Consider the following 56,381-nt stretch of genomic DNA (forward strand, 5'->3'; position numbering starts at 1 on the left):
TGTGGCACCTTAGAGAGTAACAAATTTATTTGAGCATAAGCTTTCATGGGCTAAAACCCACTTCATCGGTTGCATGCAGTAGAAAATACAGTAGGAAGAGATATATATATATATATACACAGACAGAGAGAACATGAAAAAATGGGGGCTGCCATACACACTATAACGAGAGTGATCAATTACAGTGAGCTATTATCAGCAGGAGAAAAAAAACCTTTTGTAGTGTTAATCAGGATGGCCCATTTCCAACAGTTGACAAGAAGGTGTGAGTAACAGTGGGGGGGGGAGAGAGGGAATAAGCATGGGGAAATAGTTTTACTTTGTGTAATGACACATCCACTCCCAGTCTCTAGTCAAGCCTAATTTAATGGTGTCCAGTTTGCAAATTAATTCCAATTCAGCTGTCTCTCGTTGGAGTCTGTTTTTGTTGTTGTAATATTGCGACTTTTAGGTCTGTAATCGAGTGACCAGGGAGATTGAAGTGTTCTCTGACTGGTTTTTGGATGTTATAATTCTTGACGTCTGATTTGTGTCCATTTATTCTTTTACTTAGAGACTGTCCAGTTTGGCCAATGTACATGGCAGAGGGGCATTGCTGGCACATGATGGCAGATATCACATTGGTAGATGTGCAGGTGAACGAGTCTCTGATAGTGTGGCTAATGTGATTAGGTCCTATGATGGTGTCCCCTGAATAGATATGTGGACACAGTTGGCAACGGGCCTTGTTGCAAGGATAGGTTCCTGGGTTAGTATTTTTGTTGTGTGGTGTGTGGTTGCTGGTGAGTATTTGCTTCAGGTTGGGGGGCTGTGTGTAAGCAAGGACTGGCCTGTCTCCAAGATCTGTGAGAATGAGGGATCATCCTTCAGGATAGGTTGTAGATCCTTGATGATACGCTGGAGAGGTTTTAGTTGGGGGTTGAAGGTGACAACTAGTGGCGTTCTGTTACTTTCTTTGTTGGGCCTGTCCTGTAGTAGGTGACTTCTGCGTACTCTCCTGGCTCTGTCAATTCTTCACTTCAGCAGGTTGGTATTGTAGTTGTAAGAACGCTTGATAGAGATCTTATAGGTATTTGTCTCTGTCTGAGGGATTGGAGCAAATGCAGTTGTATCTTAGAGCATGGCTGTAGACAATGGATCGTGTGGTATGATCTGGATGAAAGCTAGAGGCATGTAGGTAGGAATAGTGGTCAGTAGGTTTCCGGTATAGGGTGGTGTTTATGTGACCATCACTTATTAGCACCGTAGTGATTTGGAAGTGGATCTCCTGTGTGGACTGGTCCAGGCTGAGGATGATAGTGGGATGGAAATAGTTGAAATCATGGTGGAATTCCTCAAGGGCTTCTTTTCCATGGGTCCAGATGATGAAGATGTCATCAATGTAGTGCAAGTAGAGTGGGGCGTTAGGGTTCTTTTCCATGGGTCCAGATGATGAAGAAGTCATCAATGTAGTGCAAGTAGAGTGGGGCATTAGGGATGAGAGCTGAGGAAGCGTTGTTCTAAGTTAAACATAAAAATGTTGGCTTGCTGTGGGGCCATATGGGTTCCCACAGCAGTGCCACTGACTTGAAGGTATACATTGTCCCAAAATGTGAAATAGTTATGAGTGAGGACAAAGTCACAAAGTACAGCCATCAGGTTTGCCGTGACATTATCGGGGATATTGTTCCTGACGGCTTGTAGTCCATCTTTGTGTGGAATGTTGGTGTAGAGGGCTTCTACATCCATAGGGACCAGGATGGTGTTTTTTGGAAGATCACCAATAGATTATAGTTCCCTCAGGAAGTCAGTGGTGTCTCGAAGATAGTTAGTGCTGGTAGCATAGGGCCTGAGGAGAGAGTCTACATAGCCAGACAATCCTGCTGTCAGGGTGCCAATGCCTGAGATGATGGGGCGTCCAGGATTTCCAGGTTTATGGATCTTGGGTAGCAGATAGAATACCCCTGGTTGGGGTTCTATGGATGTCTGTGCAGATTTGTTCTTGTGCTTTTTCAGGGAGTTTCTTGAGCAGATGTTGTAGTTTCTTTTGGTAACTTGCAGTGGGATCAAGATTGCCTCTGGTCTCTTAAAAAAAATCATCTTACATTAGCTATTAGTTACATACCAGAGTTAATAGATCTGTAATTTCATATTTGAGTTCCTTCAGAACTCTTGGGTGAATACCATCTGGTCCTGGTGACATATTACTGTTTAATTTAGTGATTTGTTCCAAAACCTCCTTTACTGACACCTCAATCTGGGACAGTTCCTCAGATTTGTCACCTAAAGTGAAAGGCTCAGGTGTGTGAATCTCCCTCACATCCTCAGCAGTGAAGACTGATGCAAATAATTCATTTAGCTTCTCTGCAATGGTCTTGTCTTCCTTGAGTGCTCTTTTAACACGTTGATGTCCAGTGGTCCCACTGATTGTTTGGCAGGCTTCCTGCTTCTGATGTCCTTAAAAAAATGCTGTTACTTTTTGTGTCTTTTGCTAGCTGTTCTTCAAATTCTTTTTTGGCCTGGCTAATTATACTTTTACACGTGACTTGCCAGAGTTTATGTTCCTTTATGATTCTATTTTCCTCAGTAACATATAAACCTGTCTAAAGTATTTTCAGCAAAAGATGTACTGTCGGTGAGACGAAGTAATCGCTTGCTCATTTACATTTTTGGTAAGGCTGACTTGGAAATATAAACTGTTTGAACTTGCTGACTCTCAACTTGCATGATAGAAGTTTAACTTGCTTGATAGCCTATTGGATTTGCATTTTTCCTTTCCTCTAAATCAAAAGTGGACTGAGGATGTATTATGAAGCCACAAAAACTTAGGAGGACACAGCTGCTGATTTGATCTTTTTTCAGGACTTTAGAGTTCTAGTGCCTGAAACAAGGCTAGAAACCAGACTAGATAATTATGCTTGATGTAGGATTAGAAATGGAGAATTTGCTTCAAGATGTTCAAAGCTAGATCTGATCTTTCAGTTTAGTTGTGTCTTGCCACCAGATGAATTGTATGAATAGGAGGGCCAATTACTGTACAAATTATTGCCCTATACATCTAATTTGTTTAGACCAATGCATGAAATGCTCAGTACAGTTAGTGCATTATTTACAAAAGAATTATGGTATTTCCTGAAAGGGAGACTGCAACATAAGAGATAATCTATTCACTACTCTTGTTACAAAAAAAGAGTAAATCACTCTAAAAACACCTTTATATTTTATACATATCTATTATAATATACAGAAAATAATTAATTACAAGAATAAGCTGCCATCTTGAATCTGGATGACATTGGAAAATGATGCGTGAGACACAGGAAATTCTGCTCAGCATCTGAATGCATGGGAGAGAAGCCAACGAATTTCTGGGCTAAATGTTCCCAAGTGCCAAACTGTACGTGCCTGCAAGGTGCAGCGATGGCAAGGAATGCAGGGACACAGAGAAGGGCTATCACCTGTCAGAAGGAAAAGTGCAGGAACAAAAGTGTTGAAAATCAGAAGTTGTGGAAGCCAGAATGTGTGATGTACCTGCTGGGGTGGGTATGAAAGGAATGGTGCAGCTGCTTCTGTCCTGTACAACTGCTGGCATCAGTCCACTTTCACTATACAAATTAGGCATTGATGTCCATTTCTATTGTCTTAAGAGAATCTTGTTTGTTCAATGTGCCTCCTTCTCTCTTTCAAATGCGTAATACAAAACACAGTATTGCATGTATATCAAAGATTATGTAACTCCTCTGCTAAATTATACTGCAAGTCATGCTTAATGATGGTTGAGTTCCTAAAGAAAGTGGTCTGGACTGCAGTACTGGCATGCGCCAAGTTGCATTATGTCAACACTCTTGCTTTATAGCTCTTGCATTTCTACACTACAATGCAATGTGCCACAGCCCTCTCTGACATTGCGTGTGCATTTTCTATTTTGCTTTTTTCATGCACAAGGAGTATTCGTCATTTGTTACTACAGTGCCCATTTTGCTCATCCCTAATGTCTGACAGGGCCAAAACTATGGACTAATTACTGAATTCTTCTGATGTGGCTCAGATTTGCTTCTGCTAGGCGGTGTTTTTTGTCTTTGAAGATTTATTAGCCCCATGCATGATGGTATACCATGACACATGGCAGTGCTGGTATAAAAGTAGCATATGTTTCTCTTCATAAACCAGATTAATAAAGGATTCAATTCTGCCCCCCGCCATATATAGAAGTAAGTAGGGTGTGGCGCTCATACTCCCACAAAGCAGGACATCGTACTGACCTTACTGGTCCTCCAATCTTCAAACAGGTGCAGGAGGGGTTCAGAGCAACTTCTCTGCAGTCAGAATGGAGAGGGTTAAATTACTTACTCAAGGCCACAGATGGAAATAGTGTCAGTGCCAGGACTAGAAATCACCACTTTCAGAAGCTCCACCATGTGAGCTGTGGTATATGTACTGATCAGGAACTAAGTGTGTTTGGCCATGTCACCATTTCAGGGTAACTGCACCTCCAGGGTCCACTCCAGGAACGCCCAGTCAGGTCTCAGGTCTTTAGCCATCACCTGTCTCCGCAGGGACCATTTTCCCACTCCTTTCTGACTGGGGGTTTTAAGGCTTCACAGCTTCCAGTCTTACACTGTGATATCCCCGCTGCAATAAGGTGCGCTCCCCAACTAGTGCTGAGAGAATTGAATTAGGCCAGGTGAGCCCAATCAGCCAATTAAGCTGCAGACAGGGGAGATTTAGGCTGTGTGGAGGGCACTGATAAGAAGGAAGCTCACTTGTCAGAGAACATAAAGTCTGGAGGTTGGCAACAGTATGGGGAGGGTGCAGGGAGGAAGCTAGCAGAGTGGTTCCCTACGGTAAGGAAAAAGTAAGGAAGTGGGGGAAATTACCCCCTGAGAAAGAGTTTACCAAGCAGGCCTAAGGGGGGGTCTGATTACAAAGACTAGAGAATGAAAAGCTTGGGGAAGCATGGTAGGAAATAGTCCAGGGAAGAGAGCAGAAAGGTACATATAGCCACATACCTTAACTGCTCATAGTAGGGCCCTGGATTAGAACCAGGAGTAGAGGGTGAACCTGGGTACCCCTACTATCCACTTCTGAGTGGCATTGCTAAGGACAGTGAATAGGAAGCCTGCTGGAGTCACTGCTGGAGTGACATATTCAGGGCAGCGGGCGTGAGGATTGCCTGATGCTGCTGGTGCAGTAGGACTTTGAAAGACTGCCCCGGAAGTGGAAATTACAGTGTGAGCTGCCTTGAGGGTTGAGTCACAAAGTAGCCATACTGTGACTCCATGAGCGGGAGAAGAACTGCACGTCAGAAGACCGGAAAGGAGGCACTGAACTGGACAGAGCTAATCACCAGAAGGAGGCACCACTCAGCGGTGAGCAGCGCAGTATCATGATACCCTCCCTGAAGCCAGTCTGCCTAAAGCCAGTGGCGGTACTTTGCTTTCTCTCCAAGAGCTATGAACGGTGTAGCACCAGCAGTTACAAGTTACCATGCAACGCTCTCTAAGCAAGCACACTTATTCTTCAGGTAAAAGCATTCAAGAGAAAATATATAAAACACTAAACAGATTTAAACCTACACTAAACATACCAGGACTCCCCCATCGGCCTTATAGGGCCCTAGCAGGCTAAGTCTTTCCAACCCTTCCACAAGGGTTGGGAGTGGACTGTCCTGGACAGAACATCCTTTCCATTTACTGGAGCAGAAAGAAGACCCCTGTTAGAATATAGATATTCAAGCCTGCCTGTAGAGGCCTATACTTTAAGAACTTAGGTGTATTTTTATCATTTAGCTAGTTACAGAGGTATAAAACAAAGAATCAAAATCACAAGTCCGCCTGTGTACGGGCCTTCTCTGACTAGAATAGTCTGAGGCCTTGTTCTTAGGCTAAAGCCTTTGGCTAATCAGCAGGGGCAGCCATAAACTGGGAAGCGACCGGTCACATCCTCACATCCCAAACCAGTCACATTGAAATAAGGTGGTATTGGGCTGATAGGAAGAAGATCCTGTCCTGATAGTGCCCATCACCACCAGATAAAGAAACAGATCTTAAGATGGTTAAAGAAAACTTAGTTTGATAGCATTTTGTCTGGCAAGAAATCACTTATCAATGGTTGTGGTTGTGAAACCATCATTTCGGTACTGTTTTATCTTTATGGCCCCACTTCTCTATTGTTAATCTGTCTGGTTCTCTAATTGTTTCTGTCTGCTGTATAATTAATTTTGCTAGGTGTAAGTTAATTAGGGTAGCAGGACATAATTGGTTAGAGAATTATGTTACAATATGTTAAGACTGGTTAGTTAAATTTCAGTAAAATGACTGGTTAAGGTATAGCTGAGACTATTACTATATAAACTGGGGTCAAGCAGGAAGTGTGTGCGTGGGCGGGGGGGAATTGGAATCACATTTGCTAAGCGGGGGGACGGGAACTGGGAATAGGGAACAGGGACACAGGCAAGGCTCTGCGGCGTCAGAGCTGGGAACGGAACACTGGAAGACAGACTCTCTTGGCATATACAGATAAGCCCAACTGGTGTGAAGGGCTTTGAATATGCTTGCTTGGAAATTAACCCCAATAAACATTGCGTTGTTTGCACTTCGGACTCCTGGTCTTCTGCTTTTTGTCAACATGACAAGAACCAGAGAAGAGGGTGAAGGGAAAGCCCTCTAATAACCCCATCACTTTAAATACAGCTTTTTATATAAGAGCCATTTCTTTGTCTGTTGGTCTCTGAAAAACCCAGTTTGAACCAGTATATGCAAGCCTCCCAAGGGATGGTATTTCTCTGGAGGTGTTTACAAACTGAGTGAATCACCTTTATCACCCCCTACTGTTCTTAGTTCCTGGGGGAAGTATGGCAACCGTCCCCCCGCAGGAGTTGCATACAATCTCAGGCCCACAGCGATACATAGACTATTCATATACTGAACACAATATGGTCCCCAGAGATATTACATGAGGTTGCTATATCTATCACAGGCAGCATGGGAGAATCTAACAGGAAAAATACTTGCCCCAAAACAGACCTCACTTAAGTTTCTCTTCAGCTAGAACATGACAATAGAAATTTGCCCTAAAAATAAGACTTTGGGGGGAGAGGTACTTGGGAGGGGAATAATAAAAAGGGGATGTTTATGCTGAATATCTGGGAAAACAGCCCAAAAAGGGAGATCTATCGACATGTGCAATAGTCTCCTAAAGGGATGTGTTCAAACTCCCATCACCAGGAAATTTTAAAACCAGACTAGACTGAGCACTAGGCAATATTCCGTAGGAATGATCCTGCACCACCAGTAAGATGGACTGGATAATTTTTAGGTCTCTTCCACCTCTCCAGCTTCTCTGGAGGTATATTTCAAAGGACAATACAACCTTCTTATTTGACTGCATTGGGAGTTTTATGGTCTGTATGTTAAACTGTTAATTTAATTTCTAGTACACGTTTAGGTATTGACATTACTCTGTTATGTCAATGACTGACTTTTGTGTATGAAAGTTGTACTTTTGTATAGGGTCTCCTGACTCATCACTTAATTTTTACCCAGTAAGTAAAGGATGAGTCTCAGATTTTCCCCCAGCCAATTAAAGAAATATTCCAAGAGAGACACTAAGCAGCTGGGGGAGAAGTGGAATAATAAACAATAAAGTGACGGCGCACTTATGGGCAATTCTAGCACCCTTTTCTAGCTCTGTAAGGCCCCAGGCCAAAGCTTAAATGCGATGCACTGATTGCATAGAAACTCCTGTTTGGAGCATCTGGCGTGACAGCACAGAATGGAATTGTATATAACAATAAGGCAGGCAGTGAGATCTCAGCATTTACTGGACAATAGTGACTGAGATGGAATAGAAGGCGCAGCCAGTCAGAAAGCTACTTCTGTGTCACCTGTACCATATGTTTTCAGGTTTCAGAGTAGCAGCCATGTTAATCTGTATTCGCAAAAAGAAAAGGAGTACTTGTGGCACCTTAGAGACTAACAAATTTATTTGAGCATAAGCTTTTGTGAGCTACAATTGCATCCGATGAAGTGAGCTGTAGCTCACGAAAGCTTATGCTCAAATAAATTTGTTAGTCTCTAAGGTGCCACAAGTACTCCTTTTCTTTTTGCATATGTTTTCGGATGTTCAGCATGAGTGTAGCTCACAACAAACGAAGCTGGAAGGAACAGTTTCTCTCGCGGTGGAGCAGATCAGCTCATTCAGCAACAAAAGACAAGCCCTTCTACCAAGCATGGGGTTTTCCTCCAGGCTTTTATTCTGGCTTCCATGTCCATAGGTTGCAACCATCAAAAACATCAAATATAATGATCAAATCAATGAGAAATAAAACCATGCCCCTATCAACTCATTCACCGAGGCAGCCACCACACTCTGTGTTTGATCACCTTCCAGCTGTTATAGCACCTTGTATTCTTTCTGAGAGCCAAACTGGACTTTCTTCCCTCAGAGTTACCTTGTGGTCTCACCCTGTATACCTGTATGAGTAAATCTCTTGCTTTGTTCCTGGGTGAGGATGGTCTGTACCCTAGAGCGTCTGCCCAGGTTTCAAGGAAATAAAGGACAAATAAATGTATGAAAAACACAGGACCAAAGTTTACTTGTAAGGGATGACACACACAATGTTTTATAAATGGCACAGAGTCATGCATCTTCACATGGTTATCATCAGTGCTTACAAAGGTCAGAGTTATATAAAAACCAAAGATAGATATTTGGGAAACAGACATTTTTAAATCTGGTAGCTCATTACTGAATATGGGATGAACACTATCAACCAAGCAAAAGATATTCCTTAAAACCCAAGACAGGTGGTCACCCAGAGCATTGCCAATACATGCGATATTGGCTGTTTCAAAATTTTCTTGAAACTCCAGGTTATGTGATCATGCAAGAACCTCAGCTTTCATTTTAAAATACAGTGACATTTCTAGCCCTTCTGGTTGCAGGAAAAAGCTGGAAAGCATGAACTCTAATGGCTCAGAAAACAGAAGAGAAATAGAAAGAACCCAACAACTATTACATGATTTTGAGGGCCTGCCCTGTGATTTTTGAACACTTGGAACTGGCAACATTGCTACTGCTGAGCCCAACCTTCACCTATGGTACATGTGACCTATCCTTGGTGAAGGCAGATATTTTTCATTCAAGACTTAAAAAATAAATGTTCGTTTTGTATTTGCAGTATTGTGGGGCTTTCAGCAAATGGCTGCAATGTTATGAAACTCACTGGATTCCAGCAATCAGTGTCTATATGATAAAAGAAAAGGAGTACCTTTGAGACTAACAAATTTATTAGTCTCAAAGGTGCCTCAAGTACTCCTTTTCTTTTTGCAGACTAACATGGCTGCTACTCTGAAACCTGTCTATATGCTGTCTTCTGTGCTGAGACTATCTCTGGGAAGAGGAGGAAAACAAGCTTATCATTTATAACGCGGTTCCTGGTTTTGTGGTTGTGAGGCTTTCTGCAAAGTACAAGAATAACTCATTTGTGACATAACACGTCTGCATCCAGAATATATTACCCTCATGCTTGGATACTTTAAGGAACAATACTAGGTTTTATGTTAAGGTCTGTCTCATGTTCTCTGAGAAACATGTGGTTAGAGCACAGGACTTGGTGTCAGGATACTGGAATTCTGTTCCTGCATCTGCCACAAACCTGGGGCCAAATCCTGGCCTCCATTCCAGCTACTTTGTGCCAATTTAACCAGCCATCTTACACTTTCATAAAGGTAATCCCAAGGTGGAATAGAGACAGCATAGTGGATCTGCTTATTCTATTCTCAGCACAAGGGGCATTCTCAGGGAATAGAAGTTGTGGGCAAAGTACCTCTGCTCTCCGGCTATTTCTGGCAGCTTGATTGGCCACTTATGCAACTGAGCATAAGTCAAAGCAGCCTTCACCCAACCCCAGAAGCAGGGATCATAAAGCCACCTTTTCTTAGCAGAACCAATGAATCAGGTCCTTGATGTATAATTTGACATGCCACAACTTCTGTCATTTAATCACTGCTTTCAGCATGAGCAGGATTAGGTTCTCCAAGCCTCATTTTCCTCATCTGTGAAATGTGGTAAATAATACTTGCCAAGTTCAAATCTAAATCTACTAACATTAGTTAAAAGAAAAGGAGGACTTGTGGCACTTTAGAGACGAACAAATTTATTTGAGCATAAGCTTTCGTGAGCTACAGTTCACTGCATCGGAAGCTTATGCTCAAATAAATTTGTTAGTCTCTAAGGTGCCACAAGTCCTCCTTTTCTTTTTGCGGATACAGACTAACAAGGCTGCTACTCTGAAACCTAACATTTGTTAAGCACTTTGAAATCTTCAGACAGAAGGTGCAAACTAGCAATATATTAGTTTGTACCTGTACCTCTTGCTCACTTTCTATCCTTCCAGTTCCTAATTGTTCAATACCATCTTTCTCCAAGTGTCACAAGGTGTTTTAAAAATAAATCTACTGGCAACTTCTGGAAACAATCACCAGTAACCACCCATACATCACCACAACCCTAAGGATCAGCATTTTTAGAAGAATGCCAAGTTGGTATTTGGCTAGCTGAGAAAATGGATTTAGCACTTTGCGAGATCCCAGATCTCAATCAGTAAAATGCTCTCAAGTAACAAATCGAGGTGACCATTGTTTCATATAATCGAGGAAAAACACTGGCAAGAAAAACATTTTGGAAAGTAACTCCCTACGTGACTGAGATGAGGTTTAGTTGCTGAAAATACCAATACTTACATAATGCTGGACTCCAAACAACCATCTGCAATGAACAAGCAGCTAGAAAGACCTAACCAAGGAATTCAAGTTAATGCTGCCTTGTATTTAGTTAAATTTCCTGTCACTTTAAGGCTCTTTTTCGCTAGCACAGGAATATTCATTGCTCCAGAGCTGCAGAATTTTCATTCATAATTGGCAGCTTGCAAAAACTGAGCTATATTTTACAATTTAATATTTACATAGTATAAGGATCTGATTACAAAAATATTCTAGTTAATTTCTAACTGGGTGTTGCTTACTGAAAGTTGGATTCTTAGTACATGTTTCGCTGTAACCCCACAAATACATTAGAAATAGCAGCGAAGGATTATCTAATGGGCCAGCTGCACAGCATCCAAGTCAGCAGAGGGAAACATGATCAAGTGAAATCAAAACCAGAATGAAAACTTATTATAGAAAAAAATATTTTCCTCATTCTCTCTCTGAACAGTACCATTGTTTATAATTTCCACAAGCCTTTGAAAAATGTCAGCAGAATCTGCTGTTTCTTACTATACCTATAAGGATCACTAATACCAGCTGAGATTGTGGTTAGTAGGTTTACAAATGTTAACTGTTCCTACATGTGAGCTTTTCCCTCTACAAATTACTGAAGTAAAGGACAAGGTGGACAGGCCATACAAACAATATCATTAGCAAAATCTAAAAATACAGTTCCGCTTGGAATTTAATTAGTACTTGAATACCATACACATGCAGAGCCAGGAAGCTGAAACTGCACCTACTGACTTGTGTGTTAGCACATATACTTCCAAGTGCTCTTCAATGAAAGTTGCTACTAAATGGTAAAGAATTCACCAAAACACAGACAGAACAGAAAAGACCACCCAGTCGGCCTCCAAGAAGATGACATTGTTAAACGTTTCGGACGAACGTGAAGAAGAAAGGCAAGCGTGCAAGAAGAATGGCGGATGTGTTGTGATCGGCGCAGACTTAACGACAGCTGAAGACCATTCGATCCAGGTGATTCAAGTGACAGACAGGCCCTGCATGTATCTGAGTGATGAGAGGAATACTGGCAAATCTGGTTTTTAGCATTTAGAAGCACCCCAGCTTTTGATTACATTTTAAACACTGGCACCACTCATACTACGAGCTCTAGGACATCAGATTAAACTTTGACAGAAGTTGAAATCCTGGAAAAACTACTACTGGGCACTATCTGTTGATATTTTCAAACAAGTGTAGAGTGAACTTGATGTCAGTGAAAGGGGCCTGTTTGATGGCCCTGGAGAAGGAAATCCTGCTCTTGCAAGATACTGAATACCCTCACCTCATGTTGATGTCAGTAGGAGTTGCAGAAGCTGAGCCCTTCTCAGGATTAGGCAGTGGTAATATAGACTTCTCTACATTGCCCTATCAAAGACCATCAGTGCCGACAGGGAGAAACCAACGGGGCTGTCAAGTTCCAGTTCCCTGGCTCATTTAGTTTCTCAGGCTGACAACGAGGGGACAATTCAGGATAAGCATGGCAGGTAGCTTCTGTACTGTAGAACTCTGTCCCTTAGAAACTGGGCAGGGGCTTACCATCTCCTTTCATGTAGATGTCATTAAGCAAGCTACCAAGTGATAACTTCTTATAGCCCCCAACCTAGGCTGGGCTGAAATTAGAGATCTAAAGGCAAAGGGCTTTCTATCCCCTCCAGTCCCCGAGTGTTTTTCCAGAACATCCTAGAAACATGTTGAATGGGAAAGGTTGCCATCTGGCCAGTTTTTAACCCATTTGGGTAGATGTTGTGGTACCTGGTTGGTTCCTGATGAAAAGATTTAATATGCTGGGTTTGTTTTCACTTGGGAACAACATTCCCTGTAAAATGCAAATGCACGCAGCTGTGCATCAAAATCTTTAACTGCCATATGCATCACACAGTGGGAGGCAGGGCCAATACCTGGTCCCACTCTACATACTGGGTCTTCAGCCTGCCAAAACTACAACAGACCCAAGGGTCATGGGGGGCGCATGGCTGGCTCCTGGTGGGATCCCTCAAGGGCTGAGGTGGGTGGGTGGTTTTACTGTTCTCAAATGAGAAAAACCCTTCCAGGGTCCAGAGTAGGTGGAAGCCAGGGAGGGAGATTGAAAACCAACGCAGGTCAGACTCCACAGCTATGGGCGTGCTACCTCCGAACCAGGCTGCTCAACACGCCCAAGTGAGGGCCACATGCCAGCAGCCTGGGGGCAAGGCTTCCTTTGCAATAAAGCAGGGCAGACTGAAGCGGTATTAATTATGGCGGTGCAGCATGCCAGGCTTGCCTCTCACCTCCACCAGCAACCCCACAGACTGTGCCCCCTGCATACAACAGGCCCTGGGGCAGCACCAGGCTTCCCCATGTGCTGTTGAACCACCACAATGCCCAGCATGCAGCGGGCTACCCCCGGACTACAAATCCCAGCATGCAGTGGGCCACCACTGGACTACAATTCCCAGCATGCAGTGCCTGTCCCGAGACCGGGCTTCTCATTATGCAACGATGACAGCGCCGCGCACGATGGGAGCCCTAGTTCTTTAGGGGCCGCTGCGCATGCGTTGATGCCGCCAGCACGGCGGTGGAAGTGCAGTGCGCATGCGTTCCAGCGCCGTGCGGCTGGGGTGAGGCCCGTGAATTACGACGTGACGACAGGACGCTGCCTCCGCGAGACGCGTCCCGTGCGGATACGGGCCGCCCGCCGCCCGCCCAGGCCCTAGCAACGTGGGGGCGGGTCAGCCTCCGCCGGCAGCTTCTCAGGGGCCCGCCTCAGCGCCGGAAGCCGCCATGCCTGAGGGCAAGTCCGTCTTCCGGGAGGTGCTGCCCAAGCAAGGTAACCGCCGTGCCGCCTCCCCCAGCCCCTGCTTCTGGGCCCCGGCGCCCCCAGCTCCCCTCCCACCCCGAGCGGTCGCGCCCGCGCGCTGCCCTCCTCCTCCTCCCCCCCCCTTCCGGGGGGGCTGGGGTGTCACAGCTGGAGAGCAGCAGCCGCGAGGGGAAAGGGGGCGCGTACCCCGACTTCTCGGCGGGCTGCTCCTCGGCAGTTAGTTGCCCACCCCAGCCCGCTGAAGTTAGCAGAGGAGCGCCTGCCCGCCCCTCCTCTCGGGGGCAGCTGGGCGCCCCCGCCCCCGGTAAGATCTTCGGAGCAGAGACCTTGCCTTGGTTCTCTCAAGCACCGAGCACAGGGCTGGGGGGGGGGGGAGGTAAATGAGATTTATCTAGCCGTGGGTAGTCGCACCATCGCTTAGGCGGGGGTTCTCAAACGGGGGGAGGGTCACAAGGTTATTATAGGGGGCGGGGGGCGGGGATTGGAAACTGTCAGCCTTCCAAAACAAAACAAAAAACAAAAACCCCTTTACCTCTAGCATTTATAATAGCGTGAAATATTTTTGAAGTGTTTTTAATTTACAAGGGGGGTTGCTCTCAGAGGCTTGGTGTGTGAAAGGGGTCACCCACACAGAAGTTTGAGACCCTCTGCCTTACAGGAACTAGAACATCCAGCAAGCCAAACACCAGCTACTCCTGGCCCTTCCTGACCTAGCCAAGACCGATTAAGTGTGTGTAGGCATATTCTCAATAAAAGCAGGAATCCTGTTTTTACTTTGATTACTCTTCCCCTTAGTGGTCGGGGTATTTGAAAGCACATACAGTAGTTTGTAAACACTAAAGTAAGCCCTGACAGAAAATAATAGAAAGGAAGTTCATATTATGATTACCATTTTACTTACCTTCCCCATAACCCACCCCCATCTTAATCATAAAATGGTTTTGACAGCTTCTTTCAAATTCTTAGTTCTAGCAATATAGTTTGAAAGTTGTACTTGTGGCACCTTAGAGACTAACAAATATATTTGAGCGTAAGAAGATGAAGTGAGCTGTAGCTCACAAAAGCTTATGCTCAAATATATTTGTTAGTCTCTAAGGTGCCACAAGTTCTCCTTTTCTTTTTGCAAATGCAGACCAACACGGCTGCTACTCTGAAGTTTGAAAGTTGGGATTGTGGGGCTGCTTTCAGATGGTTTAAAGCACTGAGTTCTAGCAGCTGGGCTGGTAAAAATGTAGGAACTGAAAGGCAGGAAAGCTTTCACATGAGGAAATAAGCACTCAGCTTGGCTACTGTTGGAAAGCTGAGAATCCTAGTCATTAACTTGATTTTTAGAAGATAGTCTAAATGTCTTTCTTTTTTGCACAGATCTGAATAAATAAAGATCCCAAGTCTCAGCCATGTGACTTCAGTTCCTGAAATACTGTATTTTTTTTCCTGTGGTTCAAAAATCAGACAATCTACTTCTGAAAAGCAAGCCAGTTTCTTTATCAGTTGAGGTTTAATGACTCGTGCTTTTGCAAACCTTTTTCCCCGAAGAACAATATATTCTTTGTCCAAAATTATCTTGTGTGTATATATACACACACACTAGGTTTTTCAAGGACATTTGGTGCTCTTATTTGAGATGTATTTATTCTTGGTTGAAAATTCATGCCAATTATATGAAATTTACATATTCTTATTTTTCCTTCTGCACTTCAGGGCAGTTGTCAGTGGAGGATGTGGCTACCATGGTGTTATGTAAGCCAAAACTGTTGCCTTTAAAATCTGTTACCCTAGAAAAGCTAGAGAAAATGCAGCGAGCAGCACAGGAGACAATTCGCCAGCAAGAAGTGGCACAGAAGGAGCAGCAGCAACAAAGCGAGCAATAGTGTGCATGATGGCTCACCCCCTTTAAGAAATATTTCACCTAAATATTGTACCTTAGTTTGTGTATATTAATCTAGCGATGTTTGCTGTACAGTTATTAAAAGAGTTCAGGAATGGTAGAAGTCCATACTAAACTTTCTTAGCTCATGTCTTATATTGTACATATTATAAATGTCTGTAGAGTTTGCTTAAGAGGAGTTTGTTATTATGCTTACTACCTTCTCTGTAGTTGGGGCTTTCAGCTTCTCAGTTTTTTTTTTAAGTGTCATAATTGTGCTGGCTTTAAAAAAAAAAAAAAAAAAGCCCCATGAAGAGTCTGTCCCCCTCAACTTAATCTTTTTTTTCCCCCTCTGTAAACTATTTACTGTAGTTCATTACTTGAGGCTGGAGATGTATAGTTAACACTTCTGAAATGTTACAAATCTTGCCTGGCTGTTCTGGTCTAGGTATTATATTAGAGCAGCAGCTCTGCTAGAGGTTAAAGCATTGTTTACTGTTTAAAGCATTACATAAGTGCTCTACAATCCACATGCTTACAGGAATTGTCTTGAAATTTACCGTGCCCGATGAGTATTGAATGAGGTGATTGATCCAGATTTGGGGATCATTTGAGATGACTGGGGATCAGACCCTCCAACTGATCACCTTTTTGGGATTTATTTTAGCTAAGTCATTGCCCCCTTTTAGTGGGTAAAATTTGCTTCTACACAATGGGTTGATTCAAATTGCTGGACCAAAGAGTGCAATGTGCATATGCAGTAAGACTGCTGCTCTGTTGCAAACCAGAGAGTGTTTGTAGGCAGTCTGCCATAGTAACTAGGTGGCACAAGCAGACATGCTGCAACTGTTGAACTGCGTTCAAGCTCTATCCACAGCAGTTTTCTGAGAATGTGTTGTGCAGATGTTGTTTGCCCTCATTGGGCTGGAGGCACCTTTTAGAACTCTTGCCCTAAAGCCACAATTTCTAATTTTACTTTAGTTTTACTTCTGATTTGTCAAAGTTCTTAGTATTAATTTAATAGGGGGAAGATGACAGACTAATAAGCAGCTACAGTAGTGTAATCATGCTTCTTACTCTAACCTTGTTCTGAACAATGGGACTACAGTGCTGGGTCATTTGGTCAAATGGCTAACTGATGTACCCATTTTCAGGGAAGTCTTTGGTAAAATATCCCTTTGTTTAGTTATTCATTAATCCTCTACAAAATGCTATGCAAAAGGGTACTTTTTAGATATGTATTTTTTTGGCACTTGGTTCAAAGATTATCTGCAGAGGACTTAGAGCTTTCCAAAACTGCTTATATAAAAACAAAGGAAAAGGATAGGTTTACAAAAATTTATTTTGTAATACATTCTATCAGAACTGTTCATTTTTTCCAGTTTTGTAGAGAAATAGATGTTCCAGCCACCTTTTACTGCACTGGTCTTTAAGACAAATACATCTTATGACCAATCCATTTTTTAGATTCTTTAAAGAAAACCATTTTTCCTCCCAAAGCACAGCATTTCAACAGCAGCAGCCAAAATGAGGTTACCGGGGCTTAACTTGACCCCTCTATAATAAAGCTTTGTTTAAACCAGTGATTTTACTACAAAAACACTGTCCTTGAAGGAAAGGAGTGGCAGTCAGACATCAATGCAGAACATGGAATGATTAGGTCAAACATGGCACTTACAAAAGGGTAGCTTATTTGAAGGCACCACCACTGAAATGTGGTTACTTGTTTTGTTCTACTATATGCCCAGAGAAAGAAATTTTCTTCCTGAATATAAATTTACAAAACTATTTCAGAATGATTTGTACACAAAACAAGTTTTTAAAAAAATATGAACTGTGCTAAGCAAGTCTTACAATTTAGAAAAAGAATATTTTTTTTTCCCCTTTAAACATCTAAGGCTGCAAGAGTTGGTTCCTGTACTCAGTAGCTCTCTAGTTTAAGACGACCGCCATCTCCTTCACTTACAAAGCGCTTCCTTCCCCTGTAAGGAAAAAGATACAAGATTGTAATTTTACATTAGTGTCAACAGTCCTTCCTTATGTACCATAGTTTAGAGTGATCCCCTGCACCACTTCACAGGTCCTGGAAGTAACATGGAAGTGGCTGGTGATCAGCAATATTACCTGTCAGAATTCTTGATCAACTGAAAAGGCCACATAATCAATCTGAATATTCTACACAGAACAACATTTGTGTATTTAAACTAGGCTTTTCAAAACTTGACACTCAAGTTTCTTAGCAGGCAGGAATTCTCCTTTTCTTAGAATTCCATGTAGTGTTAGAACCTGAGAAAGGTGCTAGCTTGACAGCTAAGATACTGCACCTCTATTTAGCCAAAGAGCAGGAGAAGTACAAAGTCATGCAAAGCATCCTTCCCTATGCTGCCCTGTCATTGGGCCTCAAACCCAAGTGGGAGGAAGAATCTCTAGGACAAAGTTATTCCTTTGCACATTTTATAGGGCCTTCCAATTACAAAGCTCAAAGTGTTTTGCAAACATTAAATCGGGGGAGGTGAGAGGTTTAAAGGTTACAAAAAGTTATTTTGATTGTATATAGAAGCACTGTCACTAGAACTGAAGTATAATGGAGTTTTAATTTTAAATGATTTAAAAAAAACTATACCAGGGAATGTGTCAGTATAAAACCTAATGGATTTAACTTCTCAAAGAACAGAACAAGGGACAATTTTTAAGTCCCTCGTTTATGTTGGCTCTCTCTGGGATGAGAAACTCATTAAAATTTTACAAATTCACTTTGCCATCAGGAAGATAATTTCTGTATAAGAAATCTGATTTTTAGCAGATCAAATAAAAAGGGACCTTTAAAAAAAAATACAGTATATAACCTAACCCATAGTAACAATGACATGTGAATAGGTAGCAATTTGCAAAACTCACTTTTAAAAAAGTGAAAAAGGAGTACAGGTGTCAAGAGCTCAATGCCCCAGAGTGCAAGAAATAAGACATGGGGCCACATACTGAACAATGAGCATAAAACAAAATACTTTTGTTGCTGAATAGTTGCTCGTTACATGAGCATTATCTATCCTGTGCACTAACTGAGGCAGGGGTCCTGTAGAAAAAAAAATAGTAAACATGACCATGTAATAAAGACTGCATCATAATGCATATGTACAAGGGGCCAAATTAAGGTTGCACATTTCCTGGCATTTCCTAACTCTTGTGTGCTTGACTTCACATCCTTAATAATGTTCTTTTAATGTAGTTGTGTGTAAATTCCTAGGTTTTAAAAAACAACACTTAAAACAAATTCCATCATGTGGCATCATAACACCTTCATGGTTAATCAGCAGGGTTGAAATCTTCAGATCCACCACAGAGCTTGGCCCTTTGAGATAAAAGAGTAACTGATAGCACTAGTAGGTTGTTATCTGCATAACAAAGCTATTGGACACTTAGTCACTGGGTTTCACGCATACTTTGACAGCACAGGAATGGTGAGACTCAGGAATTCTCAGTTTCCATTCCAGTTTCTGGAAGGGAGTCTGATCAAGTGGGTATAGACTCTTCTACCTCTGTTTCCCACTCCCTTCCCCCACCTCCCATGTTTGACCCTTCTGTCCATCTCCTCCAACCTCTCCCTATCCCAGTCCTGTCTCTTTCCCCACAGCTTCACAACCCAGTCCCCTTGCCCAGCAGGTTTTACCCCTCTGGACTCCCAGTCTTAATCTCCTTGCCCGGCCAGTTCCAGTTCCTCCAACTCCCAGCTTCTCAACTGATCTGTCTCCCTGCAACCCTGGCCTCCAGTTGCTGCCCCTCCCTCATATTACTCATCCCTAACCTCCCTCCCCCGGTTCATCACCCAATCTCAGTGTCATCATTCCCCACCCTCACCCCCAATTCCTTGTTGAAATCTCTTCACACAGCTATTTCCAGTTCTCCTTCTAACCCTGCTGTCCCATCTGCATTCAAATCAGGCAACTTCATGCTACCAAAAAGGAGGTCTCCTTGAGAACACAGATGAGACTGTGTCCCTGCTCTCAGTTCAGGCATGGCCGGCAGCAGGCAGGAACTGCAATTACAGGGAAAGTCCGGGAGTGGCACATGCCAAGTGCATATGGAATCTTTGGGGAATGTAGCTGTTAAAATTTAAGATGTATAAGAGCACGTGTGAACTGAGTTTTCAAAGGCTTATAAATTGACCAAATTTGGGCAGATTTTCATAGGGATGGCAAAAGACATCCCTGACAACAGCCACCTCCTGCCAAATTTCAAATTCCTGGTCTAAAGCATGGGAGCTCTAGAGCTTTCCAAAGAAAAAGTTGGCACGATTTTTTAAACATTGACCAAACAATGTATTATTTCCTAGGTTCATTCTCAGCAACTGCTCTATCCTTTTGGCTGATATTTTCCAAAAGAAGTCAGCCTCAGGCAGACACCCAGCATGGAAAGTTTCAGTCTAAATGCTTAAAGTTTGGCAAAGTTCTAAGCAACTGAAGACAGGGTCTTATAATGAGAAATGTCAGGCAAACTTAATATTCCAGCTCTGTTTATAATTAAATGAAAAGTACCTTGAAGGACAGAGGTCTCTCAGTGGTTTGGAAATGATTCCGGCCTGAAAGCATTCCTCTACAAACCGCTCAAGCATAGAGTATGAATGTGGCACATCCAGGTTAATATCTGGGATTTCACGGTAAACTCGTTCATAACCCTGCAATATTGGAGTTAGTGTAATGAAGTCACATTTTGCTACAAGAAGGGTTACTCCTTTTATACTCTGAGGGGATTATAATCAAGTAATTTTTAAAAAGAATTAAAAATAATTTCAAGGAATCTATACCATCTCAGCTGCAAGTTAGCACCACACTATAGAATACAGTATTACCTAGATGTATCTACTTACCTCGGTAGATGAACTGAATTTTAAGATTCCCAAAAATCAGAGGACCCGACTGTAACCAGCCTAACTTGCCTGTACATTATAGTCTCATGGGTATGAGATCAGAGAGGGAGCAGTTTCTGGAGTTTTTACTATTCCTCTGATCATTAAGCAAAAAATGGGCCATCTCCCTAACAAACCAGCTCGGACAGCTGAAAAATCTGTGTCTGACACAAATCACTTTCCCCCAGAGCAACGGAAGCGGCGCGGACAGTACGGAGGAGATGGAAACTAAATTGTGAATGTGTCACAGAGTGGTTTCCAGTGTATGGGACAACACAGCTATATGCTGTCACTTGTTCAGGACTTATGGCAGAACCACAATTTAATTTAGATATAGCTAAATGATTTTGTTTTTATACTCAGGTAATTTTTTTAAAAATCAAGTAAATCCAAATAAGGCTACTTCAGTAAGTATGGCTGGTCAAGCTCCAGAAAGACATCCCTATTTTATATTGCAACATTATGAAAGATTTAAATTTTTAGTAATTCAGTAAGACACCTCAAAGTTTCCTTGATATTAGAACATATTTTAAATTATTCTCAACTCTGAAGCGCCATAAGACAACACTATTAAAACGCATTTTTACCACCTTGATTCCAAAATATAGCAATAAATGTGTAACATCAGCTAAAGCCTATTTGTACAAGTCACCGGAGGGCAAACAGAACCATAGCAGTACCATTGATAACAATGGATCACCATCTATAGTTTAAGGGAAGGTGTAAAACAGGAATGACATTTGAAAAACACAATTTTTTGTTAATTACTATTCCAATTCTATTTTGGAAAAATAGACTTACTCTTTTCATTTGGTCCAGAGTAATGACAGTAGACGTCCAGAGGGATTTCAACAAATCGAGCATCATTTTAAAGGTTGTTTCTCCAGTTGATTCTAAAACCATTACAACTGCCTAAAATAAAGTAAGAGGAAGTGTTTAACTAAAAGAGACAGTGAAAAAGTACATCTTACAAGAAATAAAAAGTGAATGCTGAAAACAGAGTTGTAAAATTTCCACATGGAGAAATGTATATTTATCACATGCGCATACAATGCTAGTATACTACAACATAACAACAAAGCATGTGGTGGAAAAAATTATTTGAGTAGGGATATGAAGCATAAAAACAAGGAAGATGTTACCATAGGAATATAAACCACCAGGTAAGAGGAGAGAAAAAACAGAAGCTTTCTGGACTATTTCTAGAGGTACTCTAAATCACATGACCCTGTACTCAGGCATCAGTTAGCAGCAGTGTGGATGGCTCTACTTTCTGATGTCATGTGTTTGTATCAAACAGACACCAGAATGGAGAATTAAAATTTACACACTTTTGAAGGGTGTAAACACCAAGACAAAAAGAGCTTCTTGAGAACAAAGGAGCAAATTTATAAAAAGGGAAACGTTTAGGTTCGGTATCAGCAAAAATGTACTGACAGAAGGCAGTATTAGACTGTGGAATAGTCTCTCCTCCCTCTCTCAGGGCATTTAAAATAGACAGTATACCACATCCTCCAGTGGTGAAGGATTGACTGTATAACTTAACAGAAGAAGTGATAAAGATCTATTAAGAAGAGCAATCCATCTGCTTGAAACCTGCTGTAATAAATAGCTCACAGCACTACCAACAAGAAAAATCTCGGTTTAACAAAACTAAAGCATGGGTTTTTTCTCGCCATTATTCCACAGCAGACACCTGTGAAATGGCTCTTTCAGTACAACATATCCAGTAACTGCCCTGTTCATGTAATAAATACAGTTTAATTTTACACCTTCCTAAAGGCACCAACAGTTTATCCAAGCACAAATAGCACGCACTGTACTTAGAGAATTTAGATATATCAGATAACATTAATACTTGGGAGCTGAACTTCAGATTCCACTAACATTACTTGCACGTCCACCCTGAATTTAAACCTAGAGTCTGCTCATATTTATCCACAAATTTTAAAAAGTTATAAAAAGGAGTCCGATTTCTGTCTTACTTCATATACAAGTTCATGGTGAAAATGAGGTACTTCTAGTTCCTGAAGGCAACGCTCAGCTTCTGATACATCTCCAGAAAGTAGGTACTCCTTCAGCAACATATCAATCTATTGGGTTTGTTTAAAAAACAAAAAAAACACTAGGTAAAATTTACAATCTTACAATTAATCTGATAAATCCGCTGCTCAGCCAAGCAACAGGCTAGTGACATGCATTTTTAAAAAAAAACTTGTATCCCAAACTGCAACTAGTGTTTTAATAAACACACATCTTAAATTGAGAAGTTATGTCTAACTATACAGATAGTATGAAGCTGAACACTTATCTAGACACCATTTCAAAACATGCAGTGTCTGCACACATGTTTAACGTGCAGCCCATAATTAGAAATAATGTTTGATAAAATGCGCATGGGCCAATCAAGCTTAATATGGCTAAGATCAAACTCATTTTCTTTTCTCCAAATCTTCTCCCATTTTTTGTTACTTATGGTGGCATAATCATTCTCCAACTAAGCCAGATTTGCAACCTCAAAGTCACAGACTCCTTCCTTTAAATTTTCTACTATCTGGAATGTATCCCAAGCTTGCTGCTGCTTCTTCCCTATCCTAATTGGAGTCTCTGAAAAAGCTACCCTCCAACCATGAGGCCAAAAGGGAGACTAATTAAATACAATCATCCCCACCTCTGGATTTCTCAGGCTTCTTATCTTTTTAAGATCATAAACTCTTAATTGCAGGAATTATCTTTAGGGTGTTTATTATACAAAATGAAGTACTAAAACAAGCCTACAGAGGACAAACATCCTTTTCAGTCAATGTAATAGTCAACATCTTTAATTCATAATAAATACACATTTCAAAACAGCAGAATACGATTTAGGTGCAGGGTTAATGCATCTCTTTCCTCCCTCCCAATCAATCTGCATGAGCGTTGATACACACACACACACACTCACTCTCCCCCCCCCCAAGACAGGTTTTGTAAAAATTAGCTACCTCTTTAACAAGATGTTTTACAGATTGCTGTCCACCGCCTGATCCCCATACACTGTCTATACGCTTTCCACCTTTTTTCATACTTAACAGCACAGTAGCTCGGTCCAATGCAGCTCTATAAAGCAAAGGTTGTATTACAAAATTTACATAAATTCACTACAGAGGAGGGAAGAAAGAGAACAAGGAGTTTCCCTTATGTCAAGACTTGGTTCTGAGAGACAGGATATGTTCCAAATTTCTTCTTCTTCATCTATCCTTCCCTCATTTGAGACAAGACAACAGAACACCTACTTGCTTCTACTCAACTAGTAATAACTTCTCACAATAAGTGACTAGGCAGATCCAACTCCAAGAAAGCGTACCCCTTATTTCAAGGCAACCCAACAAATATACATCACAAATGCCATCCTCCTCAGATGATGTGCTCACACTTCATCACAGATAGTTCAGAAGACACTGTCTGTTCAGCAATGCAAGGTCCACACTGACAACCTGGAACTGACAGCCATCAGGTGAGCTTCCTGAAGATCTCTTCCCCACCAACTTCTCCCTTCAGCTATATTTTGATAGGGACACAGTAATAGCAGCCTACCTGAATTGTCAAGGCAGGACCTCAGACTTCCTCTACCCAGTGGAATAGTGTGTCGGATTCCCTCTAGAGTAAAATCTGGGGTCTCTCAAGGCCCTGCATTTGCTTAGTAATCTAAGTCTCCAAACACATGGCCAAACCTAAAGTGCCTTTACTTTGGAGAATGGTTACTCCCTTTGGGTTCAAAGAGTTCTGGGACTCCTGAGGTCTAGAGACAAAATGGTGCTTCAGCAGAGGACAACCACACAAAGAGACAGGAGAACTAGGGAAGCTTGCCACCTCACTAGGAAGAGGAAGTGGATGTGAAAAATCTTAGATCCAGATCATCTACTATATACCTGAACAGGGAGGGATACTCAGCCATTTATTCAGGCTGATCGTAGCCATATTATGGAGAACTGTACTCACTATCTGGGAGTGGCTAAGTGAGGTGAGAAGTAACTGTCTCAGAAGTGGAGGTGGCCATGCTAAATGTATGAATATACTTAATTATTGGGACCAAAAATCCTTCAACCACAGTAAAAGGATTTGCATAATTGAATGACAAAGTTTTCACACTTGGTGCCCAAAGATAGGCAACCTAAACAGTAGCCTAGTTTTCAGAGGTACGAGGTACCAACAGCACTAACTGATGTCAATGGAAGTTATGAGTGCTCAACACCTCCAAAAGCCAAGCCTGAAAGGTCAATACTATACACAAAAACTGATGTATCCAAAATCTGAAGGTATTTTTCAAAAAAGTCTCTTTTCCTCCCCAACCCTTGCACATAGGCTGCTCCTTCAAACAGTTTTGACTCTGAAACCGAGTCCTCATATCCACATAGGACAATAGAAAGTTTGAGAAAGCACTGCACAGAGTGTCAAACCTTCACAAGAAGCAAAAAAGGGTTTAATTGTTTATTTCACAAAATCCTTATGGTTGCTTCTCCTGATGCTGTATTTACCTACTAGTCATATGAAGTCTTTTTCTAAAGCAAAACACTCCCTAATAGTTTCTGATTTGATCAGAATTTTTCTTAAATACAAGTTAGTAAGCTCTTTTCAAGTGGCTGAGGAAAGCTTAAACTGTAAGAATTCAGTTTGCAAAAATGCTAGTCAAATTTAGTTTACTGCCCGGAGTTAAATAGATTCAACTAGATACTAAAGATCAAGTTTGCCGGATACATTTAGTATCTCTTGATTTAAAGGTTTGGGGTGGTTTTTTGTACAGGCTTCCTTTGAGGGTTTTTGTTGTTGTTCTTGACTTGTTTTTATAATAGAAGCGAGTGGCCACACCTACTTTATTTTAAAATACCAAATTACTGGTTTACTTGCTCAGAATTTAAAAAGCTGAACTATAAACACTAACTACAAAGAACAATCACTTACCGAGCCTGGACACAATCCACGGTGCCTTTGTAGCTGTCTATGTAAGTACTACATAAAATCCCATCTCCAACTGCTCTAGCAATAAATTGGCCCACTAACTGCAACAAAAGAGAAATATTTTTGAGACACTGAATTCCACAGGATTTCTGAACAGACATTTTAACTTGCATAGTTATTTAGGTTTTGTTTTTAAAATGTGGAGGTTATTCACCTTGGGTAGTAGCTGGAATTATTCAAGATGTATGTCCCTATGGGTGCTCCACTTTGAGTGCACACAGACCCCATGCGTCTTTGATTGGAGATTTTCAATAGCAGTGCCCATTTGACCTAGTCATGAGCTCGTCATCCTCATGCCCCGTATCAAGGATATACACAGATGTACAGGCAAGCCACCCTCAGCTCATTCTCTACCATGAAGTCATGCAAGATAAAACTTTGAAGCACAGGGGAAGGAAGGCAGGTAGTGGAATACCCATAGGGACACACATCTAAAAGAACTCCAGTTACTGCACAAGATGGGTAACTTCTCTTTCTTTTAATATTGGCCTATGGGGGCTTCACTTCAGGTGACTTCTGAGTGGTATCTCTTGAAGAAAGACGGGTCTTTGGAGCTGAATCCAATACTGAAAAAAGGACTTCCGTGACAACAGCAACAAGCAATCTAGAGGCACGCATCAAGGTGTACTGCACGGAGAAAGTGTGCACTGATGCCCAGGTTGCTGCTTAGCAAATTGAAGCCATTGGTACATTTAACAGTGCCAGAGTTAGAGGATGGAGAGACAGACCAGTATCCTGAGACAGCAGACAGGAAATGGTCGGAAGCTGAAAAGATGGGAAAGAAGGCACATCAGGTAAGCGTACCAAATCAGCCTCAGCCAAGTTGGTGCAACTAGAGTAAGTCTGGCTTTGTCTTGATTGATCTTGTGCAATACCTTCGGAATCAATGGTGTTGGAGGATACGCAGAGAAGGCCCTTCATTTCAACAAATGAGAGAGACATCTCCCAAAGACTGATAACCCAGACTTTCTCTCAAACCAAATTTCTTGCACTTCATTGGCGGCAGTTGCAAAGATGTCCACTTGCAGAAACCTCCAGGTCAGAAAAATCTGAGGGTTCAAGGGTCCAGCTCCCACTCATAATCCTGGGAGAATTCAGACCATCAGCCATGTTGTGCTGAGAGAATGTGATTGGCTATACACCAACTCCATAGCTTTATTGCTTCAGCACAAAAAAGGGGATCTCATCCCTTTCTGATGATTTAGGAAGAATGTTCAGGCTACATTGTCTCATGATTGACAGATTGGCTTCTGATTAAGGAAGGAAAGTGGATACAGGCATTTCTGATTGCCCATAATTCTAGGAGGTTGATGTGTAGGAGAGACTCGAGCAACCATTTGTTCTGGATGGTGTGTTCCCCCACCAAAGCAGAGCTCCCCATCCCACAACTAGTGCATCCAAAATTATGGTAGATTATAGGTAGAGGGTGGGTAAAGGAACTCCTGCACGGCCTTTGGATAGGTCATTCTACCAAGCGAATCTAGCACCCAACCCGGGATAGACACCAACTTGCCTAGATCATGTTTGTTGGGGATATAAACAATTCTGGAGCAACCCAGACACAGCAAAGATGTAGCTGGCATGTTATGTGACAAAAAAGTATACTCTGCCAAACAACCCAGCAGTTGGAGGCAATTTGTTGCCATTGGTATGGGGGGCTATTTCGAATTTTGGCAATAAGTCTTGTCAGGTGTCCTAAGTCCACAAGGAGGCACGCTCTGAATGTTATGGCATTCAAAGAAGCTCCTATGAAATCTGCTGAAGTACAGTTAGAATGGATTTTTCTGTATCATTTTGAGGTTCTAGGCTGCCGAATAGGATCATTGCTGTCTGTATTGCAGAGAGAACTTCAAGTTCTGGTCATGCATCATACAGCCAATCGTCAAGGTAGGGGAAGAGTCTTCTTCACTGATAAAGGTGAAGAGCTATTACTTTCAGGACTTTGGAAATACCCTGGCAGGCAGATGAAAGGCTGAAGCGGAGCACTCGATACTAGATACCTTTTGTAAGTGGAATGAATGGCAACGTGAAAAGTATGTGCCCTGGAGGTTGAGGCTGCAAAACAATCTCCGGAATCTAAAGACAGAAGTATATTTGCGAGAGTTACCATTCTCAATTTCTGTAATTTCATGAAGTTGTTTGGAAGTCAATATCTAATATTGGTCTCCATCCCACCTTTTTTTGGGGACCAGAAATTACTTGGAGTAAAAACTCTTCCTTCTGTGGCAGACTAGAACAAGTTCCATGGCTCCTATGCATAGAAGGGAGGTGGTCTCCTGTCTCAGCAAATGTTCATGGGGGGGGGGGGGAGGAAGAAGAAGAAGGAGTCCCTAAGGAGGGAAAGGGAAATGGATTGAGTAACCTGAGGTTATAACCTGCAAAACCCATTTATCAGATGTAATTTGCTCCCATGCAGGTTGAAAACTGGGGAAACTATCTCCAAAGGAAGGGAAGCAGGTAGTATGTTGTAGCTGAAGAATCCCAAGATAGAGTTGTTCTGAACCCTCAACCACACCACCAAATTTGAGGTTTCAATGATGACACAAGGCTGGGTGATATTAGTGGTCAAAACAGGAGGCCTCTTCTTTTGATATCTTGGTCTCTTAGGCAGTTTGGCTGGTCTATGAAAGCTGAAGAATTGGACCAGATGGGATTTCTGTGTCGTTTGGGCTCTGCTAAATTTTCTTTTATCTGCAGTTGCATATGAACACCAAAACCTGTGTGTGGCCCTTGAATCCAGTAAAGGTGTGCAAGGATCAGTTGGTGGACTTACTCAAGCATTAGTCCAGCAAAGGGAAGGTCTTCTTCAGTAATCTGAACCTCCTTAGGCAATCCTGATAGCTGCAGCCAAGATGCTTGACATGACAATAGCAGTTGAGATGCAACAAGCTGTAGTGTCAACTGCATGTAGGGAAGCTTGCAAGACGGTCCGTGCTGAGATATGACCCTTAGTTATGGTAGCCTAGAACTGTTCCGAGTGTTCTGACGGAAAGATGACCATTTAAAACAATGTGTTGAGTTTGCCATATTTGGTGTGATCATAGTTTGCCATCAAAGTCTGATAATTCTCTTTTCTAAACTGGAGCGTTGCACAGGAGAAGTTTTTACACCCAAAGAGGTTGAGGTGCTTTTGGTCTTTACTGAACAGTGTAGACTTAGTAGGATGCTGTCTACCATGCTCCACCACAACCCTCACAACTCTTTTAGTTATGAGGAGGGCACGAGAATAAAAAAGTCCCAAATGGTCTATCTTGATGGCGACTGAAGCTCTTTTGTCGTAGGCTCTATCTTAGGAGATCCAGAATGCTTCTTCTTGGAAGATCTAAGATTATGAAGACCTAGGTGGGGGTTGGAGAGAGTCAACACATCACCCTGATCACTCGGAGGCGGATGTCCAGGGCAGTGGTGGTAGCTAGGCCTGGATTCAAAGCTGGTCAGAGGCAGTATTCCATCACGAGGAGCCAAAGTTTAATCTATTTTTTTCCTAGATCTACTTTTAGAAACTGAGGTCTTGCACTTGGCTGAGATGTGGGACACATTTGAAACCCCGGGATACTGGAATACCTGGTCGACAACAACCCCTCAGGCAAACCCTTCAGAATTTGGGGAGCAGGGTATTAAATACAAACCCCCCAAATAAACTTAAAAAGGTATGTGTGATGGTTCTCTGGGTACCCAAGATTGTGAGTCACCTTGTTACCCACCTGCCTGCAACACAATGAAGTCTTGCTTGTGGTAACTGGGTGTTTGCTTGAATGGCTAACAGGCTGGGGGTGTTAGGGAGCTCTCTCCTCTGGGCTGTTCAAGTCCTGTTTTTCCCTTGCAGATTAAACAACAGGTGTACCCCAGCCCCAGAGTCCCTTTGAATCATTCCCTTATGATATCCAGCCCCTGTCTCTGCCTAATCAAAAAAAAAAACCCCAGATCCTCTGCCCCCCAAAGGAGCAGTGTACCCCAGTTCACTAGTTTTACCTTATACTACTGTTCCTGTAAAAATAAATATATAAATAAATATTTTTTTAAATACACACAGCACATGTGAGTACTTACAACAAAACAAAAGTAGGTTTACTTAAAAGAATACAGAGTTAACTAAGAACCGGAGAGTGGTGGAAACAAATGAATACAAAACAAAATCCTAAAACCTACAAACCTGTCTACGCTTATTAACAGTTACCTTTTCTATTTAATAAAGTAGGTTTTCCCTGCCAAGTTCAATCTGTTAAAGAGCTGGCTGGCTTCACAGGAACCAGGATCCAATTTTCCCATGAGAATATCCCTGCTCCGAAGATGTCTCCTCACTGAAAGGAGGAAGAGAGTGTCTTCCTCCTCTCTCTCCTATATTGAATCAGTCTTTTGTCTTTATTCAGACAGTTTGAGCCTTTGTAAGGTTTTGTCTGTTGTAACGTTCCTTTTTTACCTCCATTGACAGTTTTAGGATACAGCAAGGCTAAACAACCTAGTCTTGCTTTACATCATAACGAACTAGAATGGTATGACAACTCCCTCCTGCTTGAATGGGACACCACAGAGACATATTGTCCCTGAGTGACTAACTTTTATGTCAAGTCTATAAAGCATATTTTCTATATAAATATATTCTTTAAATATGACATGTACATACAGCTTGCACAATTATGAACCTTGACAAGTTAAGAGCTTTCTGTAGATACCTTACCATGCTACTCTTTATGAATAATAAATACCCTGCAAGACATGTGTTTGTCAGGTTGAGATAAGAGTTGTATGCAAAGAACAGGAGACCCTCTGTGTTACAGTACAATTATCAAAAGAACTAAAACTGAACTAAAGACTCGAGGACAAGCTAGAGCAAAGCTGAAGTGTGCACAGTAGAAGCTCTGTCTCAGGCCATCAGGCAGCTGAGAAGGAACTAAGGGCAGTCTGCCTTCACAGCTTTATGTATCCTTGGAGTGCCAGCGAGGGCTAAAAAACGGGCACTACAACAAAACAAACAAACAAATCTCTGATCAGAGGTAAGTGGGGCACCTATAGGGACACGACTTAAATAAGGGTTAGTTTTGCTACACAAATTTAAAAAAACAAAAAAGGAAACTTCTCAAATTAAAACATCAATCTGGGAGTTAGGAAGGGGTGTGGTGGGACAGAAGGGAGTTATAGCATACAAATGATAATGCCACTAAAATACATAAACTGCTTCATGAAATAAGGTGTAAAGTGCACAACACCATGGAGGCCAAAGTCAAAGATCTGGTGCAAAGGGCTGTAGGCATACCTGTGGCGCTCTGGGAGAATCCAACATCAATTCAGGTAGTTCTTTAAGTAGTCTATCAAATGATTTTTCCACATCACTTGTGCTCACTACTGTCCCACAAAGGTCAGAGAGGAGCTTAGATGTCATTTCTCTGTGACTAGCCTTCCCCTCTAATGACAATGATACGGCCAACACTGGCACACTGTATTTCATTTCACCAAGATTTAAATCCCTCAGCATCTCCTAAATAAGGTTTGAAGAAAATATATTAACATTTTAATAAAAAAAAGTTAATTAATAAAACAGTTTAAAGATTTAATTTAAAAAAATTCAAGTGATCACTACAAGGGCAGAGAGGTGGTTGTTTGCATGCTTTAACTGATATTTCCATATCAGAATCTCTATAATCTCATTTGTAACTGGCCGTGACTTCCCATGTCAAGTGTGATATTTTTTAAAAATACAAATTGTCAGACATACCGCAACTTCGTTAGTATCTCCATGTTCAAAGTATTCCTGTAACATTGGTGTTAAAGTTTTATCAAATGCTCTTTCATCCAAAGGTGGAACTACAGTTTCATAAACACAATTCTCCTGTTTAAAAAAAAAAAAAAAAATACATAAAAGAAATCAGATACTGAATCTAAACAGCAACAGCATCTCCCTTGCTCTCTTTATTGCAGAGCCTAAATGCTTTTTAAATCATTAACTCTTTGGTACTGGCAGCCAAGATTTCCATCAGCAATGACTGCATCATGCCTTTGTAATCAGTTTGTGGAAACTGATCAGTTCTAGAACAAAGATTACATTTCCCTAAAATATAAAAGCTGCATTTACTAGTAAGTAACATTCTAACTTCCAACACTGTAAGCACCTAGGATTCTTTTGGCACCATACTGTTAGAAACAAAGTTTTTGTGTACCATATATGGAAGGGAAGGAGACAAACTCATATCCAGCCCTGCAGGAAGGCAAAAGCTTAACCGGTCACCTTGCATCTTTCCCCACAAGCTACTCTCCTCTCCCCTATCAAGAAGCAGCCTGTTTTTCCTAACAGCTACATGGCCAGACAGCCAATAACATCTAAAAAGTGTGAAGGAGGGAAAGGACGGGCATTTAATTTTCAGGGTGTTTGGTAAAGTCAGTTAGAGGCACTCACTAGGGGGAAGAGTTCATGCAGCAATTGACCACTGGGAAGCCTGACCTTGCAGGGCAATACAAGCCTAAGAACCAGAACTCCAGCACAGCCAATCTTGCTCCATATCCCTCACTTCTCCACTCCTCCTGGACTGACCTGCTAATATTCAGAGGTAAGTAGGGATGTGAGTGTGTGGAAGGAATGGGATGGAAGGACAATTTGGTAACAGATTATGTCAGGGTGGGGGGGACAGAAATAGATATATTACTGTCCTGGACCACCATGACAGAGAGTCTGTGCTGCACATTGCATATGGTATTAAGTTGAAGTTCAGATGGGAACTGCAGCCTCCCATGTACAAGAGAGCCATCACAGGGAAGAGTACAGCTTGGACAAAAGGTGTAACATGGTGCTGCCTAATGGGGAAGCTAAATAGGAAACCAGAACTTAACATGGTCTGAACATAGCAGTTTGGCTTGATTTTTAAAATTTTGGGAGTTTTTGTTTTTTTTTTTTGTTTTGTTGTTTTTTTGTTTGTTTGTTTTTAATAACTGGGTCTACAACTCCCTGTGATCCACTCAACTGTAAGCACTGGAAGGGAAAGTTACACTTGAGGGTGGACATTGACACGCTTATCCTAGGCCAGTGGTCCCCAAACTTTTCACACAGTCATGCCCCCTGCTTACAGACAGGAGCAAGGGGGCAAGGCTGGTGCCAGGAAAAGAGCCACAGTTGGAGCAGGGCTACGTGGTGCTCCCGCCCCACCCACCGTGGGGGCTGGCTCAGGCCCCGCCATGCCCCCCCAAACATTCCTCAGCACCCCCCTAGGGTATGCACCTCAGAGTTTGGGGACCTCTGTCCTAGGCTCTTCAAATCTATTCTCAGCCCTCAACAAGCTATTATATGCTACTTGAGAGGGCCAAAATACAAGTGACTACTTTATGCATCTCTTTTTTTAAGCTGTCAAGATTTGCCCCCTTAAGCTTTGACCCAGAGCGTGGGCAGTGGCATCAACACCACTGTTAAAGAATCTTTTGACTTCAGCCATTAGATCTATTTTTACACCTTCAAAGCAGAGCATCAAGCTGATTTCCTAGATTTGATGTGCACCACTGTATTAAAAAGCCACAGTGTTCCACCTTGAAATTGATTTTATCTTGGTTCATACCCAAATACTGAAGATAAGGAACATATAACCAGTTTTCCCCCCTACCAACTGCACAGAGTCTGTACAATGAGCAACTGCAGAAAGAGTTAAAAACAAAACTGTTCTGGTTTTGAACTCCTTCAGAGACCTGAAGTATTTAGTGTTCTTGTCTAATAATTTAAAAAAAGGAGAAAAAGCTGCCACGCATACTTAGTTATACCTCTGTGTCTTTAGCATAAAGTATATGCCAAGAACCTGATTTGTCTGCTACTCTTTTTCTCCACATGCAACAGGCGCCTTAAAAATCAGTACCACCACTAGCAGTAACAAAATACTGAATATGGAATTTTGTTTTATTTCTGTTGATACCAACTTAACTTTGCAAAATATTACTGTAGTAAGAGACCCTGATGGTTTACTCCAAAACTAGTGTTCACAAAACCAATACAAGAATGTAGGTGTTTTTATAAAAAGATTATATTGTAATTAAAATGCATATTAATTTGCTAGTTTTTTCTTAAAAGGACTTTTAAACATTTTTTTCTTGAATTTTTAAATTTAAATACAGAATTCGAGCTTAATCCTGCAAGGTGCTAAGTACCATGGCCCTGATCCAGCAAAGCACTTTAAGCAAAAATGTTTAATTTAAGCATGAGAAGTACCACTAGACAAACCAAGACCACCTTAGCAGGCTACTCCAGCCTCTTTGCTAGTGAACGGCCTACTCATGTGCTTAAAAAGTTAAGCATCCACTTTATCAGAGTCAGAGTATTTAACATCTTTAGGATCAAGCCTTTACAAATGTCACATCAATTACAGTGAATAAAAAGGCTATTTCCATCTCAAACTTGCACTAGATATAACAAAACGTTTGCTCACCTGGTCATCATCATAGTTGGGATCTTTAATATCCACTTCCTCCACGTCATACACTTGCCCTGGTGTGCCCCAAACACCTTTGCTCCCTGCACCACCTGGCAAAACATGCAAAAGTGAAAAAAAAAGACAGCCAGCTTACGGTAAATGCTGGGTTGAGCTCAAAGTATCTCCATACTATCATGCCTCATTCGGGCACATGTGTGTAAGCCTCAGATTTTCTGGAATATACAGAAATAGTTGCAGAATATCTTTCCACTCCCAGCCATTTGGGCTTTGCACCACTTGAGTCAGGAAACTGTAAACAACATGAGGCAGCATAAAGAGTGCTGAAGTTTGAAATAATTGTGCTTTAAGTTATTAAAGGGAGTATCCCTGATGTAAATTCTATTATAAACCTCAAGATCTGTAGATTGTTATATCATAATGTACAGTACAATGTAGTATCCTAAAGAAGTTGATTGTGCTTTGTATAATGAATAATGCATGTGTGCATGCACACCATAATCCATTATTGAAGATTGCTATCTGCTGTGGCCATCCCCATACAACCATTATAAAAAGAACTACTGAATGGGAGGCCAGACAGAAAATGTTGTTTAGGGAGAAGAGAATCCTAATAGAAAAACATGCCTTTAGACAAGAGCTCATAAGCAGAGACCCTTCTTAGTAGGCTACACCAACCTTTCTTTGGTAGTCCCCTTCCTTTTCCAGACCGGGATCGTCTGTCCAGAAATTTTCCCTTTGGACTAGTTGGTGCAGTGACTCCACTTTTCAGTGCCTCTCCATTATCACTAACAGAGTCTCCTCTCCCAGAATCACGAGAAGAATTTTTCCTTAACCGCCTCTTTGCTCTAGCATTAATTTTAGCTTCATTAATGGAAGATGCAGCTATCCAATTTCCATTGATTTCAGTCTTTATTTCCTCACTTCCACCATTTTCTTCCTCACTAGAAAATGGAGTTTCACTTAGATGATCAAGTTCTCAAAAGAGAAAAAAGACAAGAAAAATCTAGTTACTGCTTTAAGCAGTTATCATAGAAGCTATACAAAATATTCATCATGATTTTAAAAAAATTACATGTTTAAAATGGAAACCTGTAATATAAAAGTAACATTAGATGTAAAGTTTCAGAGTAGCAGCCGTGTTAGTCTGTATTTGCAAAAAGGAGTACTTGTGGCACCTTAGAGACTAACAAATTTATTTGAGCATAAGCTTTCGTGAGCTACAGCTCACTTCATCGAAAGCTTATGCTCAAATAAATTTGTTAGTCTCTAAGGTGCCACAAGTACTCCTTTTCTTTTTATTAGATGTAAGGTTGCTGAACCAAAGTACCTGACCACATTCCAATTACTTTTATTTAAGGCAAATTTGTTGCTTTTCCATTGCTGGTGCAGTGGCATAATGGGAAATAAAGCTCCTTGCTCCTCTGCCTAGGCTACATGCCAAAGAACATGTATGTGGGTGGGTGAAGAGCAACTGAACGAACAATTTACAAATAGATAAACCAAGTAAAGAGGTTCCGTAAACAAGCATGGAGCTACTTTGGTTTATAATGTCCCTCGAACGCAGTAAAGCATTCATTTTCCTTAAGTAAAATTCACAGAGTACCACTGGCTGCAATAGAAATAAGAGATAATAAACTGCAAAAGTACAAACTTGGAAGTTTCTCAGCATGCCACCAATTAAGAACTGGCTTATTGGTTGATAAGCAGTAACACAACTTTTTTTAAAAATTGGAATCTTTACCTAGGTGCGACGGCATAAAATAGAAAGTATTTCACTAAACTTTATTGGGCTGGTTCTGCAAACACTCCCGGACACAATGCTTACAGCTGGGTTTACTTACCCTCTTATCTCTCATAATGCCCTTCCCCAGCCCAGGTTTACAACTCAGTCACCAAAAAACTACTCTTCCTAGCGATTCCTGCTCTCTTGCTTCTCAGGAAGAGACTGGCTGAAAATTACCCTGAGCCAGTTTAGTCCTTACTACTGGAGAGTAGTGACTATATAAAAAAAAAGGTGACCCTCTATTATTGCAGCAACCACCATTATACAATTGCAATAAATCTAGTGCAAAGTATCCCTTGCTAGGTATCATGGGAAAAGTTGTGATCTGTTGAACAATATTATCCTATTTATATTCGTGTATTATCATTGTGTATGAAGTTATGAATCTTTGCTATGTGTTTGTATCTCAAACATTTGTTCCTGGGTAACATGCCCAAGACAGATTTACATCAAAGCCAGCCAGCCATGGTTGATAGGCCATTAAAGAGAATCAACTCTTCCAGAGGATGCCTCAGAGCATGTAGACAATGGATGCCTCATGACTCAGCAAAGCACATAGAACATATGATCCCTGACTCCATGTCTGAGACAGTAACTTTCCATGCACATGGACTGGGGGATATAAATTGGAGAGAGTGACATTTCTTTGCCTCTTTCCTATTCTACATCTCTGGACTGTGATTTCTAACAAAAAAGTTTTGAACAGTGGACTGAGGACCCCAATATTTGAGAGGCACCAGAGAAACTTTTTACAAAAACTGGCAGATTTAACATCACCCCTATTATTCTGATCTACAAATTCTGAAATACATTACAGCTGATATGATTCAAGTTAACCATTTAATACCTTTTTTATTACTAAATCTTTAGTTAGGTTACTAAAGACTGGCTTCAGCATGGTATTTGGTGAGATCCTGAAAGTTCATGTTGATCTGGGGTGCGTGTCTGGCTCCTTGGAGTTGGAAGAACCTAATATATGCAATTTCTGGTTTCAATGGTCATTTATCACAGAAGTCTGGGTGGTGCAGGAAGGGCTACAGTGCCTGAAGGGGACTGTCTCTGGCTTCATAATAACTAGTATAGTACTTTGAAAGCACACATTGTTATTGGCTTGGTGACAATATACCACCAGTCTGGGGTACATGCCCTGTATTTTGGCAATATGACCTGAGATTGGCATTCTTAGCTGTATACCAGGCAGCGTGACAAGAGTGAAGCTACAGTCAACCCTGGTCATTCAATTCTGGTCTCAGTCTCTAGATCACTAATGTGGAAATCTTCCCAGAAGTAGTCCTCAACCTCAAAGGGCCAGCACATTGTTACAATGCTGAAACATTACATACTGACGATCAACCCTAAAGTGACTATTTAAAAAAAAAAAGAAATTTGAACAGAGGCTATTGAGAAGATACTTTTCCACTTTCGTGCACAAACAGCTTACCTTTATAATTCTGTAAGCAACTAGACCACAGTGAGAAATTAGTCACTTCATTAGACTAAGAATATGTTAAACAATTAAGCATTCGTTTTGGCACTGGGCCATACACAATTACCGGTATGTTTTAAGCTCTATAGTCTTGCCATCCACTACACAGCTGGGTAAATGCATTAAGTGCAGTTTGAGAAGAGTAACTAGAAGTTTCTCTCTAAAAAAGTTTCAGAGTAGCAGCCATGTTAATCTGTATCTGCAAAAAGAAAAGGAGGACTTGTGGCACCTTAGAGACAAATTTATTTGAGCACAAGCTTTCACGAAGTGAGCTGTAGCTCACGAAAGCTTATGCTCTTATAAATTTGTTAGTCTCTAAGGTGCCACAAGTCCCTTCTCTAAAAAGTGTTTAAAATTTAAATAAATAGTTTAAGTACAAATAGAAAAAAAGATTTCCTTTTGAAGTTTCACTGCAATGAAAAGCATTCTGTATCAGTAAGTCTTTACCTATAATGGAAAAGTGAACCAGTTTAGCGAAATGGATCTAGTTAAACTGATACAACCACTAATGTAGACACACTTAAAACCTTTAACCTTTGCTTATTATTAAATTATTAAATTTATCTTAAAACTGATCTAAAGCAATTTAAGCAAAAATTAATCTGCTTAAAGTGCACCTACATTGGGTTTATCACCATTAATTTAGTTAAGTCAGTCCAGTTTTCTAGTATAAAGAAAGCCTGAGACTCATTGTACTTACTGAGCAAGTACAACTAGTTCTTCTTCTATTAACTTTATGATCAGGATGAGTTTAGCAATACAGAGGCTTTTGTAAAAGGAAATCATGCCTCTCCAGTCCAATAGAATTCTTTGAGAGGGTCAACAAGCACGTAGAGGACAAGCGTGATCCAATGGATATAGGGTACTTGGACTTTCAGAAAGCCTTTCACAAAGTCCCTCACCTATGGCTCTTAAGCAAAGTAAGCAGTCATGGGATAAGAGGGAAGGTCCTCTCGTGGATCAGTAACTGTTTAAAAGATAGGAAACAAAGGGTAGGAATAAATGGTCATTTTCACAGTGAAAAGGCGTAAATAGCAAGGTCTCCTGAGGATTTGTACTGGGATCAGTGCTGTTCAATGTATTCATAAGTTATGTGGAAAACGGGGAGAACAGTTAGGTGGCAAAGTTTGCAGATGGTACAAAATTACTCAAGATCGCAGTCAGCTTTGGGCTTAGCTAAGAGTTACCAAAGAATCTCACAAAACTAGGTCACTAGGCAACAAAATGGCAGATGAAATTCAATGTTGATAAATGCAAAGTGCCGCACATTGGAAAACATACTCCCAACTATACATACAAAGCGATGGGATCTAAATCTGCTGTTACCACTCACTCAAAGATCTTGGAATAATCATGTATAATTCTCTGAAGACATCTGCTCAGTGGCAGTCAAAAAAGCTAATAGAATGCTAGGAACTATTAGGGAAGGGATAGATAATATGACAAAAAAAAAATATTGTTGCCACAATATAAATCCATGGTATGCCCACACCTTGAATACTGCGAACAGTTCTGGTAGCCCTGTCTCAAATAAAAATATATTAGAAGTGTAAAGGGTACAGAGAAGGGCAACAATTAGAGGTATGGAACTGATTCCATAGGATACTCTTGGGGGAATTCTGCGCCACTGTACACATGCAGAATTCATGTCCCCTGCAGATTCCCTTCCCTCCCCCAACCCCTGCAGAAAATACATTTTGCAGAGAGAGTCACTGCAATTACATCTTTCGCACACCAGGGGCTCCTGTGGCACCACAAGACGGAAGCCGGCTCACAAGCCAGAGTAGCCAGCCACAGAGAGGGAGGAGGCAGAGGTCAGGTGGAGGGGGCACAGGACACGGGGGAGGGATAGACTGAGTAGGGCACAAAGGGCTTCTGGGGGGAGGGTGCATGCAATGGCATTCAGAAGGGCTAGAGGGGGGACAGACTGAGGTGGGGACACAGGAGCTAATGAGGTGACAGCTCTGAGCTAGGGGGCTGAATGGGAGGGGGGTGCTAGGCCATATGGGGACAGAGGCACATGTGCCCGACTCAAATTTCTGTTCTAATATGACTAATAAGGAATCTATTTGTCAAAAAACATTTCCCGAATCTTTTTTGTTGTCTGTATTGTTACAGACATACTTACTGAATGTATTTTGGAATAAATTACTGAAATAACTGAAATTAGCGCAATTATATTGTGTTACTTTGACAAAGAAACTATGCAGCATTTTAAAATATTGTGTGCAGAATTTAATTTTTTGGTGCAGAATTCCCTCAGAAGTAATATGAGGAGAAACTAAAAAGAGACTGTTCAGCTTGGGAAATAGATGTTTGAGGGGCTATATGACAGAAGATTATAAAATCATGAATGGTGTGGTGGAAGCGTTAGTCACCCCTTCACATAACACAAGAACCAGTGCTCACCCAGAGAAATTAATAAACAGCAGATTTTAAACAAACAAAAGGAAGTACTTCTTCACACCGCACGGTCCACCTGTGGAACTCATTGCCAGGAGATGTTATGAAGGCCAAAAGTATAACTGGGTTCACAAAAGACAGGCCCGCCAATAGTTAAACCAATATGATCAGGGACGCAACCTCATGCTCTAGATGTCCCTAAACCTCTGAACGCCAGAAGCCAGAACTGGATGACAGGGGATGGATTACTCAATAACTTGCTGTGTTCTGTTAATTCCCTCTACAGCATCTGGCTCTGGCCACTGTCAGAAGACAGGATACTGGACTAGATGGACTACTGGTCTGACCCAGTATGGCCATTCTTATGTTATGTTCCCTCTGCTTTTAATCCTAGGGACAGTTACATGAGAGCAAAAATCTCTGCTTCAAAAGGAGTTTATTTGCTCTTGTTTAATCTTGACCTGAAGTCATTCCTGTGTTTGTGACATCACAACAACCTCTTGGGATGTTGCAAACAAAAAACAAACAGGAGGAAAAGAGGAAATCCTAAGGAACAGTCATTTTATTTGCATGCAATTATTCCAACTTTAAAAGAAATACATCAGGCAGAAAATGCAATATAGTTAGAAGTGTTTCTAAACAGATTATTTCTCCAAGTTTGTCATGAAGAAATATGTTTATTAAAAAAAGCCACCACGATGCAATTTACAAGTAAAAGGAATTCCAGTGTCAATTAAACAGTCGTTTCAATACAAAAACTAAAGATGCTATATACCTGTTGGGTTAACATTATATATCTGCTCATTTCCTACTTCCATAGTTGTTTAATTGCACTTCAACTGAACTGACTGTAAACAGAAATCTTAATGCTTTCCTCTCAGGCCTAAAGAAAAAAAAGAAAAAGAAAAAGGAAAAAAAAAAAGCAGTAAATGCAATTACATTGAATACAGAAATATATTTGATTTTTTCAGTGGACTAAAGTCTAACTGAATTAGAATATTAGGAGTCTTTCACCTAGTCAACATTCATTTTCACTCAAATTCAAGTATGAAGACTGGTATTTTTTTTTAAATTAGCATTAATTTACTGGTACTAGTAAAAATATTCATGGGATGATGAAAATGTAACAGAGAGCACTATTTATAAACAGCACAGATAACAGTGCAGAACTGTAACACCAAAACTAAGGTCAAGTCTACGCTCAAGTTTTACCAATATACACTGGTTAAAAAAAAAAAAAAAAAAAAAAAAAAAACACACGAACCCCCACCTGACTTATGAGGTTGGTGTACTGGTAAAAACCCTAGTGCAGGCACAGTTACACCGATGAAAAGGTGACTCATACCAGTACAGTTATTCCCCTTCCCACATATGACTATCTATATGAGTTTAAAGCATCTTTTGACACCGACTCTCCTGCTGTGGATGCATGTATGTACTGCTTCAACTATACCGCTATAGTTAAAGCATAACAACTTTGTAGTCTAAACAAGCCCTTACCATGCATCCTAATTCATTGCCTCCCCTACACCCAAACATAGATCTGTATGCCATATAAATTTATTCTACACAAGTACACACACCTGAGAAGCTCTCACCTCTGTATTCTCTCATGAATACTCTGCTCTCTCCTTCTCCCGTGTACATGTACTCTGTTAGCTGGGGGTCAAGGTGAACGAATTCTCTCTTTCTAAAGAGATTACTGTTATTTTCCTCTCCTCCCTTCCCATTCATCTCTATAAACAGCTGAATAATGAGATTTTGAAAGAGATGGCATCACCCATCTCCCCTTTTCTTAAAAAAGATTTCAGCCAGTAAGACTACAATATACAAGTGAATCAGATGGGCAGTACACAAAGACATACCGGCTACATCATTTATCATAAACTTTTACCTGCAAAGTTTTCATGAATCACTTTGTAGTCTTGTGAATGTTACTGGTATGTGTAGTTCTCCCATGGGATTTCAGTGGCTCTTCTCTTCCCTTTCCACCTGTTGCAGTCCTGCAAACACTTTATTATTCATTGGCGACCTTGTGACATTAGGTGACATGAACCCTCCCCACTCTTCTCCTCTGGTTTACTTGCCTAGTACAGACTTATTGACTACAGTGATGAATAACCAGTGGTTGAAGGTACAAAACTTGCCTTTTTACAGTAATTTCTGCGTATAATCCAATTTTCTCACATCACACCCCAATTTCAAACAATTAACCTTGAGTAAGGCAGTGTCCGCTCCCCCTTGCCATCCAATACTTCATTTAAAATATCTTTCTTTCAGCATTACCTCAATCATCCAGTTCTGAAGCACTCTTATTATGCTAAAAGTGTTCTCTTGAACTGCTCACTCAGGAAGGGGAATCAAGATTGTCTGACTATCTTAAAAGGTTTATTTTCTTCTTCCTAGTCGAATGTTCCATTACAGATGTGTTTCTCCTTTAAAACAAAAGGAAAATACAATTAGATAGTAATAAAGAGACTGTATACAACACTAGAGCTAGGGAAAGTAATTTTAACATTTATTATAATAGCAACTACCAGTGAGGAGGACTTTTCTCCCCCCATTCAAGACCTCCCACAAATCTACTTGAGACCACCTTCCATTTAAAAAATTTGAAAGGACACTTGTCTGTAATATTCCTTGGGGGGGAGGGGGTCATGACCCTCAGGTTCAGAACTCCATCTTAGAGACTACAAACACTTATGACATGGGTGCCAGCACACCTCAGCTTTAGAGCCCATACATTCACACTAATCAAGAGACTGCACTGTCAGTCTAGAGATGGATAAAATTTACACCTCCAGACTAAATATTAACTTTAATTCTTCGGTTCCAAGGCCAGAAGGGACCACTGTGACCATCTAATCTGACTTCCTGTAAGACACAGGCCATAGAACTTCTCCAAAACCATTCTTGGAAGAGTGTATGTTTTAGTAAAACCTGCTGTCTTCATTTAAAGATTACCAGTGATGGAAATCCACCAAGACCCTTGGTAAACTACTCCAGTGGTTAATTACCCTCACTGCTGAATATTTAAACCTTATTTCCAGTCTGAGGACTTGTCTCCACTTACAGCACTACAGATGCGAAGTAGGCAGTTAATCCACCTCCCCGAGAGGCGGTAGCTATGTTGACAGGAGAAGCCCTCCTGTCGACAAAGCGCTGTCTAAGCAGGGGGTTAGGTTGATATAATTACGTTGCTCAGCGGAATGGATTTTTCCACACCCCTGAGCAACACCATAATACCGATACAGGTCTGTAGTGCAGTCCTGGCCTAAATTTCTCAACTTAAATTTCCAACCTCTCGATTGTGTTTTTTCTGTTAGACTGAAGAATGCATCATCAAATATTTGTTTCCCTGCACAGGTACTTACAGACTAATCAAGTCACCCATTAATTTCCTCTTCGTTAAACTAAACAGATTGAGCTCCTTCTATCTATCATCATAGGGCATATTTTCTAATCCTTTAGTCATTCTTTTGGTTCTTCTCTGCAGCCTCTCCAGTTTATCAACATCCCTCTTAATTGTGGGCACCATCCCTAGCCAGTAACGGCCACATCGGTGTCAAGTATAGAGGTAAAGTGACCTCTTAAATCCCCTGTTTATATATCCCAGGATCACATTAGCTCTTTTGGCCAGAGTGTCACATTGGGAGCTTACTTTCGGGTAATTATCCACCATATCTTTTTTTAGAATCACTGCTTCCCAGGATAGACTCCACCATCCTGTAAATATGACCTGCATTCTTTGTTCCTAGATGTACGCATTCAGCAGTATTAAATTGCATATTGTTTGCTTGCACCAAGTTTAGCAAGAAATCCAGATCACTCAGAATCAGTGACCTGTCCTCTTCATTATTTAATGCTCCCCAAATTTCGCAGTCAGCTGCAAACTTTATCAGTGATGATTTTTTCTTCTTCCAGGTCACTGATATGTTAAATAGCATTGGGCCAAAAACTGATGCCAGCAGGGCCCCACTGGAAAAACCTGCTCAATGACGATCTACCATTTACAATTACATTGAGACCTATCAGCCATTTTTTTAATCCAGTTAAGGTGTGCCATGTTAATGTTATATTGTTCTAGTTTTTTAATCAAAATGTCACATGGCACCAAATCAAACACCTTATAGAAATCTAAATATGTCAACACTATTATCTTTAATCAAACTTGAAATCTCATTAAAAAGATGATATCCACTTAAATCCTGTCAAACTATCTTCCATAAGCCCATGTTGGTTTCCATTACCCTCCTTCAATTCTTGATTAATTGAATCCCCTATCAACTGCTCTTTATCTTGCCCGAGACTGATGTCAGCTGATAGACTGAGAAGTTACCAGGGTTATCCATTAACCATTTTTAAAAACTAGCACATTAGCTTTCTTAGAGTCTTCTGGAACTCCCCAGTGCGCCAAGACTTATTGAAAATTTACTAATTACCCCCATTGTTACTCACACCTTCTTGTCAACTGTCTGAAATGAGTCACTCATTACCACTTCAAAAGTTTTTTTTCCCCTCCCTTGGTATTCTGCTGTAATGTGAATTGTCTCATTAGACTGACCTCACACTTGGTAAGGCAACTCCCATCCTTTCATGTATTTATACCTGCGCCTGTATTTTCCATTCCATGCATCTGATGAAGTGGGCTCTAGCCCATGAAAGTTTATGCCCAAATACATTTGTTAGTCTTCAAGGTGCCACAAGGGCTCCTCGTTGTTTTTGCTGAAAAAAATCTACATTAATGGTCCAGCAAGCTCCTCAGCCAGCTGTTAAAACTCTGGGATGCAAGTTATTTTATTTGGACCTGCTGATTTGAAAATGTCTAACTTTAGTAGCTTCTGCTTAATATCGTCCAGAGATACTAGCGGAATGGAAAGAGTAATCATCACCATATGATGAGACTGCATCATCGGTTTTCTCCCCAAATACGGAATACGTATCTATTGAACACTTCTGCCTTTTCTGCATTATTATTGCTAATTATAGCATTTCCACCTAATAAAGGACCAATACAATTGTCAGGATTCTTTTTGTTCTTAATAAAAATCTATATACTCTCTATAATTATTGTGCTTAACATTGCTAGCCATAGATTTTTCCTTGTGTTCCTTTGCATCTCTTATGAATTTTCTACAATTCCAATCCAATTACTATCAACTTCTTCCTTTCTTGCATTTGTTACATATTTTTATTGTTAATAGCTACCTTCACTACCCCCTCTAAATTAGGTTGTTTTTTAAATCAGTATGATTAAAAGGGGCTTGCTTAAAACTTGGTAATGCTAGTATTCAACATCAGTTTTACGACTACCTCACATTTCCTAACTAAAACCCTTTATTATTCATCTACTACAGTATAAAATCTGAAAATCTGTACAAAGAGCATATTGGTATCATGTCATAAATACAGGCAAGTCTAGACACAAGATGATGTGCTCCTATTTTGCTCAAACAAATTTTCTAAAGCTTCATATAGTGAAAAATAATTGGTCATGTATAAAAAAAGTTTTCAAAGTTAGACACACATATTCACAAGAAGATAAGCGCTTTTGTGCCTCACAGCAAATCCAAAGCATAAGTATATATCCTGTATATCACTTAAACTTGGTGTTAATTTTTTTTAAAGGTAATCTCAAAGGGCTTTGCAAAGGAGGTCAATATCATTACCTTCATTTTACAGAGTGGGTGACTGAGGCACAGAGATGAAGTGACTTGCCCAAAGTCACCCAGCAGACCACTGGCAGAACCCACATCTCCTGAATCCCAGTCCAGAGTTCTACCAACTAGACCAGTGGTTCTCAGCCTGTTCTCTGCGTATCCTTGGGGCTCTGCAGACTATGCTTAAGATTTCCAAAAGGGTCTGCACTTCCAGTTGAAAATTTTTAGGGGCCTGCAAATGAATAAAGATCAAGAACCACTGAACTAGACTACACTGCCTCAGCAGAATATACAAGACAAACACATGGTAAAAGTAAGTATTATTTTCTCTATTTTACAGATGGGGAATTGAGGCAGAGAGAGATTAAATTACTTGCCATAGAAGTCTGTGGCAGAGCTGGAAACTGAACCCACATCTTTCATATCTTAGTCCTATTACTTAATTGAAATACCCCCTCTGAGCTGACTCTGTATTTGCACTTTTACATGCAAATTGTGCAAACATGCTTTGAAAAGTTACCACCCCCACTGATCAATGATAAAAATAACTTACTTGTTTTACCACTTCCCTCTACCATGCAAGCAGATACTTACTTTCTTTTTTAGTGAGGTTACAGCCACAAAATTGATTTTTTGGGGGTGACAGAAGGGAACCACATGGATCATACATCTGGGTAAGCCACAGTAATTGAAGAGGAATTTATACCTTCATTGACTGTTAATATGTTTAGCAAAAACTTAAATATTTTTAGTATTATTGGCATTCAAACTCAGATACTTAAAGCTTGTCCCCCGCCCCCTCTTTCTGTGTAATTCCCAATAACAAAAACTACTCTGGGATAAAAATAAGTAATTTTATTGATGTGAAATAAAATCCAGGTCCCAACTTCTACAGCTCTCTGTTCCATAGCAACGATACTTGGTTTTGACCAGTAGACTAAGCAGATATGTCTATTAAGACAAAGATAGAGTCAACAGCAAGAGGCTATTTTTCCAGTGTCGCTTTAATTACCGTAAACACACTTAAGAAAACAAAACAGATTGAACATTAAATTGTTAACACTCACGGACACACCATAGTTCATGGAGCCTTTAGAGACAAGATCTGTAGTTGTTAATATGAACAAAGTAATGCATCTCAACATTATACAAGTTAACGACAGATTACTCAAAACTACTATGTGGTTCAAGAGGGTTACTTCTGCGTATTCATACTCCTGAGACTGATGCCACCTTAGCCCCCCAGAGTAAACTTTAAAATTCCAACATATTAATTTATGTTTGAGGGCAGCCCCAAAACATTCTCAAAATGGAGATTTTCTCAAGGCTTAGGAGACTGCTGAAGACAGCCCTATAGCTTCTTACTGTGGTACTGACTTCCTTAGAGCCAAGTAAGAGTCCTGCACTGAGAAAGTACCTACATTGGCTTGTTCCTGCAGAACAGAGGAGTATCCAACACCAATACATCAGCAAATACCTGCTCGGTACCTTGTTTCTTGTTATATGGGTAAATTCCAATATCAACAAAGATAAGTTCCTTAAAAGCCCAAATCATCCTCAGCAAGAGTCACACTCCAACAATGGAAGAAATGAGGTCTCAGCACCCAGAGAAGATTTAGGTACTACAATCATGGACCTTTGTTCCAAATGGCACAAATTTCCTCACTGCCAGGGTCATTCCTGATTGATGTATCTGAAGTCAAACTGGCTTATTCTGTGTCCCTTCCTCAGGCCAGATAGATAATTGTGTCAGTTGCCAAGGAGGTTTTACAAGCCCAATCCTTGGGTCCACTAACATATTGGCTAGTTTGGGTTTTTTTTATTATTATTTATATTCTGGTAGCACCAATGAACTTCCATCAAGGACCAAGCATTCATTGTGCTTTGACTCTATGAAGAAAAAAAAAAAACCCACCAGTCTCTGCCACAGAGAGCTCACAATCTACAGGTAGACAAGACAACAGCGGGACTTAAATAAAAAAAAAAAGAATCAAACTTAAGAATTTGAATAACATTGCAGTGTGCTGCAAAGACTCTAAAAACCATCAGATCCTGGGGGGCTTTGTTTTGGAGGGAGGTGGTGTCTTGGTTTTTTCTCAAGTCTATTATTTTCTCTGGTCTCTGATGGAGAAGGAGCTTTTCTGGATCATTCAGTTGTGAATATTTCAATAAGACACTTCTATTTGTGTAGGTACTTAAACCACACTCATAAGTCGGGTACGCAACTCATGATCACCTGCATCCAAGCAGTCCCACTAGTAGGTTAACATAAGCAAATGTACACCAATGTGTCCCTGGCCAAGAATTTGCCGTGAGGTTAGATAAGGAAAAAGGCTTCAGAAAACTCTAAAAATCTCTAGATTGAAAATCGTTTTTGAGTAAGCTTGATATGGCAATCACTTCTAAAACTGTATTTCCCCCTTCCCCAACGTCAAGCAAAAGGTACTGATCATTAATGCTAGACCGTGTTTTTAAACTTCAGCCATCTTGCTGCAGTCACATTTAAAAACAACCAAAGAAATGTTGCTTAAACTTCACAGCATATTTTCCTCCCTTTGAGCAGAGACTAAGCATGAAAACCTCCAGCCTGAAATGTGAACGTTTCAAGGTTGTGGACTTGTGAAAACAGTGTTATAGCAAAAAAATTTTGTGGCCATGTGCTCATTGCCATACTGTAGGAAGATCAGTTTCCATCTGATATTTACACATACTTACACTTTTATAGCACAGAATGCTCTATATAAATACTAGGTGCTAGTTATATAGGAAAAGGTGTATAAACAGCCTAAAATATTACTTATTCAAAAAAGACCTCACGCGTACAGTTAAACATACACCAATCCACCTCCAACACAAGTCTTAAAGCGCACACTTTAAAGTACCAGGAACAACAACGGAAGTGGTTTTCATACAGATGTGGCTAGTTTAGTTTTTAAAAGGAGCCACAGCCTGCTCAGCCTTTACAAGAAAAGAAAGTGACTTTACAGCGTGGCAGGCTGTATCAAAATATAGACCCTTGCCAAGTTATCAACATCCTAAAACTAGAAACCAACAGCTCTCCTGTAAAGAGCTACACCAGGCTCCCTCCTCCCCAGTAACCAATCCAATCCTAGTGCTGTTTTGGGGGGCGGCATGCCTGACACCAAAAAGAAAAGGAGTACCCGTGGCACCTTAGAGACTAACAAATTTATTAGAGCATAAGCTTTCGTGAGCTACAGCTCATGCATCCGATGAAGTGAGCCGTAGCTCACGAAAGCTTATGCTCTAATAAATTTGTTAGTGTCTAAGGTGCCACGGGTACTCCTTTTCTTTTTGCGAATACAGACTAACACGGCTGCTACTCTGATGCCTGACACCGCATCCTCGCCCAGCCAGACTGGGCAGAGGGATGACCCCTTCCCCGCTGATGCCAACGACTGTGTCTTTACGATGAAGACCACTGGTTCCATCCAGGGCACTGCTTCTTGGGAGGTGTTTTAAGGGGGGGGGGGTAGAACCCCAAAATAGACAAGGTAGCGGAGGTGCCCCCACACCACCATCATCATCATCGCCCCTGCTGGGGGACAAAACAGGGAGGGGACATGAAGACGCCCCACTACCCCCTCCTTGCGGGGGGGCCCCACACCACCCCCACTATCCATCCCTCCCTCCCTCCCGGGGGACAGAGCGGGGAGGGGGGCGTGAAGACCCCACACCACCCTCTCCCTGCTGGGGGAGCAAGGACCCCCCCCATCTCTCCCGCCTGGGGGGGTGGGGGTGTCCTCAGCCGGGGTGGTGGGGGGGGTCTGTGAACAAGTCTGAGGAGAGCGGGGAAGGACCCCACACGCCCACCCGGCCAAGAGGGGCGTGGAGCCCAGAACACGCCCCCGCCCCTCGCCTCAGAGACTTCCGGCGAAGGAGCCCGAATTCCCCCGCCTGAGGAGGCTTCCGGAGAGGGGCGAGGACCCCCCCCCCAATCCCCGCCCCATCCGAGGGGGCTTCCCAATAGGAAGAGACCCCCGCGTCCCCCCTCCCGGAGGGGGCGCTCCCTGGAGCCGCGAGCGGGAGGGCGGGGTTCCCATTACCGTAGGCAGCGGTCCCCGGGGCTGCCCCGTCCCCGCCGCTCCGCTCCCCACAGCCGCCGCCTGCCTCGCTCTGCCCCCTGCGCTGCCCTGTTTGTTTTTGTTTTGTTCTGCCCAGCGACACGGCCACGAGCGGCCGCCGCGGATTGGTCGGCGGGCTCCACCCGCCCCAGCCAATCAGAGGGCGAGGGGTTGGGAGGGGGCGGAAGGGAAGGCGGGTACTCAACCGGCAAAGAGGGAGGGCGACACTATCTGCTCGGAAGGGGCGGGGGTGGGTGTGTCCAGCAGGGAACAGGAAGGAACCATTGTGTGTTGGGGTGGGGAGGGCAGGGGTGGTCCCGCCTAGTGGGGAGGGTGGGTCACACATCATCCTGTTGCCCCCAGGACATTGTCTGGGAAGGGGGAGGAGTGATCAAACTCCCCAGGCCTGTTAAGAGGAGACGTATACAAGGCAGAGAGGGTCTTTGTCTCCCCATAGGGCCCTATGCAGTTGTGGGGTGGGCTCCCAAGGTGCTAGAATGAGGAGGTATTGGGACTCAAATTGCCTCCGCCAGTTCTATTGCCCGGCACCTTGTATGGGTCTGATCTAAATGAGCACAGGGTGGCAGGAACTTATGTTGCCAGTGGCCAAAAGCCCACCCATCTGCGACCCTCCCTTTGGAAGGGCATTCATCACCCCATCAGCCAGCAATTGCTGGTTTATTCATCCATCCACTGCAAAACTCCTGGGGGCCAGTGTACTCACCAGGGGCAGAGAGCTGAGCAGTTGCCTTCCCAAAGAACCTTATTAATAGCAGTTAAATACAGGGATCTCAAGCAGAGGAATAATTACAGGTTTCAGAGTAGCAGCCGTGTTAGTCTGTATTCGCAAAAAGAAAAGGAGTACTTGTGGCACCTTAGAGACTAACAAATTTATTAGAGCATAAGCTTTCGTGAGCTACTGCATCCGATGAAGTGAGCTGTAGCTCACGAAAGCTTATGCTCTAATAAATTTGTTAGTCTCTAAGGTGCCACAAGTACTCCTTTTCTTTTAGAGGAATAATTGTTATTGTTCAGTCCCATCAATGTTTATGGCCCATGGCACAGAGGTGCTGCCATCTAATACACATAAGGATGCCACCTTTAAGGTACAAAAAACCAGGACATTTGGGATGACACTGAGCCCAAAAAACTGGACAGCAGACAGTGTTTATTGAGCACCCTCACAGATTTCACAGGACAGTTACCTCAAAAAAGGGACAATCCCGGGAAAACCTAGTTTGGTAACAATCCAAAATACATGCAAGAAAAAACACAAGTCAAGAGGGTACAGAGAAGGTGTTGGGGTCTACGGAGGACATCAAATGCACGATTTCTCAGTATAAACTAGAGAAAATGTAATGTAACACTTAGTGAAGAAGACTTAGAGAAAGGCCCCTGCTGTTAGGAAAGGAGCCAAAAAACAAAACAAAAACCCCAGCATGGCACTATGAATTTATATCACAATAAAATAATGCATTGTCATAATGCATCCTATGCTCTTTTGCCCCAGCCTCAGTTTAGCCCTGCAGAACACCAGACAGATCTGCTTGGTACAGGATGTTCTTGCTCCACAGCTAGAATAAAGGTGGCTTTAAGGCAGCCTATGTGATCTATGCAGCTGCATAGTGCACTGTACTTCCAGGGACTCTCTGTCATATATTCATACTCAACCCACTAGGCATAGCATGGGTCCCACGCAGGTTAAATCACTGATTCCCATCCAGCATCCCATTGAGGACTTTGTGGCAGATACTCAGTTCGCTTGCTGCCCTCACCCACTTGTAATGTTGTGCTTTAGCATTATCTCCTGATTTCCCAACCCATTTAAGAGGATTATTAGAGCCTTTACTGATACTAAAACCTGATACTTTCAAGAGAGGCACATAGACCTCAAACAGGCAGACCAATTTAGATTAGGTTAGAGGCTGCTGAGTCCAAAGTATGAGACAGTGTGAACACACCTTGAGCAGACAGGCAGGAAGTGGCTGGTGGAGGGAAAATGTTATATGTAAATAGGGTATATAGGAACCCAGAAGTGGGGAGGGAGATGAATTGGTCCCATGCAGGTTAAATCATAAAACCTACCAAGTAAGGCTAGCCCTGCAACAGCAGTACATTCCTGCTGTATTTGCCTACAGTTAGGAAATTTGGTGGAAATGCATCCAATGAAGTGAGCTGTAGCTCACGAAAGCTTATGCTCTAATAAATTTGTTAGTCTCTAAGGTGCCACAAGTACTCCTTTTCTTTTTGCGAATACAGACTAACACGGCTGCTACTCTGAAACCAGTTAGGAAATTGGAAAGCTTGAGCTTTTCTGGCTACCACTCAACACCCGATCCTAAAATTTTCTCTTTGGCAAATAACCAAAAAGAATTTGAAATAAATGAAATACTTTTGGTTTTTTTAAATCAGGAAAATAATATATTTCTTATCTTTAAGTGACTCCAGATTAGACCAGGGCAAGAACTGTCCTTTTTGCAGTCTGCCTTTGCAGGATACATCTTCCTCTTCCTCCCTTTTTTTGTTTTTGGTTGTTGTTTTTGTTGTTGTTTTCTCCTAGGGTGACCAGACAGCAAATGTGAAAAATGGGGACAGGGGACGGGGGGGAGGGGGGGTAATAGGAGCCTATATAAGAAAAAGACCCAAAAATCGGAACTGTCCCTATAAAATCGGGACATTTGGACACCCTATTTTCTCCAGAGTTGCAGCGCTGAACATTTTGAGATTCTGGCACCAGGTCTTAGATATCACACTAAAGCCTGAGGCAAGGCAGATATAACTCCTCTACTTGAGGGGAAGAAGGTACCTTCTAGTCCTGAAATGATGAATCTAGTACATACAACACATATTCAGAGTAGACAGCGAAAATGAAACCACTATGTGCGTTGGAATGCTATGAGACATCTCTAGCCAATTCAGATCTCTCTTGTGTTAGACATTTTTGTTTTTATTGATCTCTCTTGTGTTAGACATTTGCTACAAAGTGGATTTATTCAGTTATTGGTAGTTGTGTGCTCCTCAGTTAATACCATACAACTTTATTGTGTATAGCATTCCCACCGGAGTCAATGAGAGTTTGGCTGAACTTAGGTGAGGAGGTTTGGACTCTAATAATAAGGAACCGCAGAGGCTTTTGCCAAAGACACTTCAATAAACCTTTGCACCAATTCCCACTGCACCTTTTGAAGTGCTGTGTAAAATTGCAGAAGGGATTCTAAGTGGCTATTTAGGACTGGAGCACTTGTGAGTTGCTAAAGGTAGGATCACTTGTCACAAGAGGATGAGAACGCTGATGTTGTCCTGGGTATTTCCATGAGATAAAAAGCATTTTTTCTTTTTGAATATCCCTACTCAGAACATTGATATCAACCATCATAAATCTCAACTCAACTGGAGCACATACACTTACAGACACATAGATGCTGCAAATATGTCCAAGATTTAGTAAACACTGAATGCCCACACAAATACTTAGCTTGCAACCAATTAGATATATTTCTCCCCATCTCTGTAACTACCAAGACTAATATTGCACAGCAAATATTCTAACAAATCACAGGTAAAATAAACAGAATTTTCCTTCCCCCGAGTTTTATAATTCAGAATGGAATTAAGTTATCCAAAGTCACTTGGAAATAATCCTTTCTAAATGGTTTCTGCTGGATCCTTGTTTCAGGTGCAAAGTGTCTGAGTTGAGTTGTCGGGTCCTGGATTCTTTAAACCCTGTTGATTTGCTGCCTTTTTTATTAACCTGGATTCTTGATAATGATGATGCCTCATTGCCACATGCGGCTCTTCAGAGCTTAATATGCGGCTCCTTGTCTGGGCACCGACTCCGGGGCTGGAGCTACAGGCGCCAACTTTCCAATGTGCCGGGGGGTGCTCACTGCTCAACCCCTGGCTCTGCCACAGCCCTTGCCCCCACTCCACCCCTTCCCGGCACCTCCCCTGAGCCTGCCCTCTCCTCCCCCCGACCCCCAGAGCCTTCTGCAAACCAGGAAACTGCTGATGGGGAGGAAAGGGGAAGTGCTGATTGGTGGGGCTGCTGGTGGGTGGGAGATGCTGGGAGCAGGGCGGAAGCTGATGGGAGGGCTGCTGACGTATTACTGTGGCTCTTTGGCAATGTTCATTGGTAAATTCTGGTACCTTCTCAGGCTCAGGTTGGCCACCCCGATCAAACACAAGAGAGATCGATAAAAACAAAATTGAATTGGCTAGAGATGTCCTATAACATTCCAATGCACACAGTGGTTTCATCTTCTCAACAATTTTTTTATTCATTAAACCATTTCAAAAAGCAGCTTGTGTGATCCAGATACCTCAATGGTTCTGTTTGACCATATTATAGCCTATGGAGACTGGAGTCTATGTTAGAGTATCAATCAATCAATCAAGACAGCAAAAAACAAGATCTGCCAAACACAATCTCATTTATCTTGTGGTTTTATTTTCTTATATACATATTTATTCTGCCTCCTTTGTGTTGGCATTTGGGTGCCATAATAAAATCAGATGCAAACATAGCAATGCTACTTGGGTAACAAACAATCTAATCCCACTTTGGCCAGTGACGGCTACAGATTGAAAGGTTTAGTTAAGGTGCTAAGATGCCCGAGCTTTGTTTGTGCTAATTAATTATGGTCATGTTTAAAATTTCCCCGTGGTCGTTTGTAATGGCTGCCAAACAGGAAACGCTGTTGCTGCTTGTTTGAAGCTTTACTAGAATGCACACATTAGTAGAGTGCATGTGAGCTAGATTGTAAATTAGGGATTCCGATGGCGAGGAGCTATGGATATTCTCAGCTCTTTCACTGACTGTCTGTGTGACTTTGGAGGAATGATTTAAGCTTTCCATACCTCAGTTTCCACACCTATAAAATGCTTTCTCTGTTTTCTCATCTACCTACTTCTTATGGCTTAGAACAGCCTTCCATGTCCCATATTCTAGATTACACCTCTATGGCATACTACACTCTTAAAACTGGTGTTTTGTTGTGGTTTGTTTATTTTTCCAGAATTTTCCTATTTTGATTGACTTGAAAAGAATTTCAACACTGTGTCTTGTATTTGAACAAAAGAAGAGTCTGACTCAAAACCCCAGATACAGGACAAATTTGAGATCTTTGAAATACAGACCCAGATCAAAGTTTTTCATTTCAGGCCCATCTCTAATTAGAGCTTTCTTCCTGTGTACAGTGTTTGTTTAAATTAGCTCATAAGCTCTTTGCAGCAAAGACCCAGCCTATGTGTTTTGTACAGTATTAGAAACAAATAATATACAGGGCTACATAAATACAATAATAATAATACATCCGATGTTCAGCCAACTGGATTTGTAGGTTGGTGGTACGACATTTCAGAATATCTGGTGAAATGGAAACACTTATACTGTTCCACTGCTGGCAGAGGGGAGTTTATTTACGATATAAGTAAATTTTTTAATTGAAAGGAAATCTTAGAAAAAGCTCTGGGTATGCTTTGTAATACAGTAATAATAATTCCAGATATGTCTCTTTTGTATTATAGTTGTCACCTTATCTGTTCATTCTTGCCCTAACACCAGTAGCACTCATCTGAAAAGGCCTTCTTTGCAGACGGCTCCACATATTATAGGCTATATAGAAAAATCAAGTGATCCAATTGTATTATAAAGAATTCCAAATAGTGAATTCAGCCAAAAGCCAATACCAATTACACAAAACATTGTCTATCTCATGATAATTGTTCTTTTCCGCTAGATTATTGCAGGAGAAAATCTCCGGGAGTGATTTATAATTACTAGTTGAGTTATTTCCTAATAAGAATAAGAATAACGTGACTGGCTGAGGTCCTATGATATGACAGGGTGTGTAATCAATAAATCATGTGCCAGTTGTAGTTGTTCTTCATATAAGATCATATTTCTGTATTTCTATAGACAACTGTTACAGAATGTTTACTTGTTGCTGTACCTTTTCACCTCATCAGCATTGTTTAAAGAATTGACATTCTGGAATTGTAGTCATTCCAAGAAAATCCAGTTTAATCTGTTTGGAAATGAAGTGAGGCAGGGGTAAAAAACAACAACAAAAACGTCTCTTCCTGTCTAGAAAGCCATATGATCTGATAGTCACACCAAGTGGTAAGCAATTGACAGATTAGAAAAAAAACAAAAGCCACCTTTGTCACCTGAATACTGTGAGCAGGTCTGGTTGCTTATTATAGGGAGAAAGATGGGAGGAGTCATAGCTATGATATGACAACAACAAGAAAATAGTTCTGGCACACAATATAGTAAGGAACACTTCAAAATCGGTAATAGTAAGAGTCACATAAATAGCCTGTATTTTACAATAAAATTGTTTAAATGACTTATATTTACCTAGTAGTTTAAAACCATTTAAAATATATTCTCTAGACATATGTAGAGACAAAATCATAAACATTCTCAGTGATAGCCTGACAATGGGGAAACATTCTTTAAAACAATGTTTATAGCAGAAATCCTAGGCATGCCAAACAACCCTAAGAGCTTGTGACTGTTATCTGGAACACCCAGATCAGGATCTAAAAAGCTTTTGGTGGTCAAGACAGCAGCATTACCCACTCCAGGATTCAAGAAATCATGAGGCCAGCTTACAAATCATGAAATTTTTAAAAATAATAATATATTTTGGGTTCTTTTTATTTACCACCTGGATTATTAATCTTTAGGATGCACCCTGTTCACGCTTTCAAGCTTTTCTCTGCAACCACAGGATCTAGAAACTTACTTTTTTTTTAATGAAAGCTGAGATTCCTCTGCCATTATTTGATTCCAGAAGTTGAGGTTTTAAGAATAACACCAAGTATTGTGAGACTTGCAATAAACTCATGAAAGTTGCTAACACTGAGATTTATTGTTAAGGACGGAATTCCTGGAGACATAACAGAGATTGTATTCTGGGATTCTTATAACATTCTCACTCACCATAGAACCAAAAATCATCATCTTACACAGATAATTTTTTTTAGTACACTTGATTTTCCCCATCTGGCCTTGAATCCCCGTGCTCTCTGAGTAACGATTCTTGCTGATTGGCAAGGCAGCACTTTGAACTTTTAGGACAGAGGTCAGAATATATGACCCTTTCAAACCAAGTATTCATTTTTTCCACAAGGCTGTGACCTTGATTTCTTTTCTATGATTGTAGGTATTATAACACAGTATTATACTAAAAAAGGGGGAGAGAGAGATGAAGGTGTAGGTTTTCCTTTTTGTTTT

The 56,381-nt window shown here is 41.4% G+C and overlaps 2 protein-coding genes across 10 annotated transcripts; one reads left to right on the forward strand and one right to left on the reverse strand.

The window, feature by feature from the left end:
* Positions 1-13,355: 13,355 nt before the first annotated feature.
* Positions 13,356-15,951, forward strand: BBIP1 (BBSome interacting protein 1). The gene is made up of 2 exons (XM_038408741.2): positions 13,356-13,563; positions 15,256-15,951. Exons 1-2 carry the CDS (start codon positions 13,518-13,520, stop codon positions 15,423-15,425), a joined length of 216 nt encoding a protein of 71 aa, XP_038264669.1. The 5' UTR covers positions 13,356-13,517; the 3' UTR covers positions 15,426-15,951.
* A 794-nt stretch (positions 15,952-16,745) lies between these two features.
* Positions 16,746-49,272, reverse strand: PDCD4 (programmed cell death 4). 9 transcript variants are annotated; one of them, XM_043519464.1, is made up of 14 exons: positions 49,121-49,272; positions 41,683-41,831; positions 40,995-41,086; positions 40,172-40,279; positions 34,400-34,699; positions 33,719-33,813; positions 31,036-31,149; positions 30,577-30,798; positions 25,266-25,363; positions 23,309-23,423; positions 22,310-22,417; positions 21,126-21,236; positions 19,954-20,093; positions 16,746-17,403 (listed from the first exon to the last, which is right to left on the reverse strand). In XM_043519464.1, the coding sequence occupies exons 4-14, from the start codon at positions 40,212-40,214 to the stop codon at positions 17,343-17,345; spliced, it is 1,407 nt and encodes a 468-aa protein (XP_043375399.1). In that variant the 5' UTR covers positions 40,215-40,279; positions 40,995-41,086; positions 41,683-41,831; positions 49,121-49,272; the 3' UTR covers positions 16,746-17,342. The 9 variants fall into 9 exon arrangements, with proteins under 9 accessions (XP_043375399.1, XP_043375400.1, XP_038264660.1 ...); XM_043519465.1 differs by having other exon boundaries at positions 40,995-41,142; XM_038408732.2 differs by lacking the exon at positions 40,995-41,086 and adding an exon at positions 41,291-41,399.
* Positions 49,273-56,381: the final 7,109 nt, after the last annotated feature.

The sequence above is a fragment of the Dermochelys coriacea genome, chromosome 7 (assembly GCF_009764565.3).
Source record: "Dermochelys coriacea isolate rDerCor1 chromosome 7, rDerCor1.pri.v4, whole genome shotgun sequence".
NCBI classification, from domain to species: domain Eukaryota; kingdom Metazoa; phylum Chordata; order Testudines; family Dermochelyidae; genus Dermochelys; species Dermochelys coriacea.

Bases quoted from the DNA above. Each gene is read 5' to 3' on its own strand.
- BBIP1 (XM_038408741.2), top strand. From the start codon at position 13,518: ATGCCTGAGGGCAAGTCCGTCTTCCGGGAGGTGCTGCCCAAGCAAG. The intron at 13,564-15,255 runs GTAACCGCCGTG...TCTGCACTTCAG, and splicing joins GGAGGTGCTGCCCAAGCAAG to GGCAGTTGTCAGTGGAGGAT.
- PDCD4 (XM_043519463.1), bottom strand. From the start codon at position 40,214: ATGGAAGTAGGAAATGAGCAGATATATAATGTTAACCCAACAG. The intron at 31,150-33,718 runs GTGAGCAAACGT...TTTTTTAAACAG, and splicing joins CCAACTATGATGATGACCAG to GAGAATTGTGTTTATGAAAC. The intron at 30,799-31,035 runs GTATGTCTGACA...AACCTTATTTAG, and splicing joins GAGATACTAACGAAGTTGCG to GAGATGCTGAGGGATTTAAA.